The following is a 72089-nucleotide window of genomic DNA, read 5'->3' on the forward strand; positions in this document are numbered from 1 at the left end:
TTTACAATTTAGTTAGGTGTGGTTCATTATCATAAGTAGGTAATAGACTTAATCTATTAAAAAACATGCACCATACCAAAAAAAAATTTGAAAAATTTATTAAACCTTTTCCTTATAGAAATATATTTTAAATCGCAAATAATGCATTTCAAATGTGCTCTGGTCTCCAAATAGATCTATTTGACACTTTTATTTATTAGACACCATTTGGTTGAAAGAAAATTAAATGAAAATTAAATATTAAGCAGAGAATAGAAAAGAATAATTTTTATTTATAGAAAGTCAAGTTCTTTTCTATATTTTTTTTTCAATTAAAATACTCGCAAGTGTATTGTTATTTATATTTTCTTTTCTTTTATTCAAACACATTACTCTCTCTTCCGAAGAAGACAAAATCAAATCGAACATAAATAATTTGAAAATGAAAATAAAAATAATAACTAGCAGTGGCCTTTCGTCTTTTTAAATTTATATGTACATAAACCATGCTGAACAGCCAGAAAAAAAAAAAGGTTCACAATGTTGCATGTCTTGATATTAATGAAAGGAAAAGGCAAAGAAAAAGAAGTCAACTTATTGAATGCCTTGATATTAATGAATTTATTTTATATATTATTTTTTTCTGATAAAAAAAATGAATTGATTTTATATATTGCCATATTAAATTTCTTAGATTAGAATATTAATCTAGGAGTAATTTAAACTCAATAACTGAACCCTCACTCATGGCAATAACTTCTGAAATTACAATGCATATTTTATTGAAAGTGCCGAATATACACGATCTTTCGAGGCTCATTGTTTAACTTATATTTAAGAAAAACAGCATATATACAGTATAAATAATTTTTCATCCATGTCTTTCTACTGAAGAAATTATTACTTGCAAAAATACAGATGATCAGCCCTGTGGTGTGCATTTTGATCATGTTATTATATTTTATTAAGTTAAAATTTAATATTTATATTGAATTTAGTTTAATATTTTTAATACACTACAAGAAAAATCATCAATAGAAATCAATTTCAGAAAAAAAAAAATTACTATATATATTAACTAAATTAAATATTATTTTATAGAGTAAAAAAATTATTGATATTTAAAGTAGTTTCTATTATTAATAAAAATGATAAATTAGTTTCTAAATTTTAGTATTTAACTAGTTATTATTAATTTTAGATTATAAAATTGGTAATTAAAACCTTAATAGTTAATTAGATATTAATTTAGAAACTTTTTTATAAATATTTATTAAAAATATAAAAATTATTTTAGATAACAATAATTTTTTAGTCTATAAAATAATATATAATTTAGTTAATATTGTAACTAATTATTTTTTTATCTCTAAAATTAATTTTTATATAATTAATTTTTATAAATATATAGGATGAATGATTTATTTATAGGTTAGAATTGAAATGTACTCATATGTAGGTGGGAAAGTGATCTCATTATGTGTAGTTGTTGAATAAATTTTAACCTCGGCAATTTTGTAGGTAAAAAAAAGTCAACAAATATAATTTGATTGAAGATAGTTTGTTGGTAGTAAAGTTTGACTTGAGAAAAAATAAGGTAAATATGAACTAGTACAAAATATCAAAACCACGATTCCACATTTAAAGTGTTTTTACGATCAGACGTTGATATTTAAAATGCGGTGGCATTTTTTAAATTAATTTCCTCTAAGATGGCAACTATTTGGTATAGTCGCATTCTTAAACAAAACGTTTTGTTTTAAGAAGGCTGCTATAAGGTAAAATCGTCATTCGAATAATACAATAACCTCCGGTAATAATTTCATTTCTTTATATTAATTTATATTTATATATTACATCTAATTTAATACAAATGTTCTTTATTTTGTAGAAATCTCGTCGAAAACCAAGTCCGAAAAGGCAGGAGGTTTTGATTGACGATCCTATAGCTTCCTTATCTACAGTTGTTAGAGAGATTGGTCGTAATCCTATGGACATTCCATGGGATGATACATTTTTTGAAATAAACACTGACATTCCATTGTACATATACATGTCAGATTTGTTAGAATTTGTAGCTGGGAATCAGGAGTTAACTATAAGTATAATTCAATTTTTTATGATGTAAGTATCTTTACCCATGTTTCAATTTACTTTATGTTAAATTATTATTGATTATGCTTTAACTAATAACTTGTAGGTTTTTGCATGAAGTTTCTATCAATGATGGGAATGAAGATGTGTATGGATTCTTAGATCCCTCATATACTAATCCCACTGGAACAAAGAAAAGTGAAACTCAATCATACATCACTAACACCCTGGAAAAAGAGGGAATTTTTTATATTTATGCCCTTATATTAATGAGTAAGTTTAATTATAAGTCGTCAATTATTACTATTTTATGTTTTAAATATTTATTAACTCTTTTCATGGATGATATAGGGGTCATTGGAAGTTACTTGTCTTATCCACGGTTGATAAGACTCTTGTGTGGTTTTGTTCCCTACACAAGAAGTCATCCACACATTTGTAGAATATGATTGATAAGTAAGTACACTATAAACTTAACTCCGTATGTTACTAATTAAGGATCCACTAACGCGGTTTTGTGTATTAATCAGTTTATGGCATGAATATAACATCCTAAAAGGTCAATCCAATTCAAATTTTCAAAATCTGAAGTGGATGACACTAAAGGTTTGTAATTTTTGTCTTTCTTTTTTCATTGTTTATCAATATTAACTTTTACTTTTTATTGAATTATAGTGTAATAGACAACCAGGAAGCTATGAGTGTGACTATTACGTTATGCAATGGATGATTATCATTGTAAGATTAGGCCTTAAAAGTGATTGAGATCATGTAACATGATGATAAATTAATTTTGTAATGCAGGTCTTCACAGATAAGCAACCAATGTCTTCGACCGCCATAGAATATGTGAGACATTCTTGGTCCAAATATTTCCTAAATTTTTATAACTCTATGATAGCTAATCAATAATGTAGAAATTAGATAGATAGATAGGAATATAGGTAAAGATATTATTAGTGTTTGTAATACATTTTTATCAATATATATAACTTGATTCTCTGAATTTACATATTTGTGTGGATGAGTTATAATTGAACAGGTCAATTTAGATGAGAATTAACATTAAACATAATGTACTAAAAAAAAACTCATTTAGATGAGAATTAACATTAAACATAATGTACTAAAAAAAACTCATTTATAAGGGCGACTATTTACCATAGTCATCCTCTTATATGCAACGCAAAGATTTATAAGGGCGGCTATGATAAATAGTCGTCTTCTTATATGCTTCTGAATTATTTATAAAAGAGAGGTGTAAAAGGGTGACTTTTACCATAACCACCTTTATAAATCTGAATTTAAGAAGGCGGCTAAATAGCTGTCTTCTTCTCTGTTGGACATAAGACTACACGTATATCAAAGGCGGCTAAAAAGTCGTCGCTTTACAGTGAAAATAGCTACCTTTCTACACCAGTAATGAAAGAAAAAAGTTAATTATAGAAAATAACGGGTTTGAATGAAATTTATACAATGGAAACTTTTTAGAAAACTTGGTAGATTGTAGATTAAATGTTTAAAGTTTTGTCTAATAATTTCAAAATTGGCCTTCAATATTTTTTATAGATATCTTTCTATGACAACTAAGAGTAGGCAACACAATTAATAGATTTTCAAATTTAGACCATGTTGAATTTCTTCTGTAACTACAAATTTTAATAAATAAATACTACAAGAAAAACATTAAAAAAACACTAATTTTAGATACTAAAATAATTAGTTATTATTTAACTAAATTAGAGATCGTTTTATAAACTAAAAAAATTATTAGTATCTAAAGTAATTTATATTATTAATATAAATTTATAAAATAATTTTTAAATTGGTATCTAATTATTAGCTATCAAAGTTTTAACTACTTACTACTTTAAATTCTAAATTAGTCTTTTAGAGAATAATTTAAAATCTAAAATATTAGTAGCTAAAACCTAGGTAATTAATTTAGATATCAATTTATAATTTTTTATTAATAATAGAAATCACTTTAGATTTGAATAATTTTCTAGTCTCTAAATTAATATTTAATTTTGTTAATATAGTGACTAATTACTTTTATCTCTAAATTTAGTTGTCATTTAATGATTTTTTTTTTTAGTAAAGTTGATTCTAATTATTGATTGTTGTTACTTTATATTTACATGAGTATATAGATTTCCTTTTATAGTTATCGCTAATTTTTCATGAGATTTTTTTATCAACAAAATCAAACTTTACACATCAATCATAATACCAAGAAAAATAATATAACCAACACAAAAATACAAAGAAATAGAGAAAAATTAGAATGATAGACTCCTCGGAGAATATATGCTAACAATCTAAACCTCCACTTACAAAATTATTTATGAATCTCTATGACACATAACATGTTACCTTAATTAGAACCTCTTTGTTTGTATTAAACTAAATATGATATATCTATCTTATCCTATATGTATATATCTTACCAATATTTTATATCTCCCAAATCGTCTCTCTTTTTTAGTGTCTCTCAATGGATTTAAACATTATTGTTTTATGTGGTCTTTCCTCCTCTATAGTTCAAGTATAATAATAAGTTATTTATTGCAAACTTATCTAAGAAATATTCCTCTCTTGCTAGTAATTTGACTACCATTCCTCTTTAGAGCTTCACTGAACTAATTTTCTCATCAATAAATCCAAAATACAAAGTCAAACCTTCACTTGCCCTCCCAAGTTTATGACGCCATTTTGATACGTTCAAAAAGATTTATACACCACTCTGAGTAGAAGAAACATGACTTTGATGTCAAGAAGCTAATCCAAAACCAAGTTTGTTGTGCTTAGCAAAAAAATTCATCTATGTCCACCACATTACCATAAAAGATTGCATAATTCCTTTGCTTCTAGATTTCTTTCATCACAGTCACCCCATCATCTTCCAAATTGCTTATTGTCTTTTTCCTTGAGTTGCAAAGAAGAAAAATGCATGTAATGTTCCCATAATGAGTTAAGGGAAGGACAATGTTGTTGTCCACCTACTACACTTATCCAACACCTTCCCTATTACCATGCATTCAAAGAATATATATGATTAATTGTCTCCTGCTTTTTCCCTCTCATAACAGTTTCTACACTCTAACTGCAACCATTTTTATTCCAGATTATCTTTAGTTGTTAACTTGCCCTTGACAATTCTCCATATTATCCTTAATATTTTCATGAGATTAATTAGAAGTACATAATGACACTTTTAACTAAGTATACAAAGTCACCATTGATTATAGAAGAATAAGTTATTTGGGATATTATAAGGATAAAACTTTACAATAGGATATACAAATTATCATTTCTTGTTCTAGAGTCTACACAAAAGTAAAGTGTTTACAAAGAAGGCTCACTTTAGAAATTTATTAAACGAGTTTCATATAAAGCATTTAGAAGCTCACCGTTCAACCCTCCAACACAATGGTGGTTTGAATGATCCTTACTTTTTGTTTATGAAAAATTTAGGGGTAACGAAGATACATTTTTTTACATCTAGAAGAAAATAGATCTCTTTTATGTGTTATAACTCATGTAGATAGTATAAGATTATTAGTTAAACACAAACTCTCTTTTTTTTGTATTAGACTAATGAGGAGTATTTTTGTCATATGTATAGTACACTTACTATAATCTACATATTGTTTGCATAAGTAGCTTCACTTTAATATTTCATTTTTACTCAAGTGTCGTACTCATTCTTATCTCATATTAAGATCTTGCTTTTATACTTCCTTTATTATGATACATATGTTCTCATATAACTTTCAAATATACTTTAATACACATGCTTCACTATGATGTACATGTCTTATGCTTTATTATGCATATGTTAAAGCTCACATTCATGAATAATCCTATTGATGCTTTGGTCTTATATCTTGCTTTTATTTATTCATCACTTTTAGAAAACTAGAATAAATGGGTGTGCTTTAAGGAAACAATTTTTTTTTTATCGAAACTCTAATAAAATAAACATATTGTCCAATCTCTTGTATTTTAAAGGCTATAATGATATTTCTAAAAGGAATGGAGTAATTGAGATGATTATATAGATGTTGAGTTGTGAGTTTCCTTATTCACAAAATTGATATTATTTGTCAAAATAAAAGATAGGAAAATTGTTAAACATAAACTATTTACCCATGATCATATTCAAGTATGTGAATGAGAATTTTTCCTAAGCTACCCACAATTTTGATGAAAATAAACAATATCAAGTTTCGGATATTTAACAAATTTAATTTATTTGAAGGAAAAGGTAAAAATCCATAAGTTTAGACAAAAGCTCTAAATTTTTTTTAAACAAAGTTTGATGTACCAGACACAAAGAATCTTTCAAGGCACCTTAAAGCTCAAAACTTCAATCAGACGCATTACCTTAAAACTCTAAATACAACACACATACCATATAAAGTCTTAAGATGTACTAGATGTAAGTTGTTATTCAAAAACACTTTTGACTTTATAAGATGACATACTCATAAAGACATATGTTCATGTGCTTCTACAAGCAAGCTAATCTTATGTCACGAAAAAAAGTCTCACGTATTTTAAGAAGATCCTAACACACATACTCACCCTTTTATGAGTTTACATGCTCATTTCAATGCTTTTATGGAATAGTAGAAGTAGTAGTAGAGAAAAATATTGTCATTTACCAAAAATTAAGATTTTAATAATAAAAAAATTTAGTGGAAAGTCAAACACTTTTTTGAAAAGAACATGACACAAAGGACAAGTAAAAGTAGTACAATGAATCTTTTTATGACATTTAAAAATAGAACTACCCTCGTACAATGCAAAATACAAGAAAGGGTAAAGCGGTTGAATAGTTGAAAAATGAATGTACTACACACATCCTACATGGTTTGTAGATACAAGAAGTTTAGCTTCTAAGTTCTTTCTAATAGATCATCCTCTAGATAATTGAATGAGAGTGATATTTGTATATTCTTCACACTTGTGAAGCATAGGCTCCACAAGAAAGCATTGTAATATTTTATTTTCATATACTCTTTTTTTAGAGTTTGTTTGCAATTCTTTAAAAACTTATTATTGTTTCACTTGGCAAAATTTTGTGTATTTAGTTTGGAGATGTGTACTTGATGCTCAATTCGAGGAGGAGATTATTATAGTTAAGAGTGACTTTATGTATTTGTCATTAAAAAAAATGTTAGGTAGAATACTTGTAATTTTTTAAATTAGTGAAAACTTTTGCAATTTGAAAAGGAAAACTAAACATAGTCTAGGTTCAGGATGAACTAGTATAAACTAATGTGTTCATTGTTGTTATCTATTACATGAGATTTTTACTTATTTTCATCTTTCAAACGTTTACGAAAGCCCTTGTGAACTTATTTGAAAAACCATTAGATGACTTCCTACTAGATTCTTATAGGTCTTATTGAGAAAAGGTTTTCAAAGTAGTTTTTAGGCTCTATTTCCTTTCTGGAGCTAATGTTTCTTTTCAAGTTTTATATAATCCTCTTTTAGGTTGTTAAGCTTATTGTTTAGTTTTTTATTTTAGTCTAACACATTATTTTTTAAAATGATTCATTTGATGTACTGGACTCTTAATTCAAAGTTTTGATCCTTTTAGACAAAACATTTATCTAAAGAAGTATTATATAAGCTTGAGAGGAGATGAGTTGGAGAGAAGCTCATGATATTCTTTAATGATTTAGCTTCCATATGTATGCGTGGGCTAAGTGTAGGCGCAATTTTCGTGGTCAAATCCACGCAAAACCGACGTAAAAGTAATTTTTTTTGCAATCCAACACATAATGGACGCAGGTATATATTTAAATAAAAAAATAAAAAAAATCAGTTTGTGTGGGCTACGATCGACGCAAAACCGACACAAATAATCGGAAGCGTGTGCTATATAGCCCACGCATAGTTAGAATTTATTGATTTTATATTTATTTAATGTATAACATGGTAATAAATATTATAATTTTTACTTGTTTATTGTATTTATTTTAATTTTTTTTAATATTATAATAATTTTTTAATTTTAATAATTTTGGTATATGTTAGTTAAATTAAATTGATTAGGTGTTTATTTTTAAATTATCTTAAACAATTTTAAAAAAATTGAAAAATGTTAAAAAATAATAATTGAGTAAAAGAAAAAATGTAATTAAATTTATAAATGTTATATAAAATACTTAAATTTTTTAAAAATTAATTATTTTAATTTCATTTCATTTATAATATTATAATAAGTATTTAGATATAAATTAGTTAAATTAAATTTATTAAATTGATTAAGTGTTTAATTTAAAATTATTTAAAGAAATTATCTTATAAAGTTTATAAAAAAAATGGAAGATGTAGAAAAATAATAATTGTGTAAAAAAAATACATATTTAAATTTTAAAAATATTATGTATTTACTTTTTGTTGTATAAATTAAATATATTTTTTTTTTATAAATGAAATTACGTTTTTGTTGTATAAATTGAATTTAATTGTTTTGTATAAATTAAAGAAAGTTTTTTTTTTATAAATTATATACATTTCTTTTATAAATTAAATTTATTTATTTGTTATATAAATTTAAAATAAAATGAATTAAATTTTTGAAAACTTAAATATAATTTTTATTAAATTATATTTAAACTACATACTTATGAAAAGTTCCACATGCTTCACATTAATAATAATAAGTATAATAAAAATTATAATATAACAAAAGAATTTGTCTAGTGTATTGTTTAAAGTTTCTTTGATCAGTGAAGGAACTTGATTTCGAGTTCTGCCCACTGCATTTTGTGTCTAATTTTGTACAAATAAATAAAAAAGATGAAAATAATTATAATGATAGTCTCCCCTCCAAATGAAGAGATGTATAATATTTTATTTATTTATATAATGTGATTTATTTTCTAATTTTATAGTATATATTTAATATTTTCAGAAATTATTTGAAGTTCTCTTTTAATTTTATTTGTTGTTACATTTATATTAATATTTTTTTTTTATAATTATTATGTTTATGAGTTTGTAATTTATTTTATAATAGTTTTTATGAAATTATTTTCTATTGTTAATTAAGTTATATATTTTTTTAATTTATTTTTTATTACTATAGGAATTTTAATAATAATAAATATTATCTTTTATTTATATAACATCTTATTTATTTTCTAATTTTATACTTGCATGTTTAATATTTTAAGAAATTATTTGATTTTTTTTATTTAATTTGTTGAATACATTTTTTTTAATTATAATTTTAAAATTATATCTATTTATATTTAATATATATTTAATTTTTAATTTTAATTTTTAAATCTACGAAATATGTGAAAGTTGATTATTTTTTAACAAAAATAACTCATTTTATTATTAAAAAAAATTAATATACAAAGATATATTTGTAAAGTAACATTTAACAATTTATAAAAAAAAAAAATTTCTCCCAACTATCTTATCACTCACAAACTTCCATAAACTTTCCTCACACATCCTCTCTAACATACTCCAATCCAAACAACCTCACTTTCTTCACACTTTCTTTTCATATCCTCACACATCCACTCCCCAATCTAAACAAACACTAATTTCCTCCCATGTTTACACGAGAAACTTTTTTGAGAAATATCTTGCATTTCGTAACTTTTGTTAGCTTCTGATTTGAAGTGTGATGTCTTCTTGCACTCATAGTAGACCACATGGTTTTTTTTTCTCTTTGTTATTTTCCTTTCTAAGGTTGGGGTTTCCTACCAATGAGCCTCCCTTTCTTTTCCATATTTGATGTACCTTTTAGCAAATGAAAGAGATTTCATTATCTGGGTCAAAGTGTTTGTCTTTTGAGGGTTCTTCCAAAGGTTCCTCCTCCTTAAAAGCTTTTGGGGATGTGTATATTTATCCTTGAGCTTTTTTGAGGGCTAGATAATTTTCTCTTTAAATGAACTCTTCTTACTTTAATTCCAACTTTTTAAAATGCATGAGTTCTTGAATGAGCATGTTGTTCAAGCCATTTTTTTGTCCCAATAGTTATAATTTGTGCTCGCCATTGTTTCATAAAGCTTCTAAAATATTTTTTCAATATGATTGAATAAATCATATTTTTTACTTAAGGATTAGGGGTGACAAAGTGGGCGGAGTGGGACGTGCAGGTCCGTTAGCCCGCAAAAATAAATAAAAAGTAAATTAAAAATAAATTGACTTGACAACGATGGTCCAATGGAGAAGTGACAACTTTGAGTGAAAAAAATTAGGTTTTCACTCAAATCACAATGTAGTTACATTGTTCCAAAAAAACGCACACAACACACGACGCACTCTCCTTTGCAACGTCGTCGCTCGCTCCGCTTGCGACTCCGTGTAGCTTTGCCTGCAATTGTTGCGCGCTACTGCCTCCACTCCTCCTCTAAGTTAAAAAAAAAAAGTGGGTCAGCCCGTGGGCCAACCCACATGTGAGGCGGGTCATGAAAACCAGTCCGCATTTTGTATGCGGGGCGGACCAATCCAGCTTGCATTTTTCGAACCTATGGTTTGCCACCCCTACTAAGGATCAAAGCTCATTTAGTATAATTTTAAATTTATTAAACATTCTTTGTGTATCTTCATTTTTGCTTACATTGAAGAGTATGTGTTAGCCTGTAAATAAAAAAGTTTATTTGATTTTACCTCGATGAAACCCCCATACATTATTCTAAGAGTGAGTGACATCTCCTTTTCACCTTTGAATGCATGAGCTTTTGAATCATCATATTTAGAAAAAGCATATATCAAAGGAGTTTGTGAACCTTAAAGTGGAACACATATTTTTTTTTTCATCAGTTCAAGAACTTCTTGATAGGGGTTGGTTGTTATCATCTACGATATATGTAATTATCATTGTCCATAACATCCATAATATCTATATAATATGATTTAAAAATAATTAATAATTTGTTGCTTCCGGTAATCAAATTTTTTATCCTTTGATAGAACTGGTCTATTCAAAACTTGTTATTCACTCTCTATAGCATAGGAGAGATTTATCCCTCTTGTTCTACAAAGAACTAACTCAACTTTGATACAATATAAAAGACTATGTTAGTTTTAGAAAGAAAAGGTTAAATAAAGATTATAAACATAGTTGAAAATTTTTACAAAAAAACTCTATCAATTAGATGAAAGGAGGCTCGTGCAATATTTTTAACATTGATTCACAATATTTTCATTAAAATTCTTTTTAATAATGGCCAAGAGTAGGCAACTCAAGTAATAAATTGTTAACACTTTAATTTATACGAGTTCATTGCAATTTATGCTACATTCAGTTGTCCTTTGAAAAATACAAAGTTCAACTAATCAAAATTGAGTACAAGTATTGTTTGTTGTCACTTTTGACTTACTCGAATTCACAAAGACAATTTTAAATATTGATTAATCTCCTAAAAATAAACACGAATACACAACATCACTCTTCACTAAGTACACAAAGTTACTATTATTATACTAATAAGTTATTTGAGATATTATAGAAAAAAACTCTTTACCAAAAAATGCATTAATGATCACTATTTGTTCTAGAGTCTAAATTCACAATAGTAAAAAATTTACGAATAAGATATACTTTAACCATCTATACACAAACTTTATATGAAACACTAAAAAAGTTTGTAAAAATATTTGTATGCATACTACATAAACTCTAAATATTTACTTCTTTATTAATATGTTTAAAACTCACAAAACACCATTGCCATTTACAAGAAGTTTAATAAATTAATTCATAAAAAAGTGAATCCATTTTTAAATAATAATAATAATAATCATTACAAGAAAAAAATAATTAGCTTTCTCAAAAAAATATTCATCAAAATAAAACATAATTAGTATTCACTTAGCCAACTCTAAATCGACATAAAAAGATATTTTTTAAATAATTTAATAATAATTTTTTACTTTCAAAGTTGTTCTTCTCTTAGTCAAATCTAAATTTTATGATTATTTGTGTCATATTAGAATTTGTTTTACTCACTCTAAATCTAAATCGATGCTGTTTTTAAGTAGCTAAATTTCTCCATTCTTTCTTATAGTGTAGAATGTAGACAATTAAGATATTAATAGACAAATATATTATGCATTTCTTTCCACTACGATAGTTTCACACGATTTAAACAGACTACTCGGAATACTAAACAGACATGGTAAACAGTTCAATAAAGCTCGGAATCATAGAAAACAGAATGAACCCTAATATCCTTGGGGTGACAGCACACAATTGTTCACTTAAACAAAGCAGCCACAATCTAGAAAAGACTAATAGTATTAGCATGTACCACAGCACAATAAAACATGTTGCACTTAATGACTAGTAATCGATGACGTTCAAAGTTGAGCAGAGCCAACCAATTTGGTGAGGCCAAATGTTATGGCCATGGCCATCCAACCTCCGATCAGCACCCTGAAACAAGATTTCTTCACTGGAGTTTTTCCAAGCACTGCTCCTACCCCTCCAAACACCAACAATGCCAAGGTAACTGCAGCAGCAATAACTCCCATCCTAATCTTGTGACTCCTCATAAAACCAGCTGCTAGCATTGGAACCAAAGCACCAACAGAAAATGCCAGTGCTGATGCAACTGCAGCCTGAAAAGGGTTTGGAAGCTTCTCCCTTTTAGGTTCTCCATCCACTCCTCCATTGTTATTAGCCTCCCTCTCCCTTTTAAGCTGATTCATCTCTATGTCATACTGAGTGTATACAGACACAAACTCTCCAATTGCCATGCTACAAGCTCCTGCAACTAATCCAGCAAAACCAGCAACAAGCATGGCACCGATGTCTTTCTTAACAGCTCCAACACCCATCATAAGTGAAGCAACAGAGACTAACCCATCATTGGCTCCCAGCACTGCTGCTCGAAGCCACTGAGCCCTTTGTGAGTAGTCAATGTTGCTCTCTTCACTTGATTTTGACTCCACACCATTTGCATGGATAGGGATCTCAACTTGGTTTGATGAAATTCCATTGGTTCTAGCTCCGAGGTTGGCCATGTGGAATGATAAAGGTAAAACCAAGTTTGGAAATACTGAAATAGAAAAGGAGCAAATTGATGGGAATTATGTGATGTTAAGAGCTTGTGGAGAACACACGCTTCTAGGATGAATATTTATAGTGAGGGATCGTCAAGTTTGAGGCGTAAATTGCCTAAATATTGATAAAGAAATTGTGATATGTGATCAGAACAGCACTAGCTACTAGTTAGTGACTTGTTAAAAAATATAAATGGTTGGCGTTAAAAATTCACCATCAAAAAGTGGATCCAAGTCTCAGATATGCCACCTCATTGTAATAAAGTAATTCATCTTACTTAGATCAATAATTTGTTTTTAGTTATGGTTCATTATTAGTTTGAAAATCATAACGAGGAATAGATGAAGGTATATCTGAGTGACGTTTAGATTACAGTTGTTGGTAAGATTTGGAGACATAGAAATAAACACTTTTTTTAAAGGTGGTGTGATTGATCATCCTTGGTTGAATTAAAGGTATGGTCTTGGGCTACTTATAATTTTGCTTCTACATGTTTTTCTTATTCTGATTGGTGTCTTGATCCTTTGGTTTGTATGTATTTGATCAAAAGACTTTGTAAATCGAAGTCTTTTGTGTTTTAGAAGGTTGGGATGAGGATTTAGGTTGTTTCTGGAGTGTCTTTATTTCAGTCTGTTGGCTTGTTTTTTAGTGTTGCTTAAGAAGGATATTTGTGGTAAGCTTTTGGAGGAAGGTATTGTACATTCATATTCAATATTGTATAAAGGTTTGACCACCCCTGAAGTGATTCATAATTATTTATTTTTTCTTTCTTATAAAAAAATCTCAGTTTAGCTTCCTTATGTGTTTAGAGAGGTATATCTAAATGACGTTTATGTCTTAAAAACTCACATAGTAACAGAAGATTATATTAAGAGGATTAATTTTTTTGAATTCATACCCTTTGAAGAGGAGTGCAGTGTCGTTTGAAGAGGAATGCAGTTTCCCAAATCATATGCTAAGCTGATCTCATAATAAGTGGGGAGATTTTTCGAAGTCATAGTCAGAAGCTAGAACGAAAGACGATGTCGGAGGGGAGTTCTTGAATTTAGATTGTTTTGATTTTGGCAAAAGGGTAAGAGCGGAAGGAGGAGAAGAGCAAACTGTTCAATTTTCGATGGTGATGGAGGAGATACCAAAAATTGTTGCACGAGTTAGTGATGATGATAATGCTTCCTTGGAAAGGCAGAAGGGTGCCTCGATTTTGAAGGAGTATTTTTACTCTACTAAGGTGCATGCAAACAACATTAATAAGGAGCATGCAAAGGAGATGATTAACTTTAATGAGGCGCATGCAATTGTTAATAATAATAATAATAATAGTTTTAATGAGGTGCATGCAAAGGTGTGTAATAACATTAATAAGGCGCATGCTTTTTGCCAATCGAGCATTAATGAGGGTGTATCGGTTTTAAAAGCATATTGGGATGATTACTTGATTTGTCCTAGGCTTCCTCTTGCCCATTTGAGAGAAGCAAGTTAGGTTGGCGACTCCTTCGACCCATCTTTGGACGTGGCAGACCTTTCTGTGTGCGTTGATGGTGTTTCGGGAGGCAGCTTAGGTCTGTTGAACAAGATGTTTTGATGTCTCCAAATCCAAGTGGAAAGCTTGAAGACCTTGTTGTTGTTATGTGTGTGTCTGTGTCTGGTTGTTTGAAACTTGTTAATTCACTCCTTAAGATGATCCAAGTTCATTTGAATCTTTAACCTTTTGAAAATATGAGTTTTATAAAAAGTAGATGAAATTTGAACAGGTTGAAATTTCGAAACAACAGGTTGTTTACCTTAGTAGTTTTTGAAAAGGTTTTGAAAAGCTTGACTTTGTTGTCAAGTCAATTCAACTTATTGTTTCGACAAAACAATTGATTGTTTTTCGAAAAACCTTAACAGAATTTTGTTAAGTGGTTTTAATATGTTTTAAATGATCCTAACTACCTTGGCTCCTTTATTAAATGTTTTTGACCACTTGGTTGATCTATATAAAGGTGGTTTTACGCTCCTAATCTTGGAGTAAGAAAAAGAGTTTATCAAAGCAGTTTTTCCAAGATTTGAAAGAGCTTTAGATAATTCTTAAGTGTGTGGAATAGGATTGGGTTGTAATTTTGAACTTTAAGCTTTGTAACACCCAAGTGTATTCTATTCCCTTCTTCCTTGATTACTGTATTTCTGTATTTGTGTTGGCAATGAGTGTTGTGTGTTCTTGAGGTGTTCAAGATCAACACTCTTGGTGTGGTTTGCCAAAGGTAGTGTGTTTCTTGAGGGGTTCAAGGTCACCACTTTGGTGTGTGGTGTTTGTAATCTGGTTTTGATTGCACAGTGCTAAACCCAGTGGTTTCTGGGGACTGGATGTAGCTCTTGGTGTAAGAGTGAACCAGTTGTGTGATTCTCTCTTTCTCTGATCTCACATATATCTGTTTTAAGTTGTTTTTATTAACTGCTGATAAAAACAACCGGTTGAATCGCAAAAACAACCGGTTGATTTTCTGGAAATCAACTAAAACACCTTTGTGCATTGCTTTCCTTAGTTTCTTTCTCTGTGATTCTTCATTGGCTTTCATTATACCTTCAAAGTTTTCGAAAATCTTTTATAAACAATTCACCCCCCCCCTCTTATTTAAGACCATATATTCTAACAAGGTCAAGGCGCAATCATTGTGGTTGAAAGTTCATGCATGGAGACGGCGAACAAGTTGGAGTGTGCGACTAGTGGAGAGAGAAAGGAGTCTGGTGCTGGTGAGGAGTCACTGTCGAAGCTTGTGGCTTTCATAATCACAGCTGGCGAGGAGACGTTATCGAAGTGCGTGGTTGTCGATGGTACGTTCTCCCCTGTCACAGGATAAAACTCGGGGCGCAAAAAAAGAGGTTATTTGTAGGGCGTGCAAGGGAGACGAGTTGGCGGTGGCTGGTGGAGCGGGTTCTATGGAGGAGGGGAAGGGAGGGGTGTGCAGGAGAGGAGGTTCGGAGGGTTATGTTGGAAAGTGTCCAAGTGAGAGGGACGAAGCACGTGTCACAATCAAGGTCAGGATTTAGTTTACATTCTGGAAGCTAGTAAGGTCAGTAGCTCTCTGTGTCTTGCTTCAAGGAAGGTGGCTGACTTTGGAGTATAAGGACCAGGTTTAGCGGCCTTTCCGTTTGCAGGCAGGAATGAGTAAGGAGAGTTGTTATTTTCTTTGGTTCTAATGAAATAGATTGGGTTGAAAATGCTGCTAGCAATAATGTAGGTGGGATTATTAAGATGTGGATAAAGAAAAGCTTTCAACTGACTAGGTTTTTCAACGGTTGTAATTTTTTCATCATTGAAGGGATTTGGAAGGTTGGGATTGGGGTACAAGTCACCATTGTGAATGTTTATTGTTTTGGCTCGTTGAGGGAAAAAATGTTGATTTGGGAAGAGATCAGTGAGTACAGGAAGAATCAGATTTGTAAGGCTTGGTGTGTAGTTGAGGACATTAATTCCATTAGAAGACAACAAGAGAAGAAGAGTTTGATATCAGTGTCTGATTACAACAAATAAATAAATGGTTTAACGCATTCATAGAAAAGTTTGAATTGGTAGATATCACGTTGTTTGGAAGAAAGTGTACCTAGTACAAATCAAATGGGTTAGTAAAGAGTAGGATTGACAGGGTTTTTGTATTAAAGGAATGGTTAGAAGCTTGGCCGCATAGTAAACAATTTGTCTTAAGTAGATTTGTATCTAATCATTTTGTTATTGTACTAAAATATATGTGTGTGGATTGGGGTCCAAAACCGTTCAAGTGTTTGGATGCTTGGCAAAACGATAATAGGTACAAATATTTTTTAAGGAATAAATGGTCCAATTATGAGGTTTGGAGAAGGGTTTTTTGTATTCAAAGAAAAATTGAAAAAACTTAAAGCAAACTTAAAAATTTGGAACAAAGAAGTGTTTGGGAATGTTAATACTATTGGAAAAGATTTGTAAAAGAGAATTAGTTAGTTAGATGCAACAGACGATGAAGATGAGTTAGATGAGCTCGGGAGGGAGGGAAGAAGGCTTCTCTTAGCAAAAAAAAAAAAGCAGGAACTTATTTAAACAAGAGGCAGTTTTGCATCAGAAAACTCGTCTAAAGTGGTTGAAAGAGGGTGACCTTAATACAAAATTTTTCCACACAACAGTAAAATGGAGGAGGGCTAGGAACGAGTTACACAACATTGTAGAGAATGGTCAATGGTGTGTTGATAAGGATGTGGTTAAGGACAAGGTTCGAGATTTTTTCAATTCTAGATTTGTCGAGAAAGAAGCTTTCCAGATTAAGATGGATAATGTCAAATTTAATGCCATCTCTGGGAAGATAACGAGATGTTGGTTGGAGATTTTTTTGAATAAGAAATAAAGGACACAATTTAGAACTGCAACAGCTCGAAGAGTCCTGGTCCATATAGTTTTAATTTTGGGTTCCTAAATTTTAGTTGAGACTTCATTAAAGAGGGTGTTTTGTTGGCGATGAAAGACTTTGCGACTAGAGGTAAATGGCCTAGGGTGTTAAATGCGTCATTCTTATGTTTGACTCCTAAAGTTGACAATCTTCACCAACTCAGTGAATTTATACCTATTTTGTTGGTTGAATTCTTATATAAAATTATCTCGAAAGCTTTATCTCTTAGACTGAAAAGGGTGATTAGCAAAGTTATTGATGTTAGACAATTCACTTTTCTTGAAGGATGACGATTATTGGTTGGTGTGCTAGTGGCCAATGAAGTCCTTGAGGAGATGAAGAGGAAGAAGAAAAGTTGTGTTTTCTTTAAGGTTGATTATGAGAAGGCTTATAACTCTATAAGTTGGGAGTTTATTTAATATATGCTATGACGAGTTGGCTTCTGTGACAAATGGATTAAATGGATCAAGTCCTGTTTAGAATTTGCCTCGGTGCCAGTGCTTGTGTATGGAAGTCCTTCTAAGAAGTTTATTCTGATGAGGGGGTTGCATCAAGGGGATCCGTTAGCACCTTTTCTATTTCTTATTACGGTTGAAGGTTAGGCAGGCGTGTCAAGAATGGCAGTTGAGAAAAAATTGATTAATAGTTTAGAAATTAGGAATAAGAAAGTTAAGGTAAACATGTTGCAATATGCAGATGATACTCTTTTCTTTTGTGAAGCCAATATTAAAAGTGTGTTTAACATTAAGGTAGCGTTGAATTGTTTTGAATTATCTTCTGGTATTAAGGTGAATTTTTTGAAAAGTAGTGATTTGGGGATTGATTAGGTTACAATGTAGCGTTTTGCAACTATTCTTAATTGTGAGGTGATCACAACTCCTTTTAAATACTTGGGAATGATGGTAAAGGGGTGTCATAGGAGAGGTGCTTTTTGGGGTGGAGTGGTTGAAAGATTGAAGACTAGACTAGGAAGGTGGAAAGGTAGACTTCTCTCCATGGCCAGGAGGATTTGTCTGATTAAGTCCGTACTTTCATCTATTCCGTTAATTTATTTGTCTCTATACAAAATGTATGTTGTGGTGTTAAAGGAGATAAAGAGAATTCATAGGAATTTGTTGTGGGGGTAGGGGTCGGAAGGGAGGAAGATTGCTTGGGCTTCATGGAAAAAAAAATGTCAGTCTCGTGAGGTTGGCGGTCTGGGAATTCTTGATTTAAGAGTTTTCAATGTAGCTTTATTAGGAAAGTGAATTTGGCATCTGGGGATGGATAAAGAAAGATTGTGGAAGGATATTCTTGAGTCTAAATACGAAGGTTGAAGAAGTCTAAGAGAGCGAAGGAATAATATTAAGGTGTCCCTTTGGTGGAAAGAGTTGAAGGAGATTTGGGTTTTGGAGAGTTGGGAAGGAGGTTTGAAGATCATTTCAAGTGGAAGATTGGTAAACGGGAAGGAAATTAGTTTTTGGCAAGATAATTGGGCGGGTAGTGGTGATTTGAAGAGCATTTTTCCGAGGCTGTGTTCCTTGACCATTTCCTCTAAGTCTAGTTGGTTGACTTTCGGGGTTGGGTTGATGGTGTCTGGGAGGGGAAGTTAGCTTGGATAAGGATTCAGTTTGAGTGGGAAAAGGTTCTGGAGAGTCAACTTCTTCAAAAGCTTCAAGGGTTGAGGATCGAGTTGGAAATGGAAGATAGCTGGGTTGAAAGATAGTGAGTTTTCTTTTTACTTGGTCAATTCTGCTTACATTTTCTTAAGGGGTGAACTAGAGGGGGAAAACACTTCCATGTATGAAAAGTTGTGGATTAAGGTTTTACCTTCAGCCCATGCCATTGCTTGAAGGGTGTTGGAAAATAAGATAGCTAACAAGTCTAATTTGGAAAGGAGAGGGGTAGTGATCGAAAGTAGTATGTGTATTATGTGCGGGGTGGAAGAGGAGTCGTGTCGCCATTTATTTTTCGAGTGCAGGATAGTTTGGCTTGTTTGGAGTCAGTGCTACACTTGGTTAGGTTTGGCGTTCGTGGATCATTCTGATTCTTGTCATCATATTTTTACAGTTTTGTATGTGTAATGCATCTGAATATGTTAATGTTATTTGGGGACAATTTGGATCGCTGTAGTAAGTTAGATTTGGAGGCACATGAACAATGTAATTTTTAAAAGGGAAGTGGTGGGTGTTTCAGAAATGTTTGCTCTTATTCAATTAAAGGTTTAGTCTTGGATCGCTTTCAAAGTACCCTCAACTCGTTTTTCTTATTCTGACTGGTGTCTTGATCCTCTGATTTGCATATATTTGATTTAGTGTTGTTTTTTAGTGTTGGTTGAGTGTTTGTTGATGTGTTGCTCGTGACATTGGTAGGAGTCTTTGGTTTTTTATTTTAAAGTTTTCGTTCTGTATTAGAGATGTATCATCCTAAAATGAATAACATTTATTTATTATTTTTTGTTGATAAAAAAATGTTTGTATTAAAGGTTTAGGGATTTGAAGTGTGTATGATTTAAAGTTTTATATAAAATTTTATTTGAGTAAAGATACCTTACAGTAAGGTTAAAATTGAAAAATAAAGTAACGCCATTTTAGTTTTCCAAATGAAAAGTAATTTAAAAATAAATTAAAATTCTTAAAATGACAATGTTTTTCGAACATAGTGAATGCATAAAAGATTTTCATGCTTGAAGATATATAACTGACAAATTAAACTCTGTCGTGCGATTTTCATATAAAAACCATGTGAGCAGGAAAAAAAAGGAGCAAATGAAAAAAAGCGAATCTGAATCACATCTCTCGTTACATTAGATCGCTTAGGAATGTCATGAGAAGATTTATATTATTAAGAAGTATAATTTAAACTTAACTTTTAAATTATAAAATTATTTTATAAAAATAAAATATATATTATAAAATGTTTTTATATTTAAATGTCGCCACTGTTAACTCGAGAATATAGTTATAACAAGAAGAATGTAAATTTTGGTTGCTTTTTTAATCTTTGGAAAAAAATTGAAGTATAGTTTAAACGGTGATAGAAGGAAGATATCTAAATTAAAATAATGGAATATTTCTTGATTCAACATTACATAAATGAGATAGAAAGAGGTATACATATATATTATATTTGATGGAGTGTGCACTCCACGGGATATAGACTTATAGTGGCAATTAAAGTGCGTAAATAATCAATTGGAGGAGTGTGTAATCCACACGAAAGCTAAGCACTTTCTGCAAAAACATCCAAAAACATGGCATTAAATTTATCTTTCCGCAATTTAAGAAATTTTTCCCTTAAAGTGACTTATTAAATATTATTATACCTTTCTTTCACTAACCCTACATGTGTTTAGTTTATACATGTTATTAGATGATTGTCGGGGAGTAATTAGTTTCATTTTTGGAGCAAGAAAAGAATATAATTGAAGTGTAACATCATTCACGATAATTTTGCATGTGGAAGAAAGTAGATATGTGTATGAATACAGGAAAGTTAAAAATCAAAAGCATTGATTTATGATGATAAACCTCTCTTCTTCTTTTTTTTTGTTATTTAGTATATATATGCAGTACTTACCTGAATTGCTTAAACTTAATCAATATTACTAACAAGTTTTCTACTAAATAATAATACATCGCAGTGTTTAAATGAGTTGTTTAAACAAATAATGTTATTTAACTGGTCATTTAATAATCTTAATTAACATTGAAATTATTTTTGTTAGGGTATTTAAATTTATATAACAGTGCTAAAACTCATAAATTTAAAATAAAATATTTACTAAACAACAAGATATTACAAATCCTTCTTGTATTATGGTTACCATATTTACTAATTGGTCCTGAAATAAGTTTTGTTGGTTGGAACTATCTTGATCTGTAATGCATGTTTGTTGGATTCTTAGTTAGTAGGGTGTTAGAAAACTTGTTTTTAAAGTTTTATATAAGGGTTGGGACACCCCTAAAATGTTTCATTTTATTTTATTTATTTTTTGTTGATAAAAAAAAAACTATGTTAGGAAAGATGTTATGAAAGAGGCCATAAAAAGGAACTTCTTACAAAGTATATGGTTGTGGGAAAGGAATCTGATATAAGAATACCTAACAAAGTGAAATTCAACACGTTAAAAATTTAAAATTGGAGAAATTGAGTGGGAATTTAAGTATACTCATTGCATGTCCTTAAAGCAGAAAAAAAGTACAAGGTGACGAACCCACTAAGGGAAAATTAACAATAACAAAGCAATAATGCACATCTCCACTTTAAGATATCTTCTTAAATAGAATGAAATGCAATGAGAGGGTAATAGTTTTAATTTTAATTCTTTTATATTTCGGTATTCAATGATGTGGCTTGTGGCTTTCTTGCGGAATACACACTCCCCTAACTTATTAAATCATAAATTGGATCCTCAAATCCATTATGTTTTATAATTTACTTTTATTAATGAGTAAGGGGCTACTACTAACCTAGAACGTAGAATATGTTGAGTATAGGAATAAAATATACTAATCTAGAGAAATATTTTCATCAAGTAAAAAAGTTACAATCTCTAAAATTTTATTTTTAATAAAAGGAATGCATGTACATAATAATATATAGCTACCATTATTTTTCATTTGTTTGCATTCCTAATAATACTAGAATATAAAATAAAAAAAATAAGTAATTACACAAGTTTGGAGAGTGATAGCTATCTTTTTACTATCAAACTAAAATTATATTTGGCATAATTTGTGCTAATATCTAATACTAGAGATGATAGTATATATAAGGTCAGATAATTTCAGGTCGCTCAACAAATCCATTAGTTAAAACAATCAAACAATGTTCAAAATTTATCTACAAATAAAATTTAGCAATAACAATAAAGTAAAAGGAATTGAGATTGTTATGCAAAAAAATAGAGATGACAATGTGGATGGTCTACCCCGCATTGATCCATCCTGCATTTGACTTGAAAATACAGGTCGAGTTGGTCCGCTCCACATAGGAAATGTGGGTTGATTTCATTGGTCCGCTCCATATAAAAGTTAGCACGTGGACCTGTGGGCCATTTGCATAAGAAATATTTTTTAAAATTAATGAAAAATAAATTTTTAAATATAAATTTACTTTTTTTAAATTAAATCTTTTTTCTTATGAATTAAGTAAATGTCATCACAGTATTATTTTCACGACACATGCATAATAAAATATAGGTAAAAAGAAATTATTATGATATTATAATTTTCAATGAAAGTTGATTTTAATTGTACTAATAAATTTATTAATAAAATATTTCATTAAATATAGACATTTTAAGGTAATACATGTAGACATGATTGTCATTCTAATTGAAAAATAGTATGAAATAATATCTATAATATATATAACTATATTTAAATTTTATTATAAAAATGACTTAGACCTAACTATTACATTGGATGAGTATTGAAACAAACAATATATGCATTTCAGAAAGACAAAAAAAACATTATGACATATATAAAAAATCATCAAATCTTATGAAGAATTTCGTGAATGTGTTATGAATTAGGGATTGGGGGAGTTTATTCCTGCACCTTTATACTTTTCTTCCTGCACCCTATACTTCAAAAAGTACTTAAATTATCCTTTGACATTTTTCATTGAACATTTTTTTTAATTATGGAATGTGGAATCTGGAGACTTACCAAAGTTATAGAATCTAAAAGTTAAAACTTGTATTTCCAATTGTACAATCTGAAATATAATATATTCCGAATTTCAAAATCCAGAATACAAATTTTTCATTTTGGATTGTGACATTCATAATCCATAATAAAAATTTGTATTCCAGATTGTATAATCTAGAATGGATAGTTTTGGAATTTTTTAGAATATTGGGTGCGGGGAAAAATTGTCTAGGTGGTTAAAATGGCTAGCCCGCCTCGCATTTTTTCTTATTGAGCCACTCACTAAGACGCATGACCCATCCTACCTTACCATCTCTCCTGAGAAATAAAATAAAGATTATAAAACAAAAAAATAAGCACATTGTCTCCCAAATTTATTTAACAATGAATTCATCATTGATTTTCTTAAGATTTTCACTATTTTCATCTTCACATGATGTTACACTTAATCAAACTAGCGTTAATCAAATTCAACATAATCTTATCATCAAATACTACAACTACCAACATTAATCAAATTCAACATAGTCTTATCATCAAACACTACAACTACAAGAAAATCATTGTACTTTTCTACAATTTTCTGGAAACAAAATTTTCCCCATAGGTGTATTGGAACACCTCTGCATTTAATCCATACAACATTGTTCCCTATTGCTGATTGTCTTGACCATGGCGTTATAGATACAAAAATGGTTGAAAACCAGTTTTCATTTACTGTAGGACTTTGTTCAAGTTGATTTCTGCAAAGAACCTACTACCCTACATATGGCCTTTGATATGACTTTCTTAATCGTTTGATATGACTTTCTTTGAATATGTTCGTTTTTATTGTTCTTCCACAGAATGTTGTATTTTCTGTATCTTGACTCATTAACATGGAGTTTCATCTCTCTAATTCTAATCTGGTCAAATTGTTTTTCTAGCTTTACTAGGTCTGTAACTCCCATAATCTGACGAAACTAAATCGGTAGCCATTTCTGTTGAGTTTTTTCTCAATAAAAACGTCTTCAATTTTTCTCCATCTTTGAAATATTCTGTGCATTTCATATTCTCCAAACCCTGATGGGAAATGTGTGAAATAAAACGGTTCACCTTGTTGCCTCCAATCCACTTGCGCGGATTTCATTGTAGCTATGTAATCAATTGAAGCATTGAGTTCATGGCATTACAAAAATTATGAAATCCTTTCCACAGGGAAGTTTAAATTGCCGATAAAAGCTTCAAGTATTGAAGCACATGTATTAGAAGACTTCCTTAACAATTTATATTAAACTATTATATATACTTGCAACTTTCTGTTCAGTCTTATCCACTATTTTATGTTCGTTCATATATAGAAAGCACAAATATTAAAATGAAATGCAAGGATTCCTATAATCCGTATATAGATGGACAACAAGCCAGCATGATTACTCATTACACAACCAATAAAATCTTTACTGATTAATATCAATGAATTTCAAAGTTCAGCAGAGCCAATCAATTTGGTGAGGCCAAACGTTATAGCCATAGCTATCCAACCTCCAATCAGAACCCTAAGACAAGACCTCATCACTGGAGTTTTTCCAAGAACTGCTCCTACCCCTCCGAACACCAACAACGCCAGGCTAACCGCAGCACCAATAACTCCCATCCTAATCTTGTGATTCCTTATAAACACAGCTGCTAGCATTGGCACCAAAGCACCAATAGAAAATGCCAGTGCTGATGCCAGTGCAGCCTGAAAGGGGTTTGGCAACTTCTCCCTTTCAGGTTCTTCATCCACTCCTCCATTGTTATTAGCTTCCCTCTCCCTTTTAAGCTGAGTCATCTCTATGTCATACTGAGTGTATACAGACACAAACTCTCCAATTGCCATGCTACAAGCCCCAGCAACTAATCCAGCAAAACCAGCAATAAGCATGGCACTGATGTCTTTCTTAACAGCTCCAACACCCATCATAAGTGAGGCAACAGAGACCAACCCATCATTGGCTCCCAACACTGCTGCTCGAAGCCACTGAGCCCTTTGTGAGTAGTCAATGTTGCTCTCATCTCTTGGTTTTGGCTCCATTCCATCAGAATGGATAGGGATCTCAACTTGGTTTGATGAAATACCATTCATTCTAGCTCCAAGGTTTGCCATGAAGGATTATAAATATAAAATGAAGCTGGGGAATAATGAAATCGAAAAGGAGGAAATTGATGGGAATTATGAGATATTAAGAGCTTGTGAAGAACACACGCTTCCAATGAAGAATATTTATAGAGAGGGATCGTAAGTTTGAGGTGTCAATGGACCTAAATATTGGTAAAGGAGTTATGATGGTGATCAGGACAGCACTAGCTGCAAGTTAGTGACTTCTTAAAAAATATATATGGCTCGCGTTTAAAGTTCTCCACCAAAAAGTGGATCCAGGTCTCAGATATTCCACCTCAATGTGATGCTTATACATTATTCATCTTACTTGCTCCAATCATGTTTTTAGTTTTGCTTTATTAATTTGAAAATTATATCAAAGAAGATTAATATATGAATATATAGTTGATGGTGACAATATATGTATAGATGAGCATTTAGCTTAAATGTCTTCAAACTTCTATATAGTAAATGTGTTCAATCCTGTTTTTTTTTCCTTTAAAATCTCGTATAGTAACAGACGAATGTATCTCCTACTCCTAGCTTGCAACACAAGATTATGGAGTTTCTACATAGATTTTGTCTGTACGAATAACACTGCTCTTTTGATTTTGCTGCATTTAATGTCTCAACGTACGTAATATATGGAAGTTTATAGTTTAAAAAAAGAACAGTGAAATGATTAATTTTGATTCTTTTTGTAATCACGGTGATGTTATAAAGTATTCATGGAAACTCTTTCGGGGAAAATATTGATTGATTTCCAATCACATTTTTTTCACAAGATTGAAGCATAAAATTTGCCAAAATCATTGCATTAAGACCACTTACGTATAATCCTGAATATAGAGATGATTAGAACTATTGTATTTATAAATAAGTAAAACTAAATCTTATTTTTTATGTTTATATTAGACATATTAATGGGTGTTGTATTCTCTTCGTTTTTAAGTGTCATTTGAAGTTTCCACTACTATTAAAAGGTAAGAGAATGTAGACTAAGTTATAAGTTCCATACAATAAGGACTCCTTTGGAGGTTGGATGCAATAAATTGTTGTGCACTAACATGATATTATTATATTTTATGTTGTATTGTTTATCATATTATGTTAGGGTAGTATTTTCTTGTTTTTAAGGGGAAAACTAGACGGTGGATTTATGTAAAGTTAAGGCTAAAAGGGGTGACAAATTAAGGATATTGATACTTTTATACATAATGACAACTTTAATTACTCACAGGAGGCATACTTTCATGTATGGCTATACAAGACACTCCTAACTTAACCCAGAGAAAGTCACCTGACATACTAAGTAAATATCTCATAAGATCATCCTAATACAAACCATCGGGTCTATGCACCAATCAGAAAAGGAAAAAAACGCAAACTGTGACTTGGATGAAACTCAAGACCAAGTCTTTAATTGGACCAACGCAAAAGCCTCCACTACATCTATTACTCCCCATTTAAAGATAACCCTATTTTTGTGCCTCCAAACCTTATTAACTACTGCGATCCAAATCCCTCCCCAAACCTCATACATCGAAATCGGCGCATTGTTCATCCTAAACTGGGAAAAGTTTAACAATGGGACATTATGAAACACACCCTGCACACCCAGCCATACACAACAATGGTTCCACAATAACCAAGCAAATCTGCACTCGAAGAACAGATGGGTACTAGTCTCCTCCTCCACCCCGCACAGGCTGCAAGTAGAACTTGTAACCGTAATCCCGCGCCTAACCAGGTTAGCCTTAGTGGCCAACTTGTTTTCCAACACCCACCAAGTCGTAACTAGTGCAGTAGGTACAACTTTACTCACCCAAAACTTTTTAAACACTGTCTTTTTCTCTCCATCTCTGTTCCCCCTTAAACAAAGGTAAGCCGATTTAACCGTATACCCAAGCTTTTCCCCTTCCTTCCACTCCCACCTATCCTCCTTATCCAAGTCAAAACTCGCACCTTGGATTACCTGAGAAAATAGAACTACTATTTGCTTCTTCCATTCAAACAGATTCCTTCTCCAGAAAGCTACCACCGCAGAATCTTTTGACAAACTAAGGGAAAACAACCTCGGGAAGACATTCTTCAAAGCCCCACTCCCCACCCAATTATCTTCCCAAAACAAAACTTTCTTTCCATATCCCACCTTCCAATTAATGGAATCTTCAAAATTTTGACCCCAACCCTCCGAATTCCATACTTTCCTCAAATCTTTTCACCATATAGATTCCTTATTGTCATTCCCTTCCTCTTTCAGGCTTCTCCAACCCCTGTACTTGGAAACAATAATCTCCTTCCATAGACCATCCTTGTCCGACCCCAAGCGCCATATCCATTTACCGAGTAGCACCAAATTAAAAGTCCTTAAATCGATAATCCCGAGATCCCCGTCCTCAAGAACTTCGCACAGCTTTTTCCAGGAGGCCCAGGCTACCTTTCTTCCCTCAGAACCCCACCCCAATAGGAAATTCCTTTGGATTTTCACAAGCTCGTTTGTCACCGCCTCTGACATTTTGAATAAAGATAAATAAAACAATGGAATAGATGACAAAATTGACTTTATCAAGCAAATCCTCCCTGCTAGAGACAAAAATCTACCTTTCTACCAACTTAAATTTTTCTTCATTCTACCAACCACTCCATCCCAAAACGCCCTCTTCTTATGGCACCCTCCTACCGACAACCCCAAATATACAAAAGGAATCACCATCACTTCACAATTGAGAATCGTCGCGAAGCGCTAGATCATTATCTGCTCCACCCCCAAGCCACCTAACTTGCTCTTCATGAAGTTCACCTTGAGCCCGGAAGAGAGTTCAAAGCAATACAAAGCCACCTTTATATTGAAAACACTTTTAACATTTGTTTCGCAGAAGAATAGAGTATCATCAGCTACTGCAACATGTTTACCTTCACTTTCTCCCTGCCAATCTCCAAACTATCGATCAGGTTCTTCTCAATTGCGATCCTAGACACTCCCGCCAGACCTTCCGCCACTATGAGAAAACAAGAACGAAGCTAGTGGGTCGCCTTATCGAAGACTTCTCTTTGGTAAAAACTCCTTAGTTGGACTACCGTTCACAAGAACTGACACAGAAGAAGACTCCAAACAACCTTTAATCTAGTGGGTCGCCTTGTCGAATACCTCTCTTTGGTAAAAACTCCTTAGTCAGACTACCGTTCACAAGAATTGACACAGAAGAAGACTCCAAACATCATTGAATCTAAGGAATCCATATGCCGCAAAATTCGACCCTTTCTAACATATAATAAATAAACTCCCATCTTACAGAATCATATGTCTTCTTAAAATCAACTTTGAAGAAAACACCCTTTTTCTTCCTTCTTTTCATCTCATCCAAAACTTTATTAGCAACTAACACACTATCCAGTAAACTCCTCCCTCGAAAAAAAAAAGACTGCTTAACATCAATCACTTTGCTAATCACTTTTTTTCCTACGCAAAATAACGCAAGCAATTGAAATACACAAAATAACTCCTTCGAAATAATTTTGTATTAAGCGGTTGAGGTTCTTGAGGTAAGTTAAAGATCCCAGCAGAAAGAAAAACAATTGGTTTGATTTTGCATTACATAGACTCGGATTTGGCATGAGATTTTGGAGAAAGAGTATATATTTTATTTGTTAGAGTGTGCACCTCGGGATAGTGGCCATTAAAGTAAAGTGTGTAATTAATAAAATGGAGTGAAGAGTGTGTAATCCGCACGAAAGCTACATGCTACGCACTTTCTTGAAGGAAAAACACCCAAAACTAAGCTGTTACGTTTATCTTTCTGCAATTTAAAAAACATTTTCCTGAAACTGACTTCACTCATATTTAGCTTTCTTTTATTATTTTTTTCTAATTTTTCCTTACATATTGGAATAAGATCCATTTGAATGTGGAGTTATCTGGTTTTTTAGTGCTCACTACATACTTTCTGGAATACTATCTCCTTGCATTTCTTTTGTTTAAGGCGAGATCATTAATATTTTTCTCTTTTTCTCTTCAATTGTTACAAAGGATACATTAGATAAGAGGAGGCTTTCTTAGTTTTTCACCTTGACCAGAGAATGTGTTGCTGATTCCTTAAGTGGTTTGAGCAAAATACAAAATACAAAATAATGTTAATAAATATGTGAATTCAAACCAGTCTATATAAACCTTTCTTCTGTATATTTTGCAAAACACTCTGTATGAAATACATGAGCATAATGATCATTAATAACCCCATTACATGGCATGCATGATATTGGGAGAGTAATTAGTTTGAAGTTGGAGAGAAAGGTGCATCCGCACGAACCCACTAGGGGAAAATTAACAATAATAAAGCATAATGCTTGTCTCCATTTAAGATTTTATTTTTCTAGATTTGGACGAACTGGGGTGAGATAACACTAGTTTTAAATATTTATTTCTTCATATTCTAAGTGGCATGAGCTTTCTTGTGGAATACACACACCCTTGAATTGATTAATCATAAATACTATCCTCGAATCCATAAAGTTGTGTTTTATTATTATTTTTTTAATCAATAGAGGGGTTGCCACTACCATTGCTCTCTTTTTTTTTATCGGCACTACCCTAGCTTATATTATATGTGCAATGGAACATTCCCTTGTTTTAGATAACCTCGCCACAAAATCTATGTCTATTCTCCAATATTATCATCCACAACTTTGAGTACGCATGCATGTTAAGCAAGGATTTTTTTTATAGGTTATTTAGTATTTTATATCAATTATAGCATTGAAATGTTTTTAGACAATATGTATATATAGTTGGTCGTTGGTTGTGTGCATGGGTACATGCATGGTTCACTACTCTATGTGCATGCTTCTGTGCTATATAAGTTTGTGTTTCTTTGTTATGATAACATGACAATCAAGTAAAAAAAATGGTTTCCAAGTTTAGACTAAAAGGAAAAAAAACCTAATAAATTTCAAAAAATCTTTGGTCAAAATATCTATTAGAAGATTTAGCATGTATAAATCGTTATTAATTTAATACTCATAATGAAATAATAAAAGTCGTTTCAGTATAATGATCCGTGTGTGAAAAAATTTTAATCTAATTTTATCTTCTATTTAGCATATCTATATATATATATATATATATGCTAAATAAATACACAGTATTTTAGTAGGGCATTGATTTTAATTCAATGATGTATATAGATTTATTTTTTTTTCTTTTTCTTCTTCTCTCTTTAACAAGTTCTTGCAACGATTCGGGTCTCATTCTTTCAAAGTTTCTTGATGGCACAAATGTTCCTCCACACTTTCTTTCCTCAGATGATGCATTTGTCATTCTTGTTAATGTTGGATACACTCAGTATAACCAATAGGATCAACTTATTATTGTCTGGTTGGTTGCTTCTATGACTATGTACATTTTAACAAAAATGGGTGGTCTTGATACATATGTGTAGATTTGGAATTCTCCCTCTACCTATTTTCTACCTACTTTGCATTGCACAAACGAATTCAAGAATCCCAAGAAAGACCACACTTTTTCTACCTATCTTCTTAATATAAAGAAAGTTGTGGACACTCTTTTAGTTGTTGGAGCACCTATTTTTACAAACGAACATATTGAAGTTATTATTGATGGTCTACCTTATGGATATGATCATTTTGTCACCTTTCTTACGTCTCAATTATACTCATATACATTGATGAAATATAAGTGTTTTTTCTCTCAAGAAAAACGTTTTGAGAAGCATCGGCTAGTTGATCAACATGAACTTTAGGCTAACATCAAGATTTCAGCCTTTCATGGTTCTTGGCCTCCTTCACGAAAATTTTCAGAATCCAACCTCTACTCCTTCATGTTCTAATAACAAACAACTTTGTTAAATATATAATAAACCTAATCACACAACTATTCAATATTGGCACAGGTATGATCAATCCACTTCTACATTCTTCAAAAAAGAATACACCAAAGTCATGCAAAACCTAAATGAATTCACATTTTACCTTTAAAAAAACTACACTGAAGTCGTGCAGCACCTACACGACTTCACGGTAAATCCAAAAAAATATATAAACGAAACTTGATTAAGCTAATTAAAATTTTAAAATTGTGGGCGTCACATGAATTTTTCAGTAACACTGAAATGGCATTATCGAAACAAAATGAAGTCATGTCAACCAAAAACAACTTCCTCGTCTTAATAAGTTTTTAAAAGTTGTCCATTTTGATAAAATTAAAAGAAAAATTCCACCTTACAAAATTCCTTGCTCATTGATTATATAAACATATACTATACATAGTGATCAAAATAAAATGAATCATACAAACATCCAAACTGGTCCATGAAAAAAGTTTATTCATTGTTAATTAAAAGCTTGGGGAATTATTGAAACAGGTGGCCACCCTTCATAGTGCTCTCCAGACCATCACCACTGAGGTCCATTATCATCAAGCTTACCTAATTGTAATCTTACTTCTATGTTCTAAGTCTATATATATAATAACTTCCATGAGGAGAGTGTGCCCTCCACAAGCAATCTTTTTCTCATTTTCCCTTTATCCTTGTACCTTAAAATTTTGTGCATTATGGATTCTCTTGGCACTACTAGCAATGAAATGCCAATTAACCATGTTGAGATTCTCGCACACTCTAATGATATAGAAGCAAATCCTAACCAAGACATGGAAGAATACAATATCCAGTACTCTGAAAGGGCACAGTGTCTTGGGGCAGCTGTGTTTGGAGCCAAAACTGGGTTGTTCATAACCACCTTACTGATGATGGCCATTGAAGCTTTGAATGAAAACATCATAGCCATGCTTCTTGCTGGTTTCTTAGGACTAGTTGCTGGGGCTTGCAGCATGCCAATTGAAGAGTTTGTATCGGCTGACACAAAAGTAGCTCAAATGGAAGTCCACGATAACAAACACTACAAAGTGGTTGAAGATGATAAACTTCTTAACCCTTTTCAAGCTTCCTTAGCATCAGCAATTGGATTTTCTATTGGTGGAATGGTGCCAGTGCTAGCAGATGTTTTCATAAAGGACTATAAGCTGCTAGTTATTTCTGTGGCTATCTTGGCATTGTTGGTATTTGGAAGGATAGGATCAGAACTTACTAAAAGTAAAAGACTAGTGAGAAGGATTGGTGATGATGGTGATGGAGGTTGGATAACTATGGCTACTGTTTTTGGCTTTAACGAGTTAATTAGGTAGTAGTAGACTTTTAATGTGACTACCATATACGCACAAATAACTTCAGTTGTTTTCTTAAACTTTGAATCGTATAGATTGTGCAGGTGCTGTCTGTAATGAGAACATGTCAGATTCAGAGTTAAATTTCTTTTTTTTTTACCTCACAACCCACTTTTTTTTCTTTATCTTTTTAGAGTTTCATTCAAGAAAATGTTAGTTTTACAACCATTTCACAACCATATAGTGAAGATACTGTTTACAATTAATGTGGCACATGTAATGTAATTTCAATTTAAGAAAAATATTTGTTCTATCTAATTATAATCTGATTTCATTAATAAGCATATCATATCTCTATGTGAATAAAGCACTGAACTACTTGTATACTATAAATGATGCCCATTTGCTGAATAATTCGCATGCACACACATAAGTACACCTCGTTTTGCACTAACATGCAAAATCCATGTTTAATAATATAATGAAGAATCTTTTTTATGCATGCCATTAAGAATTAAACAACTATTAAGCTATTCAGCATATAATGGTCACATGATAAATCTTTTGTTGCAGTGATACGTGATCATAAGATTCTGTTCTGCTTCATATAATAAGTAATATTGCCAAAATGATTCTTGAAAACTGATACTCATTATTAGCAAACAGCTTATGTCCGTGCACTGTTTTCATTTGCATGGATTTACTCTGGATAATAGTTTAAGATAATTTACTAAAAGATTAGATATATTTTTGGTTTTGTAAAAAAATCTTGTTTGTTTTTATGGTATATATAAAACTGAAAATAATTGTTATACATTCATTTTGTTGATGAAGTTGTTAGAGAATATCAACTAAAATAAAAATCTTTTATAGTTTATAAGTTGATACAAACTTCGGTTTATAAGTTGATTTTATAAAGTTGAGTTATATTACTCTTTAATATAGTATTAGAGTCATTTATCATTTAAAATTTATCATAATAAGAATTTGTTCGACTGATAATATTTTATTAATAATAGAAATCGCATTACATACTAATAATTTTTTAGTCTCTAAATTAGTATCTAATTTAGTTAATACAGTGACTAATTATTTTTTATCTCTAAATTTAATTATTATTTAATGATTTTCTTGTATTTCATGTAACATAAAACTCTATATGTTTCTTACTTTACCTTTTTGATTCACACATATTATAAATATGTAAAATATTTATTACTTCTTTATAATTAATTTTTATTGAAAAACTGGTCAATTATTTAGTAAAATTATTTATTTTATACTAAAATGAAAATTTAACTTAAAATCCTATATTTAATTTTACTCAAACTGTCATATAAACGAAACAAAGCTCTCAAACTAACATATCAAATGCGACAAAGCTCCTTTTTCATATTGGAACATTCACACAAATATAGAAAGATTAATGAGGTTAATCATCTTTATTAGATGTCTTTTTGTGGAAGATGTATGATATAAGCTATATGAGTTAAACCTTAGTTGAAGATTTAAACCAAGTCTTTCCTTATATGTATTTTTATATAAAAGGGTTGAAATATTTCAAATATTCTTAAAATTTATATGAATAAAAAAATAGATCAAGCTTTATGTGTATTTATGTTTAACCAAACATATGATTCTAATAAAAATGAATTATAACTCATTCTTTATTTCAACATGTTTAACCTAGGATAGAAATAGTTTCAATGCTACATCCTAAAATCCACACTCCTTAAAGTGGGACGTCATATCACAGATCAACTTGCTCACCTTGTTTTCAGGTAAAATTGAGCTTTTTTTTCCCTCAAAATTCATTATAGATTATATATATATATATATATATATATATATATATATATATATATATATCAACTCTAGTATAAAAAATAAAAAGGAGGGAAAAAATAGAGGTTCACTTTGTGAAAACTAAATTACATTATATCTATCTCTATATATACAAAACAACACACTAATACTAAAAAAAAAAAAATTGTTCTGACTTGTTCTGACCTAAAATCCGTTGAAATAATATCATTAGAGTCAATTATCATATTTGATGTATTGTCTGCTTTGAAACTCAGAGAGTGAGAGGAAGATGCATTTCAATTGTCATTGATCTCGACAACTAGATGACATGAGGCTATTAGACATACTGGAATAAGCCCCTAGTCAAAGGGAATGAGGATATCCGAAGTATTGTTCCCTTTGGAGCTTAAAACTCTATCACAGTTTTATCCTTAAAAGATGACTCAAAATATTAAAAGAAAAAAATATTTAAATTAGTCTTAAACTCGACCCTTAAATTATGTGAGATTATTCAATGTACGAGAAAGTCCTTCAAATTCATTATAGATTTAAATGGTGAATTAATTATCTTATGCTGACTTTATATTATCTTATATTTATGTGTTGACTAGATATACAAGTTATATGTTCTTCTAGAACGTCATCTATTAATAAAGTATATTATATGGTTGAATTGTTTAATTTATAATGATTAGATAATTCATAAACAAATCAATCTTCAAGAATTTCTACATACTAAATTATATATGTTAAGACACATAATCACAATTGAACTAGCACAACACAACACGTTTAAATTTTCTATATAAAATGTCAAATAATTTCAATAACAACTATAAATGTTGCATATAAAAAAAATTAATATAAAACCAATTTTGAGCACTGAGAACAAATATTATAAAAGGAAATAAAGAATAATATGTTACAAATTTTTTACATTTTGATACAACTCACTCCTAAATAGGAAACACAACATTTTATAAGAAACAAGCACAACGAATAAAATAAATCAAGTAATTATGCACAAAGTATTTTTGAAGATTATATCATCATAATTAAGAAGAAATATGTCAAGCAAAGATTGCTAAGTAATTGTTTTATATGAATACATTATAAATTTTAAAATCTTCTTACCAAAAGATATCAAACTTATCAAGCCTTGCATACATTTAATTTATATTGTCTTTTTGTATTGTGTTTATAGTAGGAGTATGATATCTTTTATGTTGTATTATATTGTATTCATATTGTGAAGCTTAAACTGTTTTATTCTCTCTATCAGAATAACCTTCCTTAAACACCTTTTATAGGTCTATAGCTTGAAGTGAAAAGCAAGTATATACTTGGGTTCTTAATCTTAGAGGAGATTGAAAAAGGTAATTATACAAATGATTTATGTACTCACTAAAATCAGGAATGATTTTCGTAATCGTTGAAACTAGGAATGGTTTGTGTATTTGTTTATAATCAATTTTCTCATAGTAGAATAAGATTTCTTGAAGTATAATTGAATGTAACTCATGAGTTAAGGTTGAACTATAAAATTTATGAGATGATTTTCTTTACTAGACATTATTTTAAAGACGATCTAGTCTTTAGCACGAGAAAGTCTCAAAGTTCTATCCAGACCTCTTCTAGAGTCTTTCTATGACATCAATTGATATTAGAGTGACCTTTAAGGTTAATTTTTGATAGAACGAGAGACACGGTTCAAGAAAGACTTATAGTTGAAGGGTACACTATTAACCGATCCATATGTTTGAAGGTGTCAAATATAACTATTGAAAATAAATAATGATTGCTCTCTGTGAATCTTGTCATATGGATAATGTTGGATGTTGTGAAAAATGAAAACTATATCCCATTAGATACTAAGCAACAACCTTTTACATAGAAACATTTAGATTGAGGAATAAAGATATTACATGAATATGAAAGCCAAAAATGCTCTCATGTGTATTATCTCTAAAAAAGAATGAGAGTTAAGTTATTTAAATGTGTCATTCATATACTTCATATATAAAGGAATTGAATGTATGAATTGAAAGAGAAATATGTTGATTGATAATTTTGATTTTATCATACAATCATTGAATTCTAAGAATTAGATTCCAATAGAATTAAATACAACCTGAAGGTATTGTGATTTTGTTTGAAAATATTATTATGTAAGAAATTAATTTTTTTAAAAAATATTTCAAAACACTCCAAAATAGTCAAACTCGTACAATGTCACAATTTCATTGTAGTGAACAGTTACAAAACTCATACACCTTATCATGACTTCAAAGCATTCCAAAAAAGCCAAACTCATGTTTTTTTTTTTTTTATCAGCAGCCAAACTCATGTAATTAGGTACAACTTAATTCAACATAAAAAAGTCAAAGTTGTTCTCCTTAATACAATTTCAATGAAATTCAAAAGAATGAGCGGAGTTTTTCCATGTGGTCTTTTATGCATGCACAAGTGATGATGAGTATAATTTTATTCAAACTTAACTTTAATTATAAATTATTGATCTGTAATTAAAAATAAATTTAGTATTTTATTTGAGATTCATCTATTTTTTTATTTTATATTTTTAGTCAGAGTAAACCGTTTAGTGGTTACGTGTAATAGACAACTTAATAGAATTGAAAATATCATGCAAATGAATCGAATAACGCAAAAATCCAAATAATTTTTACAAATCAAATAAAAGACGAAATCTAAGTTAAATAATTAGATAATACAATCTACAATATTTCAAAAATAAAAATAAAATTAAAAGCAAATCATTCACAAATATATAAAAACAAAGTTCATTATTAAATAAAAAAACAAAATTAAAAACCGTGAACAAGATCTAAACCAAAAAAAAAAAAAAAAATTCAAAAATACTTAGTAGAACATGTATAATGATAACAACTTCAAAGAGAAACCATCAAGTTTCATGACAACGATGAATTTTTATTTTTTTTTCTTTATAATCATTTCACTTTACCTTTGAATATAGGACCATACTCCTCTGGATTTATACTATGCATTAATATTTTCGTGCGTCAATATATAATCAAAAGCATCATAAGTTTTAAACCCTCTATATATAATCAATTGATTTTAATACTCAGTGATTTTTTCCTTTTCAATTAGATACTTTAATTTAAATTCTTACATTAAAAAAAATTAACTCCATATATTTTATACCATACACATCATATGCCAAAACCAACTTAACAGACACATGAAATAAAACTAACAAAAATTAAACCAAAATAATTAATTTAAATGATAAACAATTTTGAAATATATTATTCGGTAATCAATAAAAAAAATTGTCATAAAAAACTTATTTAAGCCGAGATTAAAAGCGTGTAAAGAAACCAATTAATCATAGAAATTAGAAAATTAATACAGATATGAAAATCGATCAGATATAACACTCGGCAAGATAATCAGAACAAGTGAATGGAAGCAAAAGATTAAACAAGGTTTGGCATTTAACATGACAACAGATATATAGAAACATAAATAAATTTTTAGCACAGAGCATGCTAACCAAATTACAAATTTCTGGGGATAAACAATCATCAATTTCAAATTTCCTTTCATAATCATAGTAAGAAGGTTTAAGGCGGCAATCTCAAATCTGATATTAACCTTGAGGTTGAAGAGCATGGTAAGAGACAAACTGGATCTCAGCAAACAAAACATTACATGCAGGCAGGTAAAAAGTTCGATGAGAGCAATCTTCCACCAAATAGAGAGCAACAACGTAAAAAAAGCAATGGATCGTAGTTGCTCAACGGATCATGATCTCCCAAACAAAGTGCCACAATCATAGAAAAAGGAACCCGTTTCCATCAGTGCCCCGTGAAGAAAACAAGAGTGGTATGCATATTTGAGTGCAATTGTGGGTAGTCATTTGCAGCTGAAAAGAATTTTTTATGTTTTAAAAACCATGCATGCCCAATTAGCAACAAAAGAACCCAATGATGAATCCAAAAAGACCACATTAAGCCAAGAATCCTGCCAAAAGGTCAACAAAATTAATAAAGCGCAAGCCAAAACAGAAATCTAGCAAAGAAAGTAGGTGTACTAGACAAATATTCAATAATTTACCCGCTTGACTACTTTTACTCAAAGATCCTGAGACGGGATAGCCAAACGGGCATTTCTACTTTTAAAACTTCCTTCTCCCAATGAGAAGAAGCAAAACTCCACATTTGGACCTCCATCTTGGTCTTTCCAAAACCCACCCATCCAACACCAACAAAACTTTCCAATACGTCTTAAACTGAATCAGGTAATCCAGCAGCAAATATGTCATACGCAACTCCCCATGCATTAAAGTCACAATTCACAAGATACCCAGCAGCAGCAATTATAGATAGCATAGAGCACAACATCGAATTTGACCGCAAGTCAAGTATGCATAAGATTTCACTAGACCAAAAGATCAGCATTTAGGAACATAAAGAGTTTGCAAAATGTGCTGAGTATTGCATATCAAAATACTGGTATCAATGATCCATCCAAACAACAATCCCAGAAGTCCAGAGCATTGTGAAGTGGGAATGAAAAAAGAAAGTTGAAGCATTAACAGCGACCTCTTCAATTTTAAATCTGTAAAATCACAATTACAACTTCATTAGAACCATAAACACAAAGGGCAGAAAGGAGACAAGAGATCATAGCATGCTGCATACCTCTTTGAAAGATTAAATTATATCAACGAAAGCCTCCTGATCCCCGTCGCTCTCGCTCATACGGTCCTGCGCGATCACGGTAATGTCGATCATTTCCAGAATCTCCATGACTACCACCATCCCTGCTGCGCCCCCCTGAAGAGCGATCTGCATTTCTATCTGGACCATAGTGACCACCACCACTGCCTCCACCATATCTACTTTCCCTACCACCATACCTTCCACCCCTGGACCCTTCACCAGGGCATTCCCTAGCAAAATGACCAGGTTTTCCACACTTAAAGCATTCACCACCATTAGATCCTCGGCCCCCTCCACCTCCATAATCTCGGTTACGATCACGGTCACGACCACGCTCCCTGTAGCGATCACCATCATCTCTAGTTGATCCTTGTTGGGGCTGGGCTCTATCAACAGTAATAGTTCGCCCATCTAAATCCATCCCATTCATAGCATCAATAGCCTCTTCCATTGCTTTCTTTTCATCAAATGTGACAAATCCAAAACCACGAGAACGCCCAGAGAACTTGTCAACAACAACCTGTTTCAAATATATGATGAAAGAGAACATTAACAATTTCCAAAACAAAAATAATGCTTAGATTCATAAACATATTACACATTTTTTTATTTTGTTCACTTGATTTGGTTATAAACAAGTTCTTCAGGCGTTTCAATTTTACTCCTAGAACAAAACAGAGAGAACAAATTGAAAATGTCAGCAAAAAAGTACAGCATAAACCAATTTCTTCACAAACAAACTATGATACCGACAACATTATTCTCAGCTAGATGAACTACAACTACTATAGTTATAATACGATACTGATCACCTTTGCCTCAACAAGCTTGCCAAACTTTTCAAATGTATCCTTTAATTTTCTATCAGATGTTGACCATGCAAGGCCACCAATGAAGCAACGATACTCTTCCGAATCAGACATTTTAAACTGCATAAATGCAGGAAGACAAGCATTAGTACATAATGTTAGAATTAACTATGCAAGATAAGCCATCCCACCATCTTAACAAATAAGTGGAAGTACCTCTTCCTATTAACATAGCCAAATTAACTTCCAAGAATTTAAGGAATCGGGTTTATTTATGAACCAAAAGACAGCATAATACTATGATTAAAGATGTTACCCAACTTCCTGACAATTAACACCTACACTTCCAACAGAATAAAATTTAAGGGAAAAAAAGTGAGTGTATTTCCTGGAAGCTAAAAAATGAAATAATTAGCCTCTAAAGCAATATTGTGTATGCTTGTATCAATGCTATAGGGTTAAGAAATGCTCCAAAAAAAACACCATAACCTCATTTTAAGGGTAGGGCTCAGTCACGTACGAATCCGATTTAAAAATTAAGGGTGAAAAAAATTCGGGTAAGAATTTTTCATACATGTTTTATGTAGAGTGTAGCAAAAAGAAAGGACACAACTTCGGCAAGAAAAACCTACCTAGGACTAAAAGCACAAAATATTAGGCAAGACACAACTATGATTATACAAGAATTAAAATTTTCAGTCAAATTAATAAAACTCAACCTATATACTCCCTTATATACAAGCAGAAACCTTTACTAAAATTGTAAATTTTAGGGACCTCAGGAAAGCCAAACAACCCCGTGACTTCCAAACACGAAATTTACTAAACTAATGACCATATCCAGCTTCTAATCGATGTTGCTAAACGAATTATGACAATTAGAAAACCACTTTGAATCAGAAACAGACGAATTTGAATTGAGTGAGTGAAATTGGAAGAAAATCAGGGTTCAGTAGAAATCAGGGAAATAAAAAGGGAGAAAAATACCGATGATTTGGAGGAGTAGTTCCGGGGAAACACGCGGAAGGAAAACCTAACCGAGCCGAAGCGGAAAATAAAGATGAAAGTTTGCCGAAACACGGGTACAGCATATATACAACACTAACACCTCGTCACTAGGTTACTCTCAAAATATGACGTGTTTTTTATTTTTTATTTTTTCATACAGGTTACTAGTTTTATTTATTTTATAGGCCTAAAAATACTTTTACTTCTTGAAAATCTACGAGTTTCTATTTTACTCTCTAATTTTTTTCATTTCTGTAAAATTTGAACTTTTTTTAATTGTAACATTTTGATTTTAATTTTTATAAAATATTTTTCTTTAATTTTCATCTTTCAAGATTTTAAATTATTATTTTTATTCTTTTATATTTATTTTAAGATAAATAAATAATCCTTGTTTAAGATATTTTTAAGATTTTTTTTTATGTGTGGCATAGTAACATTGTCACAACTATTATGTGACCATTATAATGGTTACTTGATATTTTATTTAACAAACAAATAGTTAAATAGTTCATATAAATATTAAGCGTTATACTCGAGCATACGAATCATCTCATAAAGCATTCATATGTACATTAAAATCGAGATACGATAAAACTTCATTTTTTTGTTTCTCTTTTCGAGTATTCAACTCTTCTTTACCTATACTCTTTCGGGTAGAAGCCTTCCTCTTCTACTCGGGTGAGTTGTGATAGAGAGAGTATTAACCACCATCATTGGAAGAACTTTAACAACATCAACACAGTCAAAAGGCGAAGCAAAATCTAAAGCCTCCACACAATCGCCTTTTATAGGAAAATAGTCAATATGAATATTGAAAATGTCTTATGTCATCTTCGTTTAGTGGACCATCATCTAATGACACAGGTCTAGATGAAGCATGCAATAAATTGTGTATGATGGTTTGTGTCTATCTTATGAAACTTCAACATCTTATCATTACTATTGTTAGATTACTATTTTGTTTAGTTAGTTAAACTGTCTATTTTTATGTTATGTAGTTAGTTACAATTGTAGCTCATATATATAGTCAAACTTATCAAGCATAACAAGAAAGTTTAAGAGTAAAATCATACATGCTTGTATAACTCATGTTGATCATCCGTATAATTTGTTTTTTCTAGTTTGAGTGTGTGTTATCTGTAAGCTCTTTATAATCAATGTATTATGTTCTTGTATGTGTTCATCAAGAATATGTTTATAGATATATCATTTCTTCTCATTGCATTGTATCTTTAGATATTTCTTTATGCATTTTTATTCAAAATTTACTAGTTTGTCTAATGATCTTATGCATTATTATGTGAATTTATTGATTGGATACACAATAACTCTCTAAAGATAAATCCTCTTTGATGGTGAAAACTTTATTCTCAAGAAGATGGCTCCCACCAAAAGAGAAGAAGAAAAATGACTCTTGAATGCACTCAAGCGTATTTTTCAAGCAAAAATACTGAAAGGGAGGAGAGGTCATTGGTTCCTTTAGTTCCTAAACATCACATCCTTGGATGGTGTGTTGGGGGAAACAACATATCCTTTTTCTATGTTTTTAAGATTTGTGAAAACCTTCTTTAAATAAAAAGTTTTAGCAATACATTTATCTAAAGGATTATTGATAATTACAAGCATTAATGACATATTCTACTATAATTGTCCATAAATATAATTGATTTTTTATTGGTGAAATAAAATCTTTATGTTTAAACACGTCTTAAGAGAAATCTTAGTTGTTCATATTTTTTTTATCAACAAAGAATAAATAAAATAAAATGAGACACTTTAGGGGTGTCCCAACCCTTATACTTAAAGTGGCAAAAGGCAACCTGCACAACACCTGACCAATCAGGCTCTACATACCTTCAAACTAACCACACCAAAAAACAACCCTTGCTACCCTGTCCGGGTTCATACAATGAGTCTTTATAGTCTAAACAATACACACAAAACAAACCCTACTACAACCAAAGAAACTACACGCACTGTTACAAATTACAATACAAATACTAATCCAAATCAAAATCCCTCACCCACAACACCATGCCAAGGAGAACCCACTCTTCTTCAAAACCAAAAGGACCGTTACCTGTCTACCTGCATACCCGTTATTCGTAGAGCCTGTTCAAAACCACCACAAGAGATAAAACAAAGATCGAAACTTACCTTCAAAATGCCAGAAAAAAACTCAGAACCTGCAACCAACACCAAATCCTTTTGTTGGGCAAAGACCAATGTTAGTGTTAATATATTTTCTATTTTAAACTATTGGGCTTTGTTTGTTTGGCCCAACTTTCCTTTTCTGTTTCAGCTAGGTCTTAATCTTTTTCTTATATATACATCATGTATTTTACTCTCTAATATACAACAAGTGAATAAAAGTTTCTTTTATATTTATTTTTTCTCTACAATTAGGGTTTATCAAAACCTCTCTTTCTTCATTACGATTACGTGCGATTACGTACGCTACATTAAAGCATCACATCAGACAAGGAATATTCATCTTCATTTACTGTAATATGGTATCAGAGCTCTTCGAATGAAGAGTTCTGCTGCGCTTCTCTCTGATTTTTATTTCCCTTTTTGCTGTTCTTGGTTATTTTTGTTCTCTTCTCTTTCAAAATCTTGATTGGTTTTAAAAATATTTTAGGCAATGTTTAATGAAAACCCTAGTCTTCATAGTCCTAATAGTAGTCACACTATTACATGCAAATTTTGTGGTAAATATGGTCATACTGAGGTTGTTTGTTTTCACAAAGTGGGTTTTCCTTCTGGTAATGTTAAAACCTCAAAGTTTTCTTTTACTAGAAAAGTTTGCACTTTTTGTAATCGTCTTGGCCACACTGTCGACAGCTGTTATAAAAGCATGGGTTCCCTCCTGGCTACAAATTCACCAATTGGACATCTCAAGCCAATAATATGATTACTACTAACACTTTTTCTGAGCTTTTTCCTAAAGAACAGGATGTAAAGGGGATTCAACTTACATCACAACAGTGTCAATTCCTTACCAACATTTTGCGTCAGCAAAACCTTGAGGATCCTGCCCCTCACACTCAAATTAATCAAGTCGACACCATCTCTACGGATGAAATCCCCAATACTGAGCATTCTTCAACAGGTAAGTTTCTCTCTTCACTATCTTCTATAAAAGAATCTTGGATTATTGATTCTGGTGCCACTGATCATGTTTGTCACAATTTGAACGTTTTTACTACTTATACTAAAATTAAACCTGTCTTAATTAGTCTTCCAAATGGCCAAACCGTTTATGCCACATATTCTGGTTTAGTACGTTTTTCTAATAAGTTTTATTTGTCTGATGTGTTATACATGCCTCATTTTCAATTAAACTTAATATCTGTTTCCAAACTCACACACCAACTTAAATGCACTTTAACTTTCACTTTAACCCACTGCATTATACAAGACAATCTCACCCAAGAGAGGATTGGTACAGTTAAAGCCACCACTGGCTTGTACCTTGTCACTACCTTGCCTGCTTTTAGTCGTTCTAAACCGCATTATTTTGCTCCTTTTATTAATTGTAATATCACAGACAAAACACTATGGCATTATAGACTAGGACACCCTTCACATGAAAGATTACATGTCTTAAGCAAACAATACTCTTTTATTACTGTTGATACTCATCATGTATGTGACACTTGTAGTCGTGCAAAACAGAGAAAACTTCCTTTCACTTTAAGTAATACTGTTACCTCTGCTATTTTTGATCTTGTACACTTTGATATTTGGGGACCATGTTCCATAATTTCTATGCAAGGTTTTCGTTATTTCTTGACTATTGTTGATGATTACTCGCGTTATACTTGGGTTATTCTGCTGCATAACAAATCTGAAGTGCGTCAGCACATCATTAACTTCACTGTTTTCGTTCAAAATCATTTCAAAACTAATATCAAAACGATTCGTACTGACAATGGTGTTGAGTTTGCTATGTCAAATTTGTATGCTTCAAAGGGAATTATACATCAAAAATTTTGTGTTGAAACACCACAACAAAATGGCATTGTAGAACGTAAACATCAACACATACTAAATGTAACCCGAGCTTTACTTTTTCAAGCAAATCTTCCTCCTATTTTTTGGGAATTTGCTGTAAATCATGTTTTTTTCTTAATAAATGCTATTCCTACTCCATTACTTAATAACATCACTCCTCATGAAAAGTTGTTTGGAAAAACATATGACATTTCCTTTCTAAAAGTGTTTGGTTGTCTCTGTTATGCTAGTACCATTACTGCACATAGGAAAAAATTAGATGATAGATCTATCAAAGGTATTTTTCTTGACTTCCCGCAAAATACAAAAGGTTATATTATCTTAAATTTAAAGTTTCATAGCATAAAGATATCAAGACATGTAATCTTTCATGAAAACCATTTTCCATATAAATTGGACAGTGGCTTGCCTAAGGACCCTAACATTTTATCTCTCCCTATTTCTAATGCATATAATTCTGCTTTTGATTTTTTTTTCTGATACTGCACCTCCTGTCTAGCCATGTGCCTCTACTCCTGCACCCAATATTGTCCTTCCACCAACCTCATTATCCTATGATCTTCCAACAAATAGTGCCTCTGCTCCTGCATCCAACATTGCACCTCCATTAGAATTATCACCGCCTGCATCTCCAGGAAGCATCTCACCTCAATTTCCAAGAAGATCAGCTCGTCCTCACCGACAACCTGCCTATCTTGCAGATTTCCACACTGCAACCAACACTGTAAGTAATAGATATCCTATTCATAATTACTTGTCTTACAATTCCTTATCTTCCAATTTTAGAAATGTTATTTCCTCTATCAATTCTCATCCTGAACCTCGGACATATAACGAAGCCTCCAAACATGCTTCTTGGCAATCTGCCATGCAAGATGAGCTTCAAGCTCTTGCTGCTAACAATACTTGGCAACTTACCCCTCTCCCTCCAGGAAAGAAAACTATTGGTTGTAAATGGGTATATAAAATCAAATACCATTATGATGGCATTGTTGAGCGCCACAAAGCTAGAGTTGTTGCCAAAGGGTTCACCCAACTTGAAGGACTTGATTTCTTACACACTTTTGCACCTGTTGCTAAACTCACTACCGTCCGCCTTCTCCTTGCTATTGCCACTACCAAAAATTGGATTTTAAAACAACTTGATGTTAATAATGCATTTCTTCATGGTGATCTCCATGAAGAGGTATACATGACTCCTCCACCTGGCCTCTCTCTTCCTTCTCCCCAACATGTTTGCAAGCTTCAACGGTCTTTGTATGGCCTTCGTCAAGCTAGTCGCCAATGGTACGCCAAACTTTCTACTTTTCTTTTATCAAATAATTATTCTATTTTTGTTGCTGATCACTCTCTTTTTCTTAAATATAATAATGATAAACTCACTGTTATTCTTGTTTATGTTGATGACTTGGTCTTAACTGGTGATGACATGGAGGAAATCAATACAATTACTGCATCCCTTCACCATCACTTCAAGATAAAAAAATTTAGGTAATCTCACTTACTTTTTGGGACTGGAAATTGCTCGCAACAGTATTGGTCTTCATTTAAGTCAACGCAAGTATACTCTTGATCTCCTTCAAGAAACTGGCATGCTTGACTCTGCACCTGTGGCCACTCCTATGACTCACACTTCTCGTCTCTCTCCCGACCAAGGCTCACCTCTCGATGCTGATGCCACTTCCCAATACAGAAGACTCCTTGGACGTCTAATTTACTTAACCAACACTAGTTCACAACCCACTTCACCTCAAGGGCACCCCTGGTGAAGGACTATATTTTTCTCACACTAGTTCACTTCACCTCTGTGGTTTTAGTGACTATGACTGGGCAACATGTCCTACCACATGGATATTCCATCTACTTAGGAGACTCCCTAATATCATGGAAATCAAAGAAGCAGCCAACTATCTCCCGCAACTCCTCTGAAGCCGAGTATAGAGCCCTTGCCACCACCACCTGTGAGTTACAATGGTTGTCTTACCTCCTTCAGGATTTACATCTTCCTCTCCCAGCCTGCAACCCTGTACTGTGACAACAAATTTGCCCTTCAAATAACTTCCAATCAAGTTTTTCATGAACGAACCAAGCACATCGAAATTGATTGTTACCTAGTTCGTGAAAAAGTTAACTCTGGTCTCCTCAAACTACTGCCCATTACTTCTGCAATGCAAGTTGCTGACATATTCACCAAGCCCCTTGCTTCCGCACAATTCTCTACTCTCAAATCCAAGCTGGGCCTGACAAATATCTACTTCCCAGCTTGAGGGGTGTTAATATATTTTCTATTTTAAACTATTGGGCTTTGTTTGTTTGACCCAACTTTCCTTTTCTGTTTCAGCTAGGTCTTAATCTTTTCTTATATATACATCATGTATTTTACTCTCTAATATACAAGTGAATAAAAGTTTCTTTTATATTTATTTTTTCTCTACAACTAGGGTTTATCAAAACCTCTCTTTCTTCATTACGATTACGTGCGATTACGTACGCTACATTAAAGCATCACATCAGACAAGGAATATTCATCTTCATTTACTGTAATAGTTAGTAGTACCCAATCCAAAAACACAATATTACGCATATGCTTACCTATCGACCCACGAAATATTCCCCCCACTGGCATTGCCCCACAACGTCCGATTTAAAGACTCATTACCCTATCTGACCAGTAGCCATATACAAAATCCTAACAAAAGCCTAACAAGAACTTCCACCCAAAAGAAACAAAGTAAACCAACAATAAACTTCAATCCTTCAAAATCCCGTAACCAACTGAATAACATGCAACACATACCAAACTCCAATGTTGCCCATAGACCAACAATAGTAGCATCCAACTCGAAAAATAGGGAAAAACAATAAAAAAACATAAGGAAGACCATACCTGTCGAATCTTCAAGCACTTACACCCACATAGGCCCCCAACACCACCCTTATTTTTTAATTGACTTCAAACAAACCAAAGAGTCCAAACACCATTGGGTATAAGTAAACGAAACATTGTTTAATCGACTGGTGAGCCAAGACCACACCTTAAGTTGGGCCAAGGTGAAAATCTCCGAACAATCCACTCTTCCATTCTTAAAGATGATGAGGTTCCTCTGTTTCCAAATTTCCCCAATCACAACAATCCACATACACCTCCAATAATTGTTAATCTTCTGAGAACACCAACCCAGGTTAAACTGATTGAAATGGGAACAAGCATCCCAATGGTATACAAAGGTCTCCCCAACCCACTTACTATATAAACTCCATGCCTTCCAAGCAACCTTTCATTTAAAGAAAACATGACTCCCAGATTCCTCCTCTTCCCCGCACAAGACACACATATTGCTTTCCATAACAATTCATCTTTTCACCAAGTTCACATGTGGTGGTAACCTATCACCCAAGACCCTCCAAGCAGTAGTCATTGACGAGGGTAATGCCTTAAGGTTCTAGAATACCTCATAAATAGAATCATATGTACCCTCATCAGTCAACCTTAACCTACTATACGCCGAACTAACAGAATAACCTGAACTTTTACCCAACTTCCAAACCCATTTATCCATAACCCCTAAGGACAAAGCCTTGTCCTTCAATAGATACAATAAACAGGCTTCCTCATCCACTTCCCACACAAAAAGAGAACAACTCCACTCCGCCTTCCAAGACCACTTGTTGTCCCAACCCCCCACTTATGACACAACAACACCTTTTTTCCTTAGTAATCGAATATAGCCTTGGGAATCTTACTTTTAAAGCCTCGCTTCCAACCCAAATATCTTCCCAAAGCCTAATTCAATTCCCATCACCTAGCCTCCAATCAATGTTATCCTCAAAGTTACTCCCCCATTCCTCCGACGCCCAGACTTTCTTCAAGTCCTTCCACCAAATCGACTCCTTAGAATTACTCTCAGCCCCTCTCAAAACTCTCAAGTCGTCGTATTTAGACTTGATGATCTCTTTCCACATCCCACCCTCTGCTGACTGAAGACGCCAAATCCATTTTCCTAGAAGTGCATCATTAAAGCGCCTTATATCTTTTATATCCAAGCCACCTTTCTCTTTAGAATTGCACACCTTCTCCCATGTCACCCATGCAACCTTCTTGCCATCCTTCCCCCAATCCTATAGGAAATTCCTCTGTATTTTCTTAATAGTAAGAACCACAAACAATGACATCTTGAAAAAAGACATATAAAACAAGGGAATGAATGATATAACTGACCTCAACATACAAACACTTCCAGCCATGGACAAAAATTTCCCTTTCCATCTATCAAGTCTTTGTTGAATCTTAGCTACCACATTATCCCAAAAGTACACTCTCTGATGATTGCCACTCACCTTCATACCCAAATACTTGAAAGGAACATTCATCATATTGCAGTTTAACATAGGCGAATAAATCTACAATTAAGATTGACTTATACCCACCCCACCAATCTTGCTCTTAAAAAAGTTGACCTTGAATCTAGAAGCCAATTCAAAACAACATAATATAGATTTAATCACCAATACACGTACAAATCCACATACTAGTAAAACTAAACCATAAAAGATAAATTTATCTTAAAATAAGAGAAAATAAAAATATCTATTTGTTTAAACATTATTTATTTGATCTCCAAGTTTGAGATATTGTATACCTCAAATGATAAAACATAATTTGAATATTTTAAATATATCAAAACATTTCTAGATAAGAATACAATTGTCTATACCTATTCAACGGAATGAATCATTTATATAAAAAAACTGGTTAACAACAATAGTATTTATTGTTTACCTTTATTTATGAAGATTAAAAAATAAACATGTATATTTTCACTAATAAAATCACATTTTTTCTTATGTACATTTTATCTCATATTATTATCGTATTGTGATGGTCATATCCAAAAATTTCTTAATTTAGTACTTAAAATAGTATAAAATTAAAAGAATACTATTTAGTTTAGATTTTCAAATATTATGTGAAACAAATCCAATATAAAACTTTAAAAATTATGTAGAAAAAATCCAATAGAAAACTTCAAATATTTTTTTTTTTTTTCACCAAGATAGCCAGGTAACAAAAATCAAATTCACAAACTTAACTAGAAACGTAATCAAATACAAAACTTACATCATATGTCCATGGACTCCACCCTAAGTACACATATGTTAATACACAATATTAATTTTAGCAGACATTAGCCTGTGGACATTCCCATTGATATATTTCGCATCAGATTATAACAATCACAAATCTTAACTTCTAAAACCTAAATTATAAACATATAATTTTTTTTACAAAAATAAAAAATAAATATGTATAATTTAAGAGGATGAAAAAAATAATTTTTCTTAATATAATATACTGAAATAAGAAAAAAAAGAGTGTAATTTTTGTTAACCAAGAACAGTGTAATTGTTTTGGTAACAAAAATTCGAAAATCTCATACCAAAAAGAAAGAAAAAGGAAAAGGGCTGCGAGGGTTTAGGGCTGGGTTTATTACCTTCAGTTTCTTTCGCTGTGATTTGGTCTCAGTTCTTCGATTTCCTTCACTTTTTGAACTTTTTCTTCGTTGTTTTGCTTCCAAGGGAGAAAAGAAAACCATGTGGTATTTGTGCGTTTTCTTCCACAGGTTGTTGGATTACAGAAAACCCGAAGTGGAATCTCTGGCACAACTCTTTGGAGCCATTGAGGACCCCCGAAACGACGACCTTCCCTTCCAACTGCAATGGAAGCTCCCTCCTAACTACCACACCGATTCCCCTTTCCATTTCGTAAATCTTCCTTCCGAACAACTTGCTCATGACATTGCCGCCCGAAGTCAGTTATTACCGTTGAATGATTTTTAGTTTTTGTTTTATGGGTCTGTTTAAAGTTTCAATTTTTAATCCTTTTTTTTTGGGTGAAAATTTTGTAGGCATACTTGTGAAGGGAATGTATGAGCTGTGGGGGGAAGGGAGTAGCTACGAGGAGTTGAAAGAGTCTGTCTTGAGTTACCCTGATGAGAGGAAGTTGCCGTACTTGGATTCTGATAGCACTTTTAAGATTACTGTTGATGGCTTCGGGAAGGTCATTAGCCTTGAGGAGCAAAAGGAACTCATTCAAGGGCTCTCTTATATTCCTTTCAAGGTTCGTGCGGTGTTCTTTTCATCTGATTGGTGTGAAATTTTTTATCAGCCTATCAGCTTTGGTTGGGCTATGTAGGTTCGGAAAGTATTGGGAAATTTGAGATGATGTCTTGAATGTGGGAAACTATTGTCTTTATGCTTGATCTAGTGGTTAATTGGTTCAAGACAGCCTTTTAAGTGTTTGTTAGTTAGGTTGATTATAAATAATCTCTTGCAATTCTATTCGAGTCTTTGATTTTCACTGCCATTTCATTGGAATGCTGTCTAATATGGTTGAACATGATGGGAACTGCATTGTAGGTTCTGTGAAGGGTTTTCGGATTTATGTCTCAGTTCCACTTTGGTTAAGTGGACTTTTTTAATATCAACTACATTTTCAACAATAAAAACCAATTTTATTTTATTTTTATGTTATAATTCATCGAGCGTTTTGAACTTTTTGAGTATTATTTTACTTTTTTCAATCAGGTCGTTTTCCCCATTTGTTTTTTAGTTTAAGAGGTCAGATGGGCTATAATCAATGAAAATTCTCATTATTTACTTGTATTATTTTGCAAGAGTTTATATCCATCATTGGTTGGCCACTTTGTTTGCAGGGGCGTGTAAAGTTGAAAAACCCAGATCACAACTTCTGGCTTATAGAAGTAGATAATTATGGAGGTAATAATGGTCTTCCTCCAATTGTACAAAAGAGAATCTTCTTTGGTCGTGAAGTGGGTGGGGCTGATAGGAAGCTTATACCCACCTATCAGTTAAAAAGCCGTAATTATCTTGGGCCAACAGCCATGGATGCTGAAATGGCTTTTCTAATGGCCAATCAAGCACTAGCTACTTCTGGGAAGCTTGTTTATGACCCTTTTGTTGGAACTGGAAGTGTTCTTGTTGCAGCAGCTCATTTTGGAGCAATGACCATGGTCAGCTTCTTCCTTCCTCTTCTGGGTGATCTTTTTTGCAACTTATTTTATTTTGCATTAATTTTACAATTGATTACTTCCAGGCAAGTTCTTGCCTTTAACAAGAAATGCTCTAATCTTTTTTAGGGTGCTGACATTGACATTAGGGTAGTCCGTGATGGACGTGGTCCTGACTGTAATGTTTGGAGTAATTTTAAGCAGGTAAATGTGCCAAACAAACACTGTCATTAGTTGTTATAATGGATTTTTGTTAAACATTGTGTTTGTATTGTTAAATTTAGCACCTGAATGATCTATTTTTAGCATATTTTATAATTTGTATTTCAATCTGATGAACTTATTATGTTGCACATTTTGCAGTATGGATTACCTATGCCTGTTGGTCTTCTAAGGGCGGATAACAACCTTCCTCCTTGGCGTTCTACATTGAAAGAGGTGATTATGTGAAAAGAAAAAATCTTGACCTTATACTTTTGTTCTTAATTATTTATCTATTATCAGTCTGAAATGAGAACACCCCATTTGCTGTATCTCTTGACTCAAGATTTTCAATGTCAGCAATTTATTGGTGTTTTTGCTGTCTAACTAAATAAAGTATAAAATATCATTTATTGGGCTTTCTTACTTTCTTTTCAGTAATTGTGCTGTTGACTCTGGATTTCTGTTATTTTTACTAAATTATGCAAGGGATAGATTGTTAGTACTGATGATTTGAATAATGGTGTACTGATGTTTAGCAATAGACTTAATCCTGGACTGCCAATCGTTTTTTCAAATACCTTGCTCTCTGTAAGCCTGCCAGATCTCTTTGGGGTTTAGCATTTGATTATTGAGTCGTGTTTAAAATGACTGTTCAGCAACAACCAAACTTTATGCCCTTATCCCACTATGTGCAATACATATAAGGCCACCCTGAGATCAGAATGCAATCTACCAAATCTTGTTGTTTCTATTACTGTATATAATAGCAGTGTAAAGTATTTTTTACTTCACGACTATCCTCTTCCGAAAGATTTGAATGAAGAGAACCTTAGTGTAAGGTGAATAGTAATATCCGGATTAGATGCAATTGGGTATTAGATAAAATTACAGAAATAAGTTGGCTGTCAAGTTCTGCCACCCGTTGATTTGTACTCGATTTGGCAAGATAACTGGGGCATTATCTCTAATTTTGTTTGAAAAGAAAATAGAACACGTGAAGTGCAAAAAAAATGTTGGTTGCTATTTGTTGATATCTTTGCTATTTGTTAGGTATTTGATGCCATAATATGTGATCCTCCTTATGGAGTACGAGCTGGGGGACGCAAATCTGGTGGTCGGAAGCTGCTAAGGGGGGCTGTGGAACCTTACACTGTTCCTGACGACAAAAGAACAGATCACATACCATCAACTGCACCTTACAGTTTAGTTGAGTGTGTGCATGATTTGCTTGATCTTGCAGCCAAGATGCTTGTAATGGGGGGAAGGCTTGTGTTTTTCTATCCTGTATTGAGAGAAGATGATTTTGCTGAAGACCATTTCCCAGAACATCCCTGTTTTAAGCTGATATCTTTGTCAGAGCAGATCCTTAGTTCACGTTATAGCAGGGTATTACTGACAATGGTGAAGACAGGTCCTTACACAGAGGAAATAGCTGAGGTGGCTAGGATAAGGCACATTGAGTTCAAGGAGAACCATGTAAAGTGGTTAGAAGATGGTAATCTTCATTCTGCAGTTTTCAGTCCAGCTGATGGTCATTTAACGGAGGCTGGTGATCCCAAGCTTATTAAGGATCCAAAGCCTAAATACAGAGGAAAGTATGTTTAGTGTTAACGGGTTAGCTGGTCTTCTCCCTCACCATGACAATAGACATTAGACATCAGACAGCACTGTATTTTTTCAATGTCCAAGAGGAAAACCTATTTCATTACATGGAATCCAAAGTACCCTTTTAGATTCAATTAGTGAGTTTTTCTGATATTTTTTTATATTATTCATAGATATATCTTTATCTCCCGCTTTATTCAATTTGATAAAGTTGCAACATTACTACTTTCCTTAGATCTATCCAACGCAACGGGTGCTTGGACCACCTAATTAGGTCCAAATGCTGCGTAAAAACTCTACCTTTACTATTTTATCCCTATCCCTTCTCCTGTATCTACCTCCCACTCCCAAAACTTCAGAATACATTTCACCCCACTCTTCCTCTCCACTGTACCTTGCCCCGAGTTATGATCATGTCACGCAAAACATCTTTGTTGGAGAAACCAACTCAAGTGGGAGGCAAGTTCCTCCGTTTTTCTTGATTTTTCTTTTTTTTTTTGTCATTACTTATGGAAATGAAGATGCATTTTTGAGGCATCTATTCAAAATCAAAACACGATTTTGTTTTGAATACATTTTCGTTTTGCAGTTGTGAAGAAGACGAGCGTCTTTGGATGCCATATGAGGGGCGTGAAAGTCTCTTTCTTGTTTTGTTTCCTTAGATATGACTCCTCCAAAAGCTTGTACTTGTAGAAAATAGAGGTGAGAGTTAGGATTGAAGTTGGTGGATGATCTGTAAAACCCATAACTGGAGCGGGTAAGGGATGTCAACTTTGGACATTTTTTGGATGCAAACTAGTTTATCTCGGCCTGCAAGTTTGTGCCTTAACCGCTTTAATGCGGAGACAGTGGACTATTTGTGATGTATTGTAAATTAAGTAGACTAATACACTCTAAAAAATTGAAAGAACTAATTACAATATGAGTGAGAACAAATATTATTAATAAAAAATTTAACATTTTGCATTTTTATTGTGTAATTCAATGTTCAACGCACTTTTTTATTTTCTATTTGGATATCAGTTAAATTTAAATATGATGTTTTGGGACACTTAAATGTGTTTAGCAATTATAATTTAATTGATATAAACTTTTTACAATTTGCAGGCTTGCGTGTTAAGTTGACGTGTGTTTGCAGGGAGCTTTTGCTTCCCGCACTTCCTTATTTTCTACTTGCACCCTCATTTGTTTTAAATACCCGTTCTGTCCGTTGGACTTTTATTTGAAACAGTCTTCTCCTTCAGCAGTGTGTTTTTGTTATTGGTACAAACTTGGAAGAGAAGAATTCCAGTGAGGGGTAGTGGTGCTGGTGGCTGTGTTGAAGTTGTTTAACACAGATAGGGGGAGAAGGTATGGAAAAATGTTGTTGTCTTGTTTATTGTAATGGTAAAGATTTGGGTATAGGAATTTGGAGTCTAGAAACATTCTTCCAGAACATGTATTCTCGAACGTGTTTTGGCAATAAGCATTGACTTCCAAAATAATGTTTCCAAAAGCATATTGTGTACATAACAGAAATCACACTTTGGAAGTATTGCACGGGTGTTCTAGAACACGGAATCCATAATATTTCTAGAACAATGATTCTGGAATGGTACGTTGAAAGATTATTCCAGAAAGAGTATTTCATAATAACAAAATTAACGTTCCAGAATAGTAATTTTGTGTTCTAAAATGGTCAATCCAAATTTTAAATTTGCATTCTATAATATCTTTTCTGGAATAATAATTTTACATTATGAAAAATGTATTCTAGAATGCAAATTTACAATTATGAAAGACCTTTTTGGAAGGTCAGAAATTGCTTTTTTGACAACTTAATTTTATTTTTGTACAATTATTGTGGATGGAGACTTGTACACAGATATATTAGAAGAAGATGACATATGTATGAGTGTAGATGATGTTGATACGAAGTATGTTGTATCTTGTAATGCATTGGATAATAAATGTATGTCACAAGATTGTAGGGATGTGTTTACAACGCATGAGGTAAACATTATAGACACATTAATATTTACATAATATGAGGTTGTCAACTGTATTTGATAAATGAAATATAAAGTTATACTATGTTTTTGTAGGTATTCACTACTCAAGATGAGTTGTTGCACTGGGCAAGAAGGGTTGCATATAATTTTAGCTTTGTTATTGTTATGTTATGGTCAAATACAAAAATTGGGCAATAAGGAGGGAATATGTAGGTATTATTAGGTTGAGAGAGAGGAGGTAAATGCAAACTATACAAAAAATACTTGGAAGTAACTTCCACTGGAAGTAGGAAATGTGATTGTTCTTTTGAATAGTGAGAGAAACTGCTAAAAGTAGGTGAAAGATGAATTGTGAAATTACTTTGTGTTTCTCAGGATCGCGACTTGACAAATACGGTGGTAGGTCATCCATATGCTAGTAAAAACAATCACCTTGGATCCTATGAGATATGATCTGAACTTATCCAGGGAAAAAATGGCCAACTCCTTTTCTGTAGTAGTGTAGTTAGATTGAGCAGTGTCTAAAGTTCTAGAGGCATAATACATCACATGTGATAGACCATCTACTCGTTGTGCAAGAACAACTCCAAGTGCATAATTTGAGGCATCACACATGATTTTAAAAGGGAGTGTTCAGTCAGGGGATTTTATATTTGGTAGTGTCACAAGTGCTGCTTTAAGGGCATCAAATGCCTTTTTGCCTCCTTCTCCAAAATCAAACAATACATCATTTTGCAGCAAGTTAGATAAAGGTAGTGCTATCTTGCTGAAGTTCTTGATGCCTATAGAACCCCTACAAGGCCAAGAAAAGATCTAACCTCTCGAACAAAAGAGGGGTAAGGTAATTATGAAATAACATTTAGTTTTGCAAGGTCTACCTGAATGCCCTTTTCATAAATTATATGGACAAAGACTATGCCTTGTGACACCAGAAATGACATTTTTCATAGCTCAAAACAAGATTTTTTTCTATGCACCTACCAAGTACCTTATTAAAGCTAGCCAAGCAATCATTAAAAGAAGTACCATAAATGCTGAAATCATCCATAAAAACTTCTATGCAATGTTCAATCAAGTCAGAAAATATGCTCATCCTACAATGCTGGAAGGTTTTAGGGGCATTGCACAAACCAAAGGGCATCCTTCTATAAGCAAACGTTTCAAAGGGGCAGGTAAAGGTAGTCTTGTGTTGATCTTTTGGTGCAATACAAAACTGGAAATAACCAGAAAAACCATTCAAGAAATAGTAGTGTGTCTTACCTGTTAGGTGCTCAAGCATTTGATCGATGAAAGGAAGGGGAAAGTGGTCCTTTTGTATGGCTTGATTCAAGCGTCTATAATCAATACAAACACTCTAGTTGTTTTGCAATCTAGTGGGAATAAGTTCATTACGCTCATTCTTTGTCATTGTTATCCAAGATTTCTTGGGAACAACTTGAATCGGACTTACCCAGGTGTTGTCAGAGAGAGAGTATATGATACCATCTTGTAATAGCTTGGTGGCCTTTTTCTTCTCCATATCAATAATCTGTGGATTAAGTCAACGCTGAGGTTGTCTCACAGGTTTTGGCCCTTAGAATTCTATTCATACAAATAGCAGGGTTGATACTTGGAAAATTTGCCAACGTCCAACCAATGACTTTCTTGTGCTCTCTTAATCACCTGTAACAGTTTCTGCTCTTGTTCATCAGATAAAGCAGTGGAGATAAATCAGAAAGATCATAGTCCCCTAAAAAGTCATTATCATCCAAAATGTCAAGATGATACATAAAGTGATATTCAATCGGGTGTTTCATAGCGTCTAGGATATTGAACTGCACTAGTGTGTCTCCAAACTCCATAGTTAGTGTGCCTGCGTGAACATCAATCTTGGTGCGTGCTGTCTTCAGGAAAGGCCTGCCCAAGATGATGGTTGTTGCACTAGAATGTGATTCTTCTCCACCCATGTCCAAAATGTAGAAATTTGTAGGAAAAACAAGTTTATTTACTTGAATAAGGACGTCTTCAAGAAGTCCTGCAGGTTGAACTATGCTCCTATTAGTGAGTTGAATGACTATGCCTGTGGATTTAAGAGGACCAAGAGACAAAGAAGTAAACACAGATAAAGGCATAACATTTATAGATGCTCTTGAGTCAAGCATTGCATTTTCAAATTGGTTACTTCCTATTATGCAAGGAATGTTGAAAGTGCCTGGGTCTTTACATTTTTCAGGTATTGCTACCACCGACTTTTCAATGAGAGCAAAAACATTCCTTCCCATGTTTACCTTTTCATTTCCTTTAAGATGCCTTTTATGTGTGCACAGATCCTTAAAAAATTTGGTATATCTAGGAATATGTTTAATAACGTCTAGCAGAGGAATGTTCACCTCGACTTTTCTGAATGTCTCGAGAATCTCCTTGTCAACTTCTTCCATTTTTTTTGCTCGTCTGAACAACCTTTGTGGAAAAGGAAGAGGAATAGATGGTCTATCAAGATAGGAAGTTCCTCTTTATACATCAACTTCATGAGACAGTCTAGGAGGAACGTCTATGTCATTATTGTTTGTGTTGACACTTCTTTGACCATCATTCGTTGGAGTAGTTATGTTGGAAGTGTTAGACGATCTCAGTTGATCATCTACTTTGGTGGGTTTTTCCACAGGTGCTTGCAACTGAGTGCCACTTCTTAGAGTGATAACACTGAAATTCTATGGATTGATGGTCGTTTGGGAGGGAAGCTTATCAGACCCTTTTGATTTTATATCATTCATGGTAGTGGCTAACTGACTAATCTGATTCTCCAAGTTATGAATGCTTGCCTTTGTTCTCTGTGCTCTTTGATCTGTTCTTTGTTTTGTTCTCTGTTGGAACTGCATGTTAAATTCAACCATTTACTTCATTATATCCTCTAGAGAAGATCCACCTTTTGTTGTACTGCAACTGGTAATGGAAATGATTGTTGTTGTTGGTATAAGTGGGGATAAAATGGTTTGCTTGCTCCAGTATTATGAGATTGGAAGGCAACAAAAGATTGTTGTTGTGAGTTACCCCACCTAAGATTCAGATGATTCCTCCAGCTCGAATTATACTTATTGGTGGACAAATCATGGTTGAATGGTTGTTGAGGTGAGTTAGATTGTTTACCACCATTAAAGATGTTTGCAACATAGGCTTGAGGACATTCATCATTGTTTTCACCTTCAACTTTTTGAAGAGTGGGGAAAGCATCAGTGGCATGGTTAGTTGTACAGATTCCGCATACCTTTGCAACTATCTAAGGCATAGTTAGCTGCTTCATCATGGATGTGAGGCTGTCTAACTATGCCTGATTGTCCTCTCATGAACTCCACGAATAGGTACTGCAAAGTTGCTACCTGTGTGGAGTTGTTGATTGTTAGAAGTCATGATCTCAATCAATTGTCTTGCAGCAACTGGCCTCTTATCAACCAAGGCTCCTCCACTGGCAACATCTATCATTTGTCTATCAATAGCCATTAGACCCTCGTAGAAGTATTGTATTAGAAGTTGTTCGTGAATTTGATGGTATACACAACTTGTGCATAACCTCTTAAATCTTTCCCAATATTCATAGAGACTTTCCATGTTCTATTGCTTGATCCCGCATATTTCCTTTCTTATTGATGTGCCTCTAGATACCGGAAATAATTTTTCAAGGAACACTCTTTTCAACCCTTCCCAACTAGCCACTGACCCCGTCAGCAAATAGTATAACCAATCTTTAGCTGCATCTTGGAGTGAAAAAGGAAAAAAGCTTTAAGCTTGATGTGCTCCTCTGAGACCCCAACTAGCCTCATGGTGGTACACACTGTACGAAACTCTTTAAGATGCTTATGTGGGTCCTCACCCACAAGGCCATCAAATTTAGGCAACAAGTGCATCAAACCAGATTTAAGCTCACATTGCACATCCACATCATGGTATTGGATACATATAGTTTGGATGGAAACTTCTGGAGGGGCAAGTTCTCTGAGAGTGTTTGTCCATAGTTTTAGAATTAGGATTTATAGTTGATAATGAACTAGAAGACTTTGTATCACTAGACATGTATTTCAACAAAGGTATGAATGTGATTGAATTTGACCTTGCATCAATGAAATCCCTAAATTTTTTATTTTTTTTTCAAATTAAGAAGCAAACTAAGTCAACTCTCAGGAAAGAGAGGTGAGCCACAAGCGTACAAACTTAAAAATCAAGTATTTCCTAGCCAAAGTCTTCATTGAATTGCTTTCCAATTAAAAAAAAATCAAAAAGTAGCAGCTAAAAAGTCTACCCTAAATTCAAAATCCTATATATAAAAAAACTAATGCAAATGTTACACTTAATACTTAAAAAAATATATAGAGAAAAAAATTATGCAAAATAAAATAAAAAAATAAAAAATATAGAAAATAAAAAAATAACAATAAAAATTAAACCCAAAACATAAATAAAAAAAATGCAGATATAAATGAAAATAAAGACAAATCAAAATAGAAGATATAAAAAAATAAAATAAAGACAAATATAAATAATATAACAATAAAAAATATAAGAAAATAAAATAAAAACAAATTAAAATAAAATTAAAAGAAAATATACGACAAAATAAAATAAAGACAAATAATTATAAGATAACGATAATAGATATAAAGAAATCAAAACAAATCAAAATAAGATTAAAAGAATGAATTTATGTATTATTACATTCCAATAATTTATGATTAAAGTTAATAAATGTGAATAAAATTATATTCATCATCTCCATTCACTCCACGTGCTCTTTTTTTTTACTCCTGTCATTTCTGTCACCCCAAAATTATATATAATTTTAGAAATTAAAAAAATTATTGATATGTAAAGTAGTTTTTATTATTAATAAAATTTATAAACTAGTTTCTAAATTGATATATAATTAATTTAGAAACTAGTTTATAAATTTTATTAACAATAGAATCTACGTTAGATACCAAAATATTTTTTAGTCTCTAAAATAAAATCAATTTAGTCAATATAATAACTAATTATTTTTTATCTCCAAAATTGATTTATATTTAATGATTTTCTTATAATAATATTTCATTATTAAAATCCAAATACAACTTAATGAACAACGTAAGAGAATTAAATGTTGTACTAAATACTATAACTTTGGTCACTATATTAGCACAAATTAGCGATCGATTTGATTTCCGTTGTTGATTTGCACTAATTTAGCGATTGAAATCAAATTGGTCGCTAAATACAAATATATGTTTACAAATTAAATATTGATTTTATTTGGGTTCTAAATCCCTTTAAATGAGCAACCAAATTTGTTTTTTTTTCACTAATTTACACCGATTTAGCGATCAAATTTCAATTAGTCCCTAAATACAAATATGTAACTACAAATGGTGATCGAATTTGATTTCCATCACAAATTTTTACGGATTTAGCGATCGAATTTCAATTTGTTATTAAATACAAATATATGATCCAATTTGATTTTTGTCATTAATTTACTAAATTAGTGATTGAAATCAAATTTGTCGCTAAATGCAAATATATAACTACAAATTAGCAACTGTTTTAGCCACCATATTATAATTATTTTATTATTTTATAATTATTATTTTAATTTTTATTAATAATATTCTTATTTTAATTTTTATTAATATAATAATAGTATTAATTATAACATTAATATTAATTATAGTAATAGTATTAATTGTAATAATAATAATATAATAATAATAATTATTATTATTATTATTATACTAAATAGAATAACAATAGTAATAATAATACACATCTCAATAATAGTTATATTAATAATAACAATAAATTAACATAAATAACAACAAAGCCCAAATAAACCCAATTAAAAAAATTATTAATTAAAACAATATATTTATGTATTATTGCATTTCAATAATTTATGATTAAATTTAATAAATGTGAATAAAATTATGTTCATCTCCAAGCACCCCACGTGCTCTCTTTTGACTGGGGGTGGCAAAGGGGGTTGACCTGCCCCGCATACATAATGCGGGCTGGTTTTCATGACCCGCCCCGCATGCGGGTTAGCCCTGCGGGCTTGGGGATTGACCCGCATAACTTTTACAAACCCTAAAATGGTTCCTCCACAAATTTGCAGAAAAAGGTAATGGAAAAAAAATCTCATGAGTAAAAGGTGTCGTCGCACTAGTAGATGGTGGAAGGGATAAAGAACCATGAGTAAGCCCGCATGAGCCGCGGGTTATGCGGGATGGACTTAAGTGGGTTCGCGGACCAAACAAGGGAACCCGCCCCGCGCGACGTGCCCCATTTTGCCAGCCCTACTTTTGACTCTGGTCATTTCTATCATCCCAAAATTAGAAATTGTTTTAGAGACTAAAAAAATTATTGATATGTAAAGTAATTTTATCATTAATAAAGTTTCTAAATTGAGATATAATTAACTACCAAGATTTTAGCTAAATTAGATATCAATTTAAAAACTTGTTTATAAATTTTATTAATAATAAAAACTACTTTACATATCAATAATTTTTTTAGTCTCTAAAATAATATAAATTTATTTAATATAATAAATAATTATTTTTTGTCTCCAAAATTGATTTATATTTAATGATTTTCTTACAATGATATTTCATCAGTAAAAATCCAAATACAACTTAATGAACTACGTAAGAGAATTAAATGTTGTACTAAATACAACAACTTTGATCACTAAATTAGTGTAAATTAGCGACCGATTTGATTTCCATTATTGAATTAGTGTAAATGAGCAATTGAATTTGTTTTTTTTTTCCGCTAATTTACACCGATTTAGTGATCAAATTTCAATTGGTTCCTAAATACAAATATGTAACTACAAATTAGTGATAGAATTTTATTTTCGTCACAAATTTTTATTGATTTAGCGACCGATTTCTAATTTGTCGTTAAATACAAATATATGACTACAAATTAATGATCAAATTTCATTTTTATCATTAATTTACACTGATTTAATTTCCGAAATAAAATTGGTTGCTAAATATAAATATATAACAACAAATTAGCAACCGTTTTAGCCACCAGATTATAACTTTTTTTATTATTATGATTATAATTATGTTATTATTATAATTATAATTATGTTATTATTATAATTATAATTATTTTATTATTATAATTATAATTATTTTATTATTATAAATACAATTATTTTATTATTATAAATATAATTATTTTATTATTATAAATACAATTATTTTATTATTATAATTATAATTATTTTATTATTATAATTATAATTATTTTTTTGTTATTGTAATTATTATTTTATTATTTTAATTTTTCCTCAAATTGAATTATTATTATTTTTTATTAATAATATTTTTATTTTGATATTTATTAATATAGTAATATATTACTTATAATAATAGTATTAATTGTAATAATAATAATATAACTATTATTATTATTATTTTTATAATAATAAAGAGAATAATAATAATAATAATACACATCTCAATAATAATTATATTAATAATAATAGTCATACATAATATTATTATTAACAATTAATAATAATAATAAAATATTAATATTAATAATAATAATTCTAAATTAATTTCTAACTTTTTTTTAATTTAAGTAATAAATTTAATTCCATTAGCAATCAAATTTCTCATCAATTGCCGAATCCTAAAATTCGGATGTCCATATCTTTTGTAACTAATTTTTCTTACCATTTTTTGCATTTTAGTGACCGGTTTTGATAATTGCTAAAATTATTTTTCTTGTAACATCAACCCTAATTTCAATAAATAATAAGATAAATAAAATATATAACTTAAATAAATATAAATATTCAAAATAAATACGCGTAATCTTATTTCTTTCTTATATTCACTAATATAAATATTTTACAAATTTCAAAGTGCCATTGATTTTTTCCCTGAGATATATATTAGTATAAAATAACTAGATTTAATTTTTATGATGAAAACTATTCTACTACTTAGTTTTGCTATAAGCTCTAATTAACTAATGCACATATTGAATGATATAGACCTAGACCTTTTAGACTATTTCGCGCAAGATAATTTCTCTGTATAAAAATGTATAAAAAATGGATAAGAGAGTAATATTGTTTTTCAAAAATTCAACCGATAATATTATTAATCATTGTTTATCATTTAAACAAAACACATTGGTCTGGTTTGTGTAAGGCCAAGAAGCAATTAGCATGCTGATACATTTAGCAGAAACAATGGCAACGGTGGTCGGAGCCAAAGGCTTTGCAACCACCACCTTTTTCGCAGGGATGCTGCAGGCAAAGCCAATTACAATGTTGATCGTCCTGTGTTTCTGGGTTGCAACTGCCTATATGGTTATCAAAGCAGCAAAACACATCCGTTTGTGTGTCTTCTATTTTCATCACTTCAGCTAAATCCGTCACAATACTCTTCTCCATAGTTTTCCCGTACCTTGATTCTGTTCCAACTATTTTCACACACCAATTATAAGTAATTGTAATTTCACAAGGAATATATATAATATAAATATAACATTACAAGAAATCGTTAATTTCTCTAAAATACTTTTTTTCAATTGAAAGACATTGCTCCAGAAATTCTGGTTTACGTTGTAAAAGAAAATTAATGCATGGTATGGGTAGTAAGTGGACATGCATGGTTTCCAAGAACGACAATTTAAACATGCATGCATCCCAAGAAACTTCTCAGAGCTTTGGTTACATAGCAAAGATTAATCACAATGAAACTCTCTTAGCTTCTATGATCATGAAATTGAGTTTACCTAAGAGTGAAATGATGACGAGAATACCAGCAAGGAGTGGTAGAAGACTTCTCACTGCTACTGCCATCTTTAAATTATATTTTTTATTGTTGGTGGTAAGTCACATAAATAGATGAAATAGATGGTGGGCATAGTTAGATGGTGGGGCAACTTTACTTCACTTATTTTGCAAAATGATAAGTTAAAATGAATATATAATAAACTATAAAAAAAAACATTAAATTAACTTTTAAATATTAATGTTAGTGAAATTGTAGTATTATTAGAGTCTATTTAGTTCATTATAATATAACACAAAACAGTTTTTTTTCCTATCACTATAGAAAAAAATTGTTATTATTTATGAATTTTTACTTTTTCGTTGGTAAATTCAGCATTATTAACAAATTTTATTAATGGAAAAAATTACTTACGGATATTATTCACAGATCTGAATTCGTAGGTAAATTCAGCATTATCTATCAACTATTATCTACGACTTTATATTACCTAGCAACTATTATTAACGGATCTTTATTACCTACCAACTATTACCTACAAATCTTTAACCATATTCATGATTTTTGAAATTTTAAAAAAATAGTATACATTTGTGAAGAAATTGTATTTGGTGCATGCGATTTTAATTAGTAGAAAAAATATAACCAATACAAAAAAATCAGTATTATCTATGGATTTTTACGCACAAATTTGAATTTGTAGGTAAATTCAGCATTACCTAAAGATATTATCCACGAACAACATTACCCACAGATTCTGAATTCGTAGGTAAATTCAGTATTACCTACCAACTATTATCCACGAATCTCTATTACCTACGAGTTATCACTCATGTATCTCTATTACCTACAAACTATTATCATAATAATTATATTTATAATATTAAAAATATTATTATAATATGAATAATTATAAAATCATAATTAATATTCATAAATAATTATATTTAACAATACTAATAATATTTAATAATATTAATATTAAATAATTTGAATAATATTTAATAATATTTAACAATATTAATAATATTTAATAATATTTAACAATATTAATAATATTTAATAATATTTAACAATATTTAATAATATTAATAATATTTAATAATATTAATAATATTAATAATATTTAATAATATTAATAATATTTAATAATATTAATCATATTTATAATATTTAATAATAATAATATTCAATAATACTTATAATATTTAAAAATATTAATAATATTTAATAGTAATAATATTAATAATATTAATGATATTAAATATATGAATAATATTATTAATTTTTATTTTATTAATTATATTAATATTGATAATCATAGTAATAAGTATAATAATAATCATAAAATGACAACAAAACTTGACTGGTGTAATTGTTGAAGTTTCTTTGGATATTTCTCAAGGAACTCGAAGCCTCACCTGCTGCAATTTAGTTCTAACTTTAATTATAATTGTCATAATATATATAATAATTATCTATGGACACACTACCTACGAACAGAGTTAAATGATTTGTATAATGCTATATAATTTAATTTCATATTACTTTAAATGGATAAATTTTTTTTTTATTTTAGAATTTGGTGTACATGGAGAGTTCGAAATTTTTTAAAGAAATCTTTAACCATATTCATATTTTTGAAAATTTAAAAAAAATAGTATATGACAAATACTGACTAAATTTTGTGCAGATGACATTTGTGAAGAAAATGTATTTGGTGCTTACAAATTTAATTAGTAGAAAAAAAATAACTGTGTTTAAATTGTGCATGGTAAAAATGATTTATATAATGTTATATAATTGAATGCTATGTAAAGTTTAAATTATACCAAATTCTATCGAACTTGTACTTACCATATAGAATTTCAATTTAATGATTTTTTTTAGCTAATTAGATATCTAATTAGCTGCCAATATATTAGCTACCAAATTAAAATATAAATAATTGTAGCTAAAATTTTAGTAGTTAATTAGATATACATTTAGAAACTATTAATCAATAATAAAACCTAATTTAGATACCAATAATTTTTGTAGTATCTAAAGTTGTATCTAATTTAGTCAATATAACAACTAATTTTTTTTTTGTTTTTAAAATATGACTAGTTAGGGTTAAAAGTGACTAGTTAGGGTAACAATTGGGCTTCTTTGAGCCCAATGTAACCTTAAAACTTGTAGGGTATATTGGAGAACGAAAAATCACCTTGGCTTGGAGCACATGGACGTTCACATGGCAACCTAGCAGTGGAGAGGATTTAGCATGGAAGGTGTGAGCTCAACATGGAAAGAATGACTCCACATGGCTCTTTCTCATTGGAGAGTTTTATTTTGAATTTTCAAATTTTGGTTCCAAAATGTTTAGCTCTCTCTCCTATAAATTGAGGTGTTTGACTCTCATTTTCTAATATTAATGAATGTGTGAAATTGCGGCCAAAATATTGAGCCAATTCTCACTCTTGTCTTGCCTCTTTAGGATAAACACTTTAGTCTTCAACTCTCCACCTAGCTCAAGTGATTAGGCCTCACCTATCACTCTCCATACTTAGCATGCACCTCCAAGAAAATCGAAAGCTCCATGTGAGCCTCCTTGCACGTTTCTTCCATTGAAGCTTCCACAAATCCTCCAAAAATTCAACAAATCAATTCAGTCATGAAGGCACAAATCCATCTAGAAGTCTCTTCCGAAGTTGATAGAACCCACATCCAGAGGAGCCGACTACCACTCATCTTCTACTTAAGTTGCTATGAGTTGGCATTGTCCAAAAGGACTCTCCATGCAATAGTCAAAGCATTGGGAAATGCTTTGACCTGCCACATATGTTTGAAAAAAAGCCATCAAAACTGTAATTAACTTTACTTTCCAAGCACTCGTGGATTTAATTAGTAGAAAAAAATATAACTGTGTTTAAATTGTGCATGTGAAAAATGATTTGTATAATGCTATATAATTTATATGTAAAATTTCAGTTATATCAGATTGTACCAAACTTGTACTTAGCATATACAATTTCAGTTCAATGATTTTTTTAGCTAATTACATATCTAATTAACTACTAAGATATTAGCTGTCAAATTTAAAATTTAAATAATTGTAGCTAAAACTTTAGTAGCTAACTATATACCAATTTAGAAATTATTAATCAATAATAAAAAGGAATTTAATACCAATAATTTTTGTAGTATCTAAAGTATACTTTGTCTCTAAAATTATTTTCTAATTAATAACAACTAATTATTTTTTGTCTCTAAAATTATTTTTGTAGTATCTGATTTAGTCAATATAACACCTAATTATTTTTTGTCTCTAAAATTAGTTTCTAATTAATAATTCTTTTTGGAAAATTTATATTTTTTTTTATATTTTAACACTTTACTACTTTGATTTTATTATTAATAGTTATAATTTATTTTTCTTACCATAATATTACCTATTATATATAGTATTGAACCATTACTTTATTAATGTATTATTTTAAATAATTATTTTATAAATTTTTGTGATTATAATATTACTTTTGTATTATTAAAATTAAAATGTACATAATAAAAAAATACAAATAAGAGCAAAAAAAATTCTTTATTTAATTGTGAGCATTAAAATATAATAAATTTGACACACACTATATGAAAATTATTAAATGAAAATCAATTTTAGAGATAAAAAATAGTTAGTTGTTATATGTACCATATTAAATACTATTTTATAGACTTAATTAGTTTCTATTACTGATAAATAATTTCTAAATTGGTATTTAATTAACTATCAAAGTTTTAACTATCAACTTTAGAATCTAAATAACTGATAGCTAATTATATACAAATTTATTTTTATAAAGTTTTCGTGTTAGGCATCACTATGCAACTTGACATCTCAGCTAAGCTGACACCTCAAGAAACAACAATCATCTGTCATCACATGAAAAAAAATATTATTAAAAAAAGAAAAAAGAAAGAAAATACAAAAATATGGGGGGACTAGACCAAAACCCATATGTTAACACAAACGATACATAGGTAGATTATACCTATTCATAAAGAATTCTAAGAACAGACTAGCTGGGAGTCTATTATACCAATGAAAAGATTCTCTATGAATAAATCCTAAATTACCCAACTTATCAGCACACGCATTCCCTCCACGAAAAATATGAGTTACCCTAAACCTGATTGTCCCATAAAAATTAAGACAAGTATTCCATCGATTCTGAAGCATCCACGGAACATTAGTCCTAACAGTAAACGCAGCACAAACCAAGGCAGAATCACATTCAAGCCAGACATTAGTAAGTCCCATTTTTTGAGCTTCCACCTTAGCATGTATAACTCCATAAAACTCAGCAACCAAAGCAGTTTGAACTTCAAGAAACGCTGAAAAAGCACCAATAAATTCTTCCATACTCCCACGAAAAATATATACCTCCACAAGTAGCAAGACCAGGATACCCCCTAGCAGCCCCATCAGTATTAATTTTGACCCAGCCTGGTTAAGGAAATTCCCATCTAATAGGAAGAGGACGAAAAACTTTACCACTACGAGTCTTAATACTGAAAAACTTAATCACGTTGAAGTCCAACATATCATTCTTCATTGAAGCTTTAGACGAATTTCCCACTAGACAAGTTAAATCTTTAATTATCGAAATAGCCTTAGAAACCCCAATCTTATCCTGAAATCTAGCATAATTCCTCATACGCCATATCATCCATATAGAAAAGGTTATCACCGCAAGCTTAATCAATTTAACCAAAGGACTACCATCACTCTTAATAAAAGAAAGTAGATCATTCTTATTAGAGAAATGAGAAGTAAGAAAAATTTGTCGTACCCAACTCCAAATATGCAATGCGATAGAACATTCAAAAAATAGATGTTGAATAGATTCATCTTGCTTTTCACAAAGCGAACACATAGAACATATATGCAAACCCTTATTCTGAATATGTTGATCTGTAGGAAGTCGCCCATGAAATATTTTCCAGAGTACTAGAGTTTTGGAAGGCGGAATAGATGAAGACCAAATGCATTTACCCCAACCACCTGAAACTCCTGGTTCCAAGAAAAAAGTCCTAGCCGATTTAAGAGTGAAACGATCAGACTCATTTAGAATCCAATTAGGAATATCCTGTTCCTCTCTAATCATGATATGATTAAAAAAAAGAGGCATCTGCTGTAAAGAGAAGGGAATATTCCAATCACAACCTGTCCAAAATTGAGAGACTGTATCCGAAATGCTAACACCATCAGATAACCCTGCAATATTTGCTAAAGAAGTAGTAGAACACCATTTATCATTCCAGAAATTAATAAAAGAACCTGTACCAACAGTCCAATAAGTATAGTCAAGTATGGTAGAATAAAATTGCTTAATTCCAGGCCAGAGAGAGGAAGATCTATAAACCGTTCAAAATTCATATTTTGATTTAAGAACCCTGGCTTTCAAGAGTAAAGACCAAGGTTTGTCGCTATAAGCAAAGTTCCAAGCAAGCTTAAGAAGATATGCATTATTTTCATGATGAAGATTAATGATATTCAAGCCTCCATCCTCAAGAGGTGAACAAATTTTCCCCCAATTAACGATAGCAATACCTTTTTTCATAATATCACCAGTCCAAATAAAATTCCGACACCACTGCTCAACTTGCTTAATAAGTGAAACAGGTCACTTATACATATTAAAACTATAAGCTAGAGATCCAGTAATCACTGTATTGACCAGCTGAATTCGATCCATCATGCTAAGAGATTTACTTTTCCAAGATGCTAGCTTCAATTTAACTTTATCAGCCAAAGGTTGAAGAAACCGACACTTTGGAGCACCAACAAAGATAGGCACTCCTAAATAATGGAAAGGCAAACAACCATGACTACAGGAAAGAATATTTTGAATTTTGGTGACAAATCTTGGAGAATTATCCATGGTGAAGAAACTACTTTTAGAGTTATTAATATATTGACCAGAAAAATCACCATATGTTTTAAGAAAAGAACTCAAATTTCTAAGAGACTTAATATCCCCCTACAAAAAATAAATATGTCATCAGCATACAAAATATGAGAGGGAGTGAGATAACCGTGCGGACTGGCCATATTTAAAATCTTCTTATCATTCACAAGCTTAGAGAGACCTCTACTTAGAACTTCCTCTGCAAGACAGAAAAGTAAAGGAGACAATGGATCACCTTGTCTTACCCCTCGACTGCAAGGAAAAAAACCCACCAAACTACCACTTATTCTTATAGAAAGCATAGCTGAACGGAGAATTGTACTAATCCAACCGACAATAGATATCAGTAACTTTTTTAGTTTTTAAAATAATATATAATTTAATCAATATAACAATTAATTATTTTTTTATAAAATTAATTTATATTTAATTATTTCTAATAGTGACACTTGTTTTATGAAAAACAAAATCAATAAATCAATATCTTTAGTATATACCATTATAATAAGTGTTATTACATTAGAACTAGACGTAGATATATGAAAACAAAACGTTGTTGTTGTAAGTTTAAAATGTTTAAATTTTGTAAACTATATTATATTTATTAAAATTACAACAATAATAGGTACAAATATATTAAAAATTATTTTTAAACTATAATAATTTTTTAACTTATTAAATGTGTTTTTTTTCTAGTAAAATTATTGGGAGCATAATTTATATACTTAAAAATTATACATTTAAAAGTCATATACTTTTTTATTAAGAGTTAAAAAAAATTAACGATCAATTACAATAAATTAAATTGGAATTTGCAATTTTTATATAGTTTTTTTTTATAAATTTTTGTCTCATATGGTAGGGACTAAAATAGTTTATTTTGGCTCTTTTTTGCACCATATTATAGGGTGAATCTTGAAAAATAGGAAAGATCTTCTTTCAAATGGTGCACGTTCATTAGTTACCACTCTCACAAAATTCACTTTCACAAAATTCTAGAGTGTAAAATTATAATTTGATATTGAAAATTCATTTCATATAAAATCTAGATTAATGAAAATTATACATTTTGTGGCTGATTTATATAAATGAAAATAAAGTGAAGATATATATAATATATCAAGATTTAGAATCTTCATAATGATCTGATCTGATATGTTGCATGGATTTAGTAGAAACAATGACAAAAGTGTCTTGGATTTTTATGGCCAAAGACTTTGCAACGACCACCTTTTTCGCATGGATGATTTAGGCAAAGAGAATTATAATGTTTGTCGTCCGGAACTTGTACGAGAAATAGTGTCTTGGGGTTCAATGTCTTCCTTTTTCTACGTTCTTCCTCTTTCTACATGAAGTTTCTACCTGTTTGAAGACTGTGAATATGTAAATCAGATTTGAAGTAACTTTTTCGTAAAACATGAGGAAATGAGAATATATTTTAGTTACTGTTTTGTATAATTTTATTTAAATCCATAAAATTGTTTCAAGAAGACGCCTTATGATCAAGGACTTCCATCACTTACCTTCTGCCTTCTTTTGTTAAGTTCTTCTTATTCCTCTAGTCACATGTTTCAATCACAATTTCATAAGAAAAATGTTAAATTAGTGTTTCATAAATTAAAATACACATAAAGAGAATTATCGATTGTTGTGATTGTGCCTGCAACTCATTTTGTTGAGTCTTTCCCCTCCATCTAGTCACAAAATTCAATTACAATTTCATAAGACAAAT

General features: G+C 31.3%; 5 protein-coding genes and 1 pseudogene across 6 annotated transcripts; 2 read left to right on the top strand and 4 right to left on the bottom strand.

Moving 5' to 3' along the window:
• Nucleotides 1-12149: 12149 nt before the first annotated feature.
• Nucleotides 12150-13167, bottom strand: LOC137811806 (vacuolar iron transporter homolog 4-like). The gene has a single exon (XM_068613637.1). The coding sequence runs from the start codon at nucleotides 13081-13083 to the stop codon at nucleotides 12418-12420; it is 666 nt and encodes a 221-aa protein (XP_068469738.1). The 5' UTR covers nucleotides 13084-13167; the 3' UTR covers nucleotides 12150-12417.
• Nucleotides 13168-24508: 11341 nt separating this feature from the next.
• Nucleotides 24509-25455, bottom strand: LOC137811807 (vacuolar iron transporter homolog 4-like). The gene has a single exon (XM_068613638.1). The coding sequence runs from the start codon at nucleotides 25282-25284 to the stop codon at nucleotides 24619-24621; it is 666 nt and encodes a 221-aa protein (XP_068469739.1). The 5' UTR covers nucleotides 25285-25455; the 3' UTR covers nucleotides 24509-24618.
• Nucleotides 25456-31796: 6341 nt separating this feature from the next.
• On the top strand, nucleotides 31797-32613 carry LOC137809744 (vacuolar iron transporter homolog 2-like; annotated as a pseudogene).
• Nucleotides 32614-38656: 6043 nt separating this feature from the next.
• LOC137811810 (glycine-rich RNA-binding protein RZ1A) lies at nucleotides 38657-40942 on the bottom strand. 2 transcript variants are annotated; one of them, XM_068613643.1, is made up of 4 exons: nucleotides 40770-40942; nucleotides 39786-39902; nucleotides 38953-39493; nucleotides 38657-38869 (listed from the first exon to the last, which is right to left on the bottom strand). In XM_068613643.1, exons 2-3 carry the CDS (start codon nucleotides 39894-39896, stop codon nucleotides 38975-38977), a joined length of 630 nt encoding a protein of 209 aa, XP_068469744.1. In that variant the 5' UTR covers nucleotides 39897-39902; nucleotides 40770-40942; the 3' UTR covers nucleotides 38657-38869; nucleotides 38953-38974. The 2 variants fall into 2 exon arrangements, with proteins under 2 accessions (XP_068469744.1, XP_068469743.1); XM_068613642.1 differs by lacking the exon at nucleotides 40770-40942 and having other exon boundaries at nucleotides 39786-39908.
• A 7657-nt stretch (nucleotides 40943-48599) lies between these two features.
• LOC137809448 (uncharacterized) lies at nucleotides 48600-49199 on the bottom strand. Its single transcript, XM_068610557.1, has 2 exons — nucleotides 49044-49199; nucleotides 48600-48929 (listed from the first exon to the last, which is right to left on the bottom strand). The coding sequence occupies exons 1-2, from the start codon at nucleotides 49197-49199 to the stop codon at nucleotides 48600-48602; spliced, it is 486 nt and encodes a 161-aa protein (XP_068466658.1).
• A 1026-nt stretch (nucleotides 49200-50225) lies between these two features.
• Nucleotides 50226-53800, top strand: LOC137811811 (uncharacterized). Its single transcript, XM_068613644.1, has 6 exons — nucleotides 50226-50619; nucleotides 50717-50928; nucleotides 51524-51841; nucleotides 51968-52042; nucleotides 52202-52276; nucleotides 53093-53800. The coding sequence occupies exons 1-6, from the start codon at nucleotides 50403-50405 to the stop codon at nucleotides 53645-53647; spliced, it is 1452 nt and encodes a 483-aa protein (XP_068469745.1). The 5' UTR covers nucleotides 50226-50402; the 3' UTR covers nucleotides 53648-53800.
• The last annotated feature ends 18289 nt before the right edge of the window (nucleotides 53801-72089 follow it).

This window comes from Phaseolus vulgaris, chromosome 2, assembly GCF_000499845.2.
Source record: "Phaseolus vulgaris cultivar G19833 chromosome 2, P. vulgaris v2.0, whole genome shotgun sequence".
Taxonomy (NCBI): Eukaryota; Viridiplantae; Streptophyta; class Magnoliopsida; order Fabales; family Fabaceae; genus Phaseolus; species Phaseolus vulgaris.

Bases quoted from the DNA above. Each gene is read 5' to 3' on its own strand.
- LOC137809448 (XM_068610557.1), bottom strand. From the start codon at position 49,199: ATGTTAAACTGCAATATGATGAATGTTCCTTTCAAGTATTTGGGTATG. The intron at 48,930-49,043 runs GTTTGTATGTTG...AATTTCCTATAG, and splicing joins TTTTGTCCATGGCTGGAAGT to GATTGGGGGAAGGATGGCAA.
- LOC137811811 (XM_068613644.1), top strand. From the start codon at position 50,403: ATGTGGTATTTGTGCGTTTTCTTCCACAGGTTGTTGGATTACAGAAAA. The intron at 50,620-50,716 runs GTCAGTTATTAC...AAAATTTTGTAG, and splicing joins TCATGACATTGCCGCCCGAA to GCATACTTGTGAAGGGAATG. The intron at 52,043-52,201 runs GTAAATGTGCCA...CACATTTTGCAG, and splicing joins TTTGGAGTAATTTTAAGCAG to TATGGATTACCTATGCCTGT.
- LOC137811810 (XM_068613642.1), bottom strand. From the start codon at position 39,908: ATGCAGTTTAAAATGTCTGATTCGGAAGAGTATCGTTGCTTCATTGGT. The intron at 39,494-39,785 runs GTGATCAGTATC...TATTTGAAACAG, and splicing joins GCAAGCTTGTTGAGGCAAAG to GTTGTTGTTGACAAGTTCTC.
- LOC137811806 (XM_068613637.1), bottom strand. From the start codon at position 13,083: ATGGCCAACCTCGGAGCTAGAACCAATGGAATTTCATCAAACCAAGTT.
- LOC137811807 (XM_068613638.1), bottom strand. From the start codon at position 25,284: ATGGCAAACCTTGGAGCTAGAATGAATGGTATTTCATCAAACCAAGTT.